General features: G+C 44.9%; 5 protein-coding genes across 10 annotated transcripts in view; all 5 read right to left on the reverse strand.

Moving 5' to 3' along the window:
- Positions 1 to 20,054, reverse strand: part of LOC125957713 (uncharacterized) — a 68,544-nt gene extending 48,490 nt beyond the window's left edge. For 3 of the 4 annotated variants that reach the window (XM_049690586.1, XM_049690588.1, XM_049690585.1), the window contains exon 1: positions 19,340 to 20,053. The gene's annotated coding sequence lies outside the window, so the exon portion shown is untranslated. Of the gene's footprint in view, positions 1 to 19,339 lie in introns of all 4 variants that reach the window. The other variant, XM_049690589.1, reaches the window with a different exon arrangement.
- Positions 20,055 to 37,513: 17,459 nt separating this feature from the next.
- On the reverse strand, positions 37,514 to 38,703 carry LOC125955500 (27 kDa hemolymph protein-like). The gene is made up of 6 exons (XM_049686633.1): positions 38,652 to 38,703; positions 38,344 to 38,590; positions 38,101 to 38,264; positions 37,890 to 38,019; positions 37,687 to 37,807; positions 37,514 to 37,602 (listed from the first exon to the last, which is right to left on the reverse strand). The coding sequence occupies exons 1-6, from the start codon at positions 38,701 to 38,703 to the stop codon at positions 37,546 to 37,548; spliced, it is 771 nt and encodes a 256-aa protein (XP_049542590.1). The 3' UTR covers positions 37,514 to 37,545.
- A 1,116-nt stretch (positions 38,704 to 39,819) lies between these two features.
- On the reverse strand, positions 39,820 to 41,170 carry LOC125957725 (27 kDa glycoprotein-like). 2 transcript variants are annotated; one of them, XM_049690614.1, is made up of 6 exons: positions 41,089 to 41,170; positions 40,766 to 41,018; positions 40,530 to 40,693; positions 40,316 to 40,445; positions 40,118 to 40,238; positions 39,820 to 40,046 (listed from the first exon to the last, which is right to left on the reverse strand). In XM_049690614.1, the coding sequence occupies exons 1-6, from the start codon at positions 41,138 to 41,140 to the stop codon at positions 39,990 to 39,992; spliced, it is 777 nt and encodes a 258-aa protein (XP_049546571.1). In that variant the 5' UTR covers positions 41,141 to 41,170; the 3' UTR covers positions 39,820 to 39,989. The 2 variants fall into 2 exon arrangements, with proteins under 2 accessions (XP_049546571.1, XP_049546572.1); XM_049690615.1 differs by lacking the exon at positions 41,089 to 41,170 and having other exon boundaries at positions 40,766 to 40,800; positions 40,854 to 41,027.
- Positions 41,171 to 41,532: 362 nt separating this feature from the next.
- On the reverse strand, positions 41,533 to 42,955 carry LOC125957726 (27 kDa glycoprotein-like). The gene is made up of 6 exons (XM_049690616.1): positions 42,809 to 42,955; positions 42,494 to 42,740; positions 42,249 to 42,412; positions 42,034 to 42,166; positions 41,846 to 41,966; positions 41,533 to 41,770 (listed from the first exon to the last, which is right to left on the reverse strand). The coding sequence occupies exons 1-6, from the start codon at positions 42,858 to 42,860 to the stop codon at positions 41,714 to 41,716; spliced, it is 774 nt and encodes a 257-aa protein (XP_049546573.1). The 5' UTR covers positions 42,861 to 42,955; the 3' UTR covers positions 41,533 to 41,713.
- Positions 42,956 to 48,433: 5,478 nt separating this feature from the next.
- On the reverse strand, positions 48,434 to 52,632 carry LOC125957704 (GPI ethanolamine phosphate transferase 3). Of its 2 annotated transcripts, none has more exons than XM_049690572.1 (4): positions 52,490 to 52,632; positions 52,134 to 52,389; positions 49,011 to 52,073; positions 48,434 to 48,943 (listed from the first exon to the last, which is right to left on the reverse strand). In XM_049690572.1, exons 2-4 carry the CDS (start codon positions 52,293 to 52,295, stop codon positions 48,749 to 48,751), a joined length of 3,420 nt encoding a protein of 1,139 aa, XP_049546529.1. In that variant the 5' UTR covers positions 52,296 to 52,389; positions 52,490 to 52,632; the 3' UTR covers positions 48,434 to 48,748. The 2 variants fall into 2 exon arrangements, with proteins under 2 accessions (XP_049546529.1, XP_049546530.1); XM_049690573.1 differs by having other exon boundaries at positions 52,134 to 52,435.
- Positions 52,633 to 66,622: the final 13,990 nt, after the last annotated feature.

Consider the following 66,622-nt stretch of genomic DNA (forward strand, 5'->3'; position numbering starts at 1 on the left):
AGTGCGTAAAAAGTAAATTATCCGCCAAGTGAACCGGACCGGGCACGGGGCTCGAAGATCCATCCCAAATGGGTTTCAGGATCTCGTGTGAAAGGATTCAATTTCAGTACCGAGCCACCCGGAGGCCGGATGTTCCCCGGTGTTGGTAATGAATTTCGCGAGCTGAAAATGAGGTCCTCCGATGAGCCATAACGAACCCGCGGTATCGCTAACAGCGAAACCGAGGGAAAGAAAGGAAAAAAAACTAAAAGAATCCCTGAAAGGAAATTGGAGAAGTCCGCAGAAGAAAAGTTGATTTCTTGCCGAGAGGATAATTAATCGCGTGCGGAGGCTCCTCCGGGTTTGCTGTCTAGCAGTAGCCAGTAGCAGCAGCAGGAGGGGTTCTTGGCTTTTTTGTGCGCAAAGGACGAGTCATTATGTGGTGCCTTTAAGAGCAGCAGCTTCCAGCGAGTATCAAAGCGATTAGCATTAATGAGGCTTTACGTAGAGCACATACCATCATCATCAGCATCATCATCGCCACCACTCCATCGCCACCGGTGGTATGTGGGCACATCATTTTGATGGATCCATGCTGATGGCTTCATTCGCACACACTCACTCACTTTCGCTCGCACTTAGACGAGGCGCGCCTTTCAGCGCCCCCCCCTTGCTAGGACCTCCTCCAGAACACCCGTGGAAAGTCGAGCGAAAGCAACAAGTTTGTGTATGTGTGTATGAGGGCATGGGAATAGTGGCATGAGTAGCAAGTCCCACTCCGCACCCCCCAAACAGTGTTAATGGACGCACAAAGTTTTGCCCATTAACCTCAAAAGTCGTAACCACCAAAGCGCCACCGGTTTCTGGCCACTTTGTGGCTGGTGGTGGTAGCGACGATCAGAACAGTAACTCCAGCACCCGGGAGGTGATGCTGTCCAGGGGTGGGCATACGAGTGCCGTACTATCGAGTGAAAGACTTATGCGAGTTGCCAAAAGTGCTAAGTAGAAGGGAGCTTTTCATGTGGAAATCTTAGTCCCTTTTTACACAACAGCTGCTAATATAACCAGGCACAATATAGTAGTGGACGATGAGAGCCTCATTATTTCGTTGTTTAATTAAGCAAACTCCGGAAATTCGCTTTTCACTCCGGACCACCTGTGTGGAGCGGGGTAGAGGAGTAAATGTACGAAATGTAAAACTCCTAAATAAGATGAGATGCTACCGGATACGGAGGCATCCGGGCGACATCATTGGCAAAAGTTTAGTACCACTAGTACACCCGCACCCCTCCTTGCATGCTCATAAAACGGACCAAAATATGCTGGTTGGTGCGTCCGCGGTGCGGCAAACCACGCAAAAGAAGGATAAATGTCATCCGGCTCATCCGGACCGTAAGTAAAGTAGGAAACATTGAAGCGAAGCGTGAAACAGGAAAACACCAGATGTCCAGATGTGGTCGTAGTACGCGCGGTACGCGTAGCACGGGAGTTATGGGTTAATAGACTGTCCAGCATGCCGCCAGCTTCCTATGCTCCCTTTGCCAGCAGCAGGTACACCATCTGGGAGCCATTCCGGAGGTGATCCTGCCACCGCTACAGATGCCGGTCACGAGCCCTGGTCGTTATTCCGCGCAGAACGCAAAAGAATGAACTCTTATTCCCAAGGATTTGTATCGAATTGCCCAGCGGATAATCCGGTAAACCGGTGTGTCCATTGCCGACGTTCGCTCCCACTTCAATGGTCGGCAACGGTGGAGGATCATATCCATCCTTAGCACTGGCTTCCTGGTAAGATGGATAATGTTCTGCTGCTCCGGACGGATAGTCTCTCCTTCTGAGGAGATTAAGGGCATGGCTGGAGAAGGTCACATGTAGTCAGTAAGGTCTCACGACCTTACCATTACGCGACCATTCCTGCGCCTGGCGATGCTGGCAGACAAAGGAAAGCATTCCATCCGGGGGGTGGAGAAGAGCAAGAGGGATTACATGCCGGGCGGTGTGCGGCTTCTGCTCTGGCGCGTACTTTGGCGTCGAAATTTTGGCCGGAAAAGTCAAAAATATGGTATGCAAATGTTTGCTCAGGCCTCCTCCCGTTACGCGAGTACCGAGATGGTTGCTGCCGTCCTTGTAGAACGCTGCCACTGGCATTGCAGAAGCAGCAGAAGCAGCAACAGCAGCAGCAGTAAGTCAACAAATATTCTCGCTTGCGAGTACTTTGTGCGAGTGGGGCACGAGCCCAACGTCTCGTTCCGTTGGGTTTTGTTAGCCCGGTGGCACCTTCGGAGGAACCGCATGATTTGACGGAACAAACATTCCGTCTTCTGTTCCGGGTACTCGCGGAGGGGCGCTGGTGTGCAGATGCTGAGCAAAATGCTCGGCACGGAACCATCGCGGAAGTTAGCGTAAGGTTTCGTTGGGGTGTTTCGCTGCATTTCCATTGTGTAAATGGCGTTACATTTAGCGACAAGCGACCGTCAATGGAACACGCTGGCTTCCTTAGGGTCGCGCCATGCGCTCCTTGACCTTGAGTGCTTATACATGAAGCACCGTCTTGGCCCCCTTTAAACGAATGTGCAATGAAATGGAGCATCTGCTGTGCGCGATGTGGAAGGGAAAATCAATTTTCAAAACAAATTTCTGGCAGCAAATGATGCATCGACAAGCTATGAGGTTGCGAACTCCCATGAATCATAATTAACTGCCAGACGTAGCAGGCTCTGGTATCGATGAGCTCTATTAGCTGGAAACACAGAAACCCACTTTCTCTACAATCCAAGCAGCCCAACGCAGCAGCAGTCATCTACAATCCAAGCAGCCCAACGGACGCCTGCGTTCTTGCGTGATGTTCTACGCTTTAAGCTATCAAAAGTTCATCCACGAAGAAGTTGGTGCGATGGTGTACATTAATTATCCTAATCTATGGCCTTCGCCAACGCGAGGCCTTTAAAGCAGGGGTCTGGATGCTGCAAACTAAATTGTTTCACAAGACAGAGAGAGAGAGAGAGCGCGTGTGGTGTTACCTTCGACGCCACAAAAGTGTCACTCCGTGCTATCTTCATCGCAATCGCGCGAGGTTCTTCTGGCGGGAACTGAACATCATCATACACCCCCATCGTATACCGCCACCCACAAGGCAGATGAAGTCATCAGTAGCAGTCATTACCGGCTACGGCAGCGGTGGTAGTAGCAACGAGCAACGTACGCGCTATCGGAGAGTAAATAAGCTCGCCATATTTGTCGCAGGCTCCTCCGTTCGACATCGACAACGACGACGACAGCTTCTCACCGGATGTAGCTGGTGGTGGGACCATCTCACCTTCGCGCGGTTGATGTTGTCATCGGGTGGGAGTGACGATAAAGTTTGCGTCCGCCCACCCCAAATTTGCGATTGTCAAACGTTGCAACGCTAGTAGTAGCTGGTGACGGGGTATAGACATCGTCAGACCAGCCATGACTTGGACCTTCCATCGTGGTACTTTGTGTGGCATTATCACTCTCCAACTTAAGTGCAATCGCAATCGAAAGAGTTCCCAAGAAATGCGTTGATGGTACATCACATCATTGATTGCATAACCAGGACCACCCTCTAATCACGGGAGGTCCATATTGGAAGGAAATCACAAGAGGGAAACAAACTTTCACGTCCATGCTAGGAGCAGATTTGAATGAAAATACGATTTCTTTTCTGCCGAATGGAATGACGCAGCAGCCCAGCTTTAACACGTTCCAAATGCAAATGATGGCCATCCTTTCAGGCGCTACGGACCTCCTACCGTTAACGCCCGTAGTGCTTTTAATTGTATTCGCAACTATTCTCAGCCCAGTCACCGCAGTTCGCTTGGGGCCGTTTTTGCGATGCTGAAGCGGCTAGGGTACCCGGTAGTCGGTCGGCAACTAAAGCTTCTTCACCATAAAGCAGAGACGCTGGCGATGGCATCGAGATTGCTTATTTATGAGCTCCCCTCTGACCAGTTGCTGCTTCAAGCACTGGGAGGGATAGATAATAATCCAAACAATCTGCCTAATGGCGGTGAATGCTAGGAAAGCAAAAGATAGTGAGAGGGAGAGAGTTTGCATAGAGGAAATCGAAGAAGAAGACGTTGCATTTGTTTTGATATTCATTGCGTCAGAGGCAGCATTGTGTCTGCTGGAGACACAATCTATTCAGCTACTCGATCGAGGCGCACAAACATTGCTCTGGAACCAGGACAGTGTCCATCACAGTGGAATAGGGCGCACCGAGAGGCCACTCGGCTCTGCTAAAGGTTCCGATTATTCCCGTCTAATCCACTGTGTGTACCAGTGTGTTGATTGTACTGGATCGTATTGTGGGACGATGAGTAGCTGCAATTAGACAATTACACTCGACTGAAGAAGCCATACCCGTCCGTCGCGTCGCTCGTCTGATCAATAATTGTTTCATCAGCCGCAGCATACAATCGAGATTTGGTCTGCATTGCTTTTGGGAATACGCCATACGCCAAGCTCCGTCACAGAGTTTCAGAGGACAAATCCTTAATCTCGGTTCCGAATTCTACTAGACCGACGCGTTGGTACTTAAGCCCGAGGAGTAAACCTCGGCGTACGGGAGGATTAAATTTGTGGATTTTTATTCGAATCTTATAGCGTACCATATTACGCGGTGCAAAGGAACACACACACACATGAACGAGCAACGGATCCCATGGACTGATCCTTAATGGGATTTCGTTACATGAAACCCTTTTACAACATTTCCAGACGGCGCACGGCGTTTCCCGCGCTTGTGTGTGTGTGTGTCTGTGTGTTCGTGGGCTGGCATTTTCCGACTCGTTTCCTTACAAGCACCATTGCCCGTAGAGCGTTCTCTCCAGCGCTAGGTGGCTGGGCTTAGCTTGAGGATCTTCTTCTTTTGGGGGTGAAGCAGCATTTGAGAACTGAAGGCGTGGGAACTGAAACTAGTGGCATCCAAGCGGACAGAATAACGTCTTCGTAACGTTGAGACGTCGTTTTTGGAACGTTTTGGCTCCATCACCGTCTTTTGTGGTTACTAACGAGCGGGACAAGCTCTCAAACTGTCCTGCTACTGAAGAAACCAAGCGACATCACGAGGCGCTATCAGGCCAAGCACTACGCTTAAGGTTTTCACATTCATTCCAGCAACTTCTTGTCTCTCTTTTTGTTGATTTTTTTGTGATTTTCGTCGTCGTCGTCGTCGTCGTCGTAAGCACCATCGTGTGGAAAACATCTTGAACTTGTTCGCCTGCTTCCAACGTCCTGTGTACTACGGGACCTAATCATGCTGAGCTGGACTCTGCAAGGCGTTGAAGCTGAGACGAAAATTCAATTTCTTTCCCCATGCTCCCATCACTTGAACGACATTGGTGCACCGGACAATTAGTGTCAAGCACATATAGTCACACCACTAACTTCGCACCAGCAACCTTTCTTCCCTTCTTTCGATGGAGAACTTGGAAGCACACGTGTACCATGTGTCGACAGGAAGTTGAGAAAGCAAAAGTACGTACGCCACTTTTTGCTTCGCTGGTATTGAAGTACATCTCGTACAACATTGTGTATTGTACATGTCGTCGTTGAAATACAAAGTTTCGCACCGCACCGCACCGCATCGCAGCAGAATGAACGCTGAACGCTCGTTGCACCGAAGTCGGGCCCGAGTTGCACCCGACTATGCCACATCCGGGCACGTGACGGACGAGATAAAATTTAAATTAACTCATAAAACAATAAAAACACTTGTTTACCTTCTTGGTGCACCAATAGCACCAGGCGTATGGCTGCCACACGGAGATAAGCATCTCCAAACGGGATCCACCCGGGAGCACATCTGCGCAAGAGTTTGCAAGAGTTTTAGTCAGTAAACTTTAACACCGGCCTCGATCCTCGATTGCACAATGCAGGCGCGTATTACAGTTTTTGGACTTTTCGAAAAAAAAGGGAGGAACAAAACAAAAACACGTCATAAAATATGAAACCACGAGCCACGAATGTGCCCTTCTCGTCCATGTGCAGGTGGTTTTTGTGGTGCACAACGAAGCACCACCGCCACCACCAGCGAGTACGCGTTACCGGGTCATAAAAGTGGTAGTGAAAAAAATGATATCTTTTTAACCCGTGCAGCTTCCGCTCGGGCGAACTTTGGTCGAGGTGAAGTGAAATGCATCCATTTTCCATAACGCGGGGGGGCGCATGCATAGTTAATGATGCATCCTCCACATCGGATCCATCGGAGCGGATGAGATTTTATGAGAAATGCTCTCAAAATGAAACGAAACGAAAAACGAAAACCAAATTTTGCAACCCCACTACATGCACCACCGGCTGGATGAACCGGGCAGGAAATGTCGGAAAAGCTCCCTGCTATTAACCTTCCCTGCACTCGATCGATCGAGTACGAGTAGGAAGTGAATGCTCTACATTTAATAGGGTTTTATTTTTGTGCGAAATTGCTTTTCCATGCACATCATTCTCGTTTAAAGTTTTAACATCCATCTTCGTGGTCGTCGTGGATTAAATGGAAAACCTATCGTTCAGCTGCATAATGTGCAAAACGCGGAGAACCCGTCCCAGACCGAGTCCAGCACATTCGCGGCTTTACAGGAATTACATTGAGAAAGCCCTTTTTTGCGATCGCAATTATTGCTACCTCTGAATTCTGGCGCTGGTCCTGGTCTCTGGCCACGGACCACAACAAATCCTTCCGGTAGCCAGGGCAGGTCAAGTAATACCACCTTGCGGTTGGTCAGGATGCTTTTTGCTTTTTACATCCCCCATCAACCACGCCATGTAGTGCCGTTTTTTTTTGTCGAATTCCTTATGACCACGGCGGTCCCCTTGGAATTTTTCATGTTATGCATCCCCTCTGTCGGAGCTTGTTGGATCGTTACGATGCAGCTTCCAGGAATACCATTCACCCTGGTGGTGCTGGAATGAGTTCCCTCGAGTGTACCGGGACATCATCGTTTCAGTCCCTGGATATTCTGGATGATGTTCCTTTTGAGCCACCAGATCGTCAGTCGTTCGTTCTGAGATGTATGCGACGGCGGCTTTATGTGGGGGATCTTCGGCTAGATGAAATCATCGGCCAATTACCTTACCAAATTGTGCGCGATACGTCGCCTTGCCTCGTGACTACCTAGACAGCCACCTCACTAGGCTGTCGTGAGCCGTTTTCAGACCAAAACGTTCCTAGAACGACCCCAACCAGGTTTGGTTATTCTATTTCTCCCCTGGGGTGTTTGCAGATGAAAATGCATTATTCAGCACACGGTGGCGCTGTCTGGCGTCATTAGAACACCGTGTCTGTGTGTTCGCGCGCGTGTGTGTGTGTGTGTGGAGGGGACTTAAATGGAATTAAAGCCGAACACATATCAAAACTCCGTTGGGAGTCTCTTGTTCTTGCCAGCAGCCAGCAGGACGCCAAAGTTTCGAACAAAAGCACGCGCAGCCCTTCGTTCTTTGCACTCTCGCACGGATGGTCACTGGAGTGGATTAGTGTGGCCTCCACCTCATCCCAGGTTACCGGGTGTGCTATGCCTGGCTTTTCACGAGCCTTTGGTCCTATATCTTGGTAAGATCTTCAAAACTTCCCGAAGTATCGGGGCTGGCATATCGCGGTCTCGTATGTTTCCGGTACGAATGCCTCGGTGCCCGCAGGATGGACGGGTGCCGAAGGGAGCAATGGGGGCATTGTTAATTTATTCATCATCGGAATTTTCCATCCTCTCCACCGCGCCCGGGGGGCCGCCAGTTTAAACGCCAGTTTTGTAGCTTCCAGTGTGCTAAGTAGCTGCGAGAGAAGAGAGTAGTAGCATCCATCCATCGAAGCCCTATCTCGTGTGTGTGTGTTGGTGGTTGTGAAGTAGCTTTTAGGATATGATTTTTGTTTTGTTTTTGGCATTCTGTTACCTCAGTCCCCGCAGGGCCGGGCTTACGTATTCATAGAAAAGTTTGCTGACGGACGGCTGTATTATGCCGCAGCAGGAGGAGGAAGATGAGAGGTTTGGCCACCATTTTCGCTTTTCACTCGGCCCGGCACGAAATTAGCACGGATCTTATAATACTCAAAACGAGCGAGCCGCGGCGTGAGTGTCGGTGTTGCTCAAATTGGTTGACTAAACTTTGCGAGCCCTACGACGGCCACCGGGGCGCGGGCGGTGTCTGGTATTTGGTATTTTGTAAATTTAAATTATCCACACCGCGTGAAGGGCGGAAAAATTAGAGCGGGTAAATATTGATAAGCCGATGGGCCGATCGACCGACCCGCCCGGCCGAGATAGCGGCAAGCGAGGAGCGACGGTCCGCAAGTACTCCGCAAAGTTTCTGTTAACTGTTAATTGGTGCGCCAATGTTCTGTTTGTTGAGGGAAACAGTTTTGCTTCGATGAGCAGAGTTGTGTGCGTTGTCGGTTATTACATTGGGGACTACTGAATGGAAGGCTTTTGTAAACCGTTTTTCTTGTCCCAGAGCTTTTGTCGGAGGCGGAATAGAATCGGTTGGGTTGTTCGTGACGTTCGAGAGAACCCAACGGTATCGTATGGTTTTTTTACTTCTTTTCGTTGTCTTGATATTTTGATGACAAATTAAATGGGTATGTGTTCGAAATTTGACACATTTTATGCGGTACATTTTATTCCGTGCTACAAAACCGTTTCCAAAACTTTGTTCGTTTAGACATATTTAATTGGATTAATTTTATGCGTTGCTCTTTTGTTATTTCCTGTCTCGAGCAATGATTTAAAGCAATTTACTGCAAATGATCTGCTAGTTTTAATTGACATTAGATAAGGTTAAAATATTTGTTGAAATTCATCAGAATCTGAATTCAATTTTTTCTGAACAAAACCATGCTTGTGGTATGTGTTTTGGTGATGTATTGTATCGTTTATCTAATTTTGCTTAAATTAATCTTTTTCACTCATTATTCTTTGAAAGTTCTTAATTTTTGTCGGAATAGAAAGTAAAATATGTAGCTATCCCTTAACTTTTACATAAAAATGGGAATCATTTGATCAATGTTTTGAAATGCTACTAATAACAAATCCTTTTTAAAGCTTTATTTAGCACGACTTTGTAGCATAAGCAGAGTCGAATTATAAATATTTTATTCAAAAACAATAGGAACACAAATTTGGGGACAGATGTCTTTGCCAGAATTAATGTAATGTGAGATGCCTATTCATGAATGCAGAGAACATTGATAATGCCTTTGCTGGTTTGGTTAATCAAGGGGCTAATGAGTATATTTATACCATACCACAATCTCAGATTATGTGTGTTTCGTGTTTTATTCAAACATGTTGATGCAAATAATGCTGCCTTCTGATAATGGTACGATTGTTGTGGATTGCTAAAGAATTGTGACTTTTACAACATCAACAACAAAACTTGCTGGATCAGCAAATTTTCTTCTGTTTTTTATTTCTATGAGAAGTGTGATGAAGGTGGTGACCACACGTAAGCTGTGACTCTCGTGATCATATCGCAGTTCTGCACACATCAGAACGAAATGGACTTTGATCGGATCGTATTGCTATCGGCAAGATGTACGCGTACTGCACCCTCTTCACTAATCCACGGGGTTTATGCTTCCAACGCATTTTGCCGGTATCAAATGTCCACCTCAGAAGAGAGTGTGGAAGCAAACAAATCAAGCTGTACAACCGTACAAAAAACTGTTAACATGAACACATTTTTTTTCCCCCAAACATAATAACGCCACGCGACACAGTCTGTGCGCCCAATCTTACTTTGTCATCAATTCCCGTGCTTCAAGCACGGTGATCGTTTGGGCTGATCGTGTACTTAACCGTGCTTGTCCAACCGGTGAAACATGAACCGTTCGCTTGGTGGATCCGCGCGCGCCGAAAGACCGTGTGGACGACCGTCCGCTTATCAAAACAGTAGGTCACCGAGCAAGTCCCCCACCAGGGGACGTCGTCAGGAACGAACGAACACACGCGTCCATTTGCAGTTTTGCGTGATAGTCGCTGGCTTTGCTAATTTGTTTATTGTTCCTCCCGGCCGCCACCACACGTTCTGCTGTTTCGTCTTTAATGGAGTGTCCCACCCAGCCGCAACCGCTTCGTTCAACGGCGCCACGCGGTGACAGTGTAGCAATCAGTGAGCACAACACAAACATACGCTGGGGTGGTGTCCACTGATCGAGGTATTTAGGTGTCAGCAAATAACCTCTCGCGCGATTGTGGGACGCTCCGTGAGGCGGAGATTGGCGTGAACGAAGCGCCGCACTCCCTGATCGATCGTTTCCTGGCAGACATGAAGCATAATTCATTGCAAATACTGCGCCCAGGGTGTGGTACCATCTGTAACCGGCAGCAGCAGCATCGGCACCAGCAGCAGCAATATGGCTCTGATGTGTGAAGGTGAGAATGCGTCAAACGATTCGTCTCAGAATAGCGCGACCGATCGGGCGTCGCGTCTCTCGCGATCCCGGCGACAGCTCATGCTTATCGGATCGGAAGGATCAGAGGTCACGTACTAAACGGCAAGCAAGGAACGCATTAAGTGTTTATGTTTTTTTTTCTTCTAAACGCTTCGCTAACAGCACACCCATTTTCATCACTTTCTGTGGTGGAAACAGAGGTGGCTCCAGAAGGTCGCCATAAAATTAGTGAATCGTTTTGAACTTTGACAAAATGAGAATCTCGAGAACTGAGGAACTGGTTGCAACTGGAAAGACCATACCAAAGACGTTCCAAGACGTTGCACATACGAAACGATGATTTGCTGCCGATCTGCATCTGTAGATAACGAGATGCGAAGATACGAAGATGCGAAAGGCGTTATGTCTTCTTTACGCGGTGTCGAATTCATGAAATCGAAACTCTCGATCGATCGGCGAGTTGTCGCTCATCAATGATGGCCATCTTCTTCTTCTCCTTGTTCATCTTCTTGCGCCATCCCCCAAAAACAATAATATTTGTTGAGTGATGTCCCCGGGCGGGGGCCGAGTTCGCTCACTCGCTCGTAGTTTGGACATTTGTTGAAAAGTAAATCACGACCGGGCTGTTAATGGCCAATGTTTTTACTCGCTGGGAAAAATGGCACAATCGAACTCCGGTCCTCCTACCACCGGTATTGCCAATTCTGTGTGACCGATTGTGGCTGTGGCTCCCGGGAAAACCCGGGAACACCCGGGGAAAACCCGGGGAAAATGTAATAACAAACGTCGCTTTGGAATCGATGAATGGCCAACTCGGGTAGGCAATCGGATGGGACAACATAAATCATTCAGAAGCAATATTTGGCCACAAAGTACATCGTCGACTTGCTGGCTGGCTGGCTGGTTGGGTTGGCCCCGCTTTTTCCGCTTGGTGCACGTTTAACGATCGACGAAAACAGCAGCGAGTGAGCCTCAAACCGTCGATGTATGGACTGCACTCCAGACCAGGCTTTGCTACCAGCATGTGCGGAACAAATATGGTTCACGAGGGACATATTTCACGAATGGCTTTACTACATCAGGCAAACACACACAGGCACACACGGGATTCGCGATTCCTAACAGTGGCGTGAACCAGCACAAAAACGGACGAGAAACTTTTTTTATGAGCAACTTGCCGCGAGGAAAGAAAAGCAAGAAGAGAGAAAGTCCTCTGAGTCATCTTTTGCCACGCGACCGGAGCAGAGCAGAAAGATGCTGCTGCCGGGGACCGACTTGCTGGTTGGTACAAACTTTTGGCCTTCAACAACGAACGGGCCGAACGCGAGTCCATTCTTGTATGTCTCTCAGTATATCTTTCTCTCCGTGTAAAGCCAAAAGACGGGTAAGTTTAACATTCATATCCTTGGTGCGCCTGGTGGTGTGTCCTTCGGGTACGGACGGGAACGGATGAACGTTACGATGTGCCACCGACTTTAAAACACCATATTTTGTGATGAGATTCTGTCCCCTGGACCGGGGACAGCTGGGACCGAGCAGAGCAACAGCACGACCATGCATGAGATGTTTAAAAGTTAGTCCATAGGAGAAAGGATTTTACAACATTTTACAACGCACCACCCCTCGTGTTCGTAAAGTTGAACGATTTGAATAGAAGTTGCAAGATTGTGATAAAGGTTAACCTTCCAAGGGGGATCTTGGGAAACGTGGTGTCCCTTTTTGGCGCGCTTGTCAACCGTTGATCAATTATCCGCAAAACCCTCGGTCCCGGTAAAAACGAGTCGGGATTATTAAATCAATCAATATCATAGTTCTCTTTGTCTCTCCCTCAAAATAGGGAACTCTAAATCGACACTGATGCTAACCGTCGGACGCGGACCTACTCGCAGCATTGACATCCAGATCAATCACCATCATCGTCAGCAAACCACGACACGTCTAATACCAGATGATGACCAACGCCGACGGTACCATGCAGCAGGTAGCATAAGATTGATTGCTTATCATTGTGACCACACAACCTCACTTGGACAAGCATTATGACGGGTTTTCCGTTATTTCTATTTTCAGTTATTTGGAACACATTAGATTGCCGGAGGTATCGAAAGTGTCCAATCCCGGGGTCCATCCTCAACACAATTCGCTTTGCGACGCACAGAAATTGGCAGCAGAAAGAAAAAGGCTTCACTGGAAGAGACAAGATTCAGCAAAACATTAATTCCAGCAACTCCCTCGAAGAAGACAGAAAACGAAGACAGAACCCCCCCGGGGGAGCAACTAGACCCCGGTGACTGGTGGCGTAGTTCCCGTCCCCGGTTTTTGGGGACAAGTTCAACTACCTCTCTCTCTCTGGGTCTCTTTCGCTCATCTTATGACACGATGGTGGTGGTCTGTCTCTAAGGTAAGGTCGCGGCGGTGGCCCGGCGGTCGACCACACCCGATATCAATCAAATTCGTTAGATTTTGATTGATACGCTGTAAGCGCGAGAGGGGCGGAATGACACATGCGCATACATAATCGGAAGGGGGGGGGGGGACCACCCGCAGTAGTATCTCGTCGTGCTCTCCATGGTCCAGAACAGCATGAAGCATCATGCGACGATTGGATTTAGATGTGCTACCACAGTTTATGCTACCGAGTACTAGCCGAGTTATGCTAATTGATGAGCCGTGGCCACACGGAGCGAAAATTTGCGCGCAAATTTACAAATTAATGCCAAATCGTTTACGCTTCGATATGTTTACGTGGCCGGGTTGAGGAAATTAAAATCGTTTTGTGGAAGAAAAGGATTGAACACACTAGCAATGATCACTATCTATCAATGTAAACCACAAATAGAACATATTGCGAGCCCTTCCGTTTGCAAACAGCTTTTACTCTAGGTTTTACGCTCCACGGACCTATAATCGTTTGACAGCATGTAAACGGCAAGCGTAAATGTTTTGGCATTAATTTTTTCGTTTGCGCTAGAGTTTTCGCCCCGTGTGGCCACGGCTATGGAATAGATTCCCTTTGCGCGCGTGTGTGTGTGTGTGTGTGGGTTCTGCTGGTATTACGCCATCCAGTGCCTACACCACGGCATGGCATGGCATGGCGTGGACGCCTTTCAATGCCACGTGGCGCGTTCCGGGTGACGCGTGAAGGTGACAGAACGCCGGTGCCGGACAGAAGCAAAGAAGCGCTCCTGAGCAAATAGGAAAGGCAAGCAACGAGCCTCGCCTGGCCCTACACCCTGGTTCCTCCTGCTCCTCCTCCTGCAGGGTGTGTTATCACCTTTCGGACATCACTCTTTGCTGAATGCCACCCTCGGGTTGACGGGTTGGCGTTGGCGGTGTCTTGTCTGTTTTTTATGTCAGACCGCCCTCCCCATACCCTCAGACAGTAGTGCTCCTTGTCTCGCACCATTTACCTTTGGTCAATGAAACCATGAGCCATGGGTGGCAAAGAGGCTGGAAGCTGCCGGCGGTCAAAGCGCTACTGTCGCCTGTCGCCTGACGCCCTGGCACTCGGATGATGATGTATGCTAATAGCTGCCCGCGCGATCGCACTGTACCATCTCACCTCAGGTGACATCATGAGTAGCTCGCTAGCAGCACCAGCACCTACCTACCTACCTACCTATCCCGGGTGTAGGGCTGATGTGATGGATGATTTGTGATGAGGCCATTTGAGAGATCGCGCCAGACCGGACCGCCGCGCCCCGAGAATCGCTCGACGAAAGATGAACAAATGAGGTTTTCGCGATTTGTCCGTTCGTCCGTTTGGCGCCTCCGTGCTTGGAGTACGACCCCCTTTTTTTTACATCAACAACGTACACAACGCTGATAACCTGGGCTGATGGGCAACATGGAGCCAGTCACCAGATCGCGATTAGCCCAGGAGCGACCGGAGAACGTTGGATGTGTTTTCACATTGTTGTAGGTTTAGGTGTTTGAAAGGTAAATCCTTTCCCGATTTCCTGTCAAAATTTCATGAAATTTGGTCCTTTGGAAGCAAAGTTATTGCACCTAAAGTGACAGCATGGTTTTGTGGTTGCTACAAAAATGAGCATCGAACAATATCAATTTTTGGTTTTAAACTCGGTATAACGTTTACGGAAACATTGAACTCGATGCAACAAATGTATGGTGGTTATTGTCTATCCCGCGACCAGAAATATTGGAAAAGTGCTATTTACTTTCCGACAGACGTTGTATTACGCGCTAACCTTCCCCTAATGATCATCGGTCACCGACATGGGATTGGAATTTCGCAAACCGTTTCTGGCCATTATCGCCCCCCCCCTAAATAATTTGCTGTGTCTCCGCAGTAAAAGTCACCTTTGAGAGAAAACGTTTCGTTCCGCACCGATGCTCCTTTCCGTTGAACGTTTCGTTTAGCTCCCGGTCTAAAGTAAGTGCCGCCCGGTTTTTGGTTGGTTCATCTTTTGGCGTGGAACGGGTTTTTGGCCAAAAATTTCCAAAAAAAAGTCGCACCTCGTTGCTGATGTAACCCGAAAGATGGGATGGGGCGGGGACACCGTTTGCATTTCTAATCCGTCATCCAATTCGCACCTGGACCCGCGCTCCTGCTCCTGAGGGAATTCTCCCTGGAGCCGGTAAACGGCTTGGGATAGCAAACAAGGCGGCATTTGCGCCACCTCGTGCCCCCCTTTAAAACCTCCTTATCATCTGAAACCCACGGACCAAACCAGTTAGCTAGGAGGAACTAGAGAAAAAAGGGGTTAGGAAGGAGGGAATCACCGTGATCGATGTTTTCCCAAAGTGAGAATGACATCGGGGCGACAGCAAGCGATGGCCATTATCATCGAGAGTTCGAGCGCAAAACGCGCGGAAGTTGTTCCTTTCCCCGTTTCTCATCCACAAACCATTCCTCTTCTGATTGCTTAACACCATCTTGGCTGTCGAGATGCTATCGGGGCAAATTTTTTGTGGGGGTTGGGAAACTCAACCAACATAAACATTTTTCACTGGCGTTACGTGTTCCGTGAATTCCGGCTGCTCGTTCGCTCGCTTCCTGCTGTTACGCTTCGTACCAACAAATTTGAACCGATTGGCCGCTGACAGCCGAAAAATTTTTAATAAGCTTGATGCAACAGAACGCTGACGCTGGCGACTGGAATGGATGCTCGGATCTTTTCTTGTGATCGAGAAGGCGTTGGCGTTGTGCTGCGGAAACTGCGTGTCCTGCGCTTCTGAGCAGGCTTTGCTTGGAGGAGAGATCGGAAATGGTATGCTGCTGCGCTGGTGTGACCGCCTACTGAGAGTCCCGGATGACCGATGATCTGGTCATATTGATATGAAAAACAGTGCTCAACGCTCAACGGCGCCGCCTGCTACCACTGTGCTTTATGGCATGATGTCCTCAAGTAGGCGCTGCTGGTCGATGTTTATGACAGCTCAGCACCAGCACCAGCACCAAACAGCAATCAAGCGGCACGTTGAGCTTTAAAGCATAAATGATTGACCGGTATAGGGCGGCGATGCGAAGCCTAATGAGACTGAGAGATAGATACCCCGTACAGACTCGCTCGAGGACAGCTCTAGGCCAGCATCTTAATTTTATTAGCTACCTCCCTCCACCCTGCAACAAATGCCCAGCCACCTGGCGGGCACCAGAATGAATCTGGTTGATAAATTCGCCGAAAAGACAATCCTTCTTCTGCTGCTGCTTCTGCTGCTGCTGGTGGTGCGCGTGGCCCCAAATCCTTTCCGGCGAAAAGTTGTAAACTTTTTACGATTTTCCCCCGTTGGCCATGACGCTAGCGAGCGATCGATGCGAGCTGCGGTCCGAATGTTCCGCTGTTCGATTCGGAATGTAAAATGTTCTGTGGCGGGATTACACAAATTAAGTTTACCTTCCTGGAATCGCCCGGGGAACCGACCGCCCATCGGTTGGGTAGCTTTGGTGGCTGATTGACTGACTGACTGCCTGACTGACCGACCGACCGACCGATTGGCATGCTTTGGCAGCAACTTTGGCAGCAACCATCGGGCGCGGTTTATGGGTTGATCCCGAAAGAATCGAAATTAGTTTCGTTTCGTTTGGTGTTTTTTTTGGTGAGGGAGCGAACTCACCTTCTTCGCCAACACTAATGACCCCTCCTCCGCAGGAGAACCGGCGATGGAGCGTGGGGTGAGATTGAAAAATTGCGCCCGCAACACCCGCACCATCGCCTTCGCGAAGCTGTAAATCATCAGCTGCGATCTGTGCTGGTTGCCGCGGCTCGAGAACCGAAGAAAAAACGGAAATCATAAAAACGGTCCCAGTTCGCTCTCATTGTGTGTTTTTTCATCGTGTGTTCGTCTGGCCAGAAGAGAAGTCTCGATGTCTCGATGCCAAATACACGGACTGGCTAGCATATTGCTTGCGGATGGGCATCTAGCGCATGTCTTCGTCAGCATGTGTTGCGAGCACCAAACGGTGGTGGCTTCCGGACGACCGCCATCCGCCACCGACGGTCCCACAGTCGTCGTGCGTCACTAGTGTGTGTGTGTGTAAAGGGAGACCGGGGAGAGCGAGGAGCGAGGGTGTAATGTAACTTTTTTAGATCAATATTTACCCTTTTGTGTAATCACATTTCCAACAGAGGGTGTGTGCGTGTGTGTGTCGTGGTCTCACCGTTTATCAGTCCGCAACCACCATTGCGGTTCTCCAACATGTTCACCATCACTGCCACCATCACCATCACCATCATCGTCATCATCATCATCTCACCTGGTATCATCGTTTTTGGGGCGCATGATGGTGATGGGAGGTTTGTATGCTGCGATGAGCATCGTGGTCAAGAACGTCGTCGTCAGACGACAGTCGCTGCAATTGGTCTTTTGCAATTAGAACGTCAGCTGGCAGCGAAAAGCGTTGCCTCGAGAAGTTCAACCTATAAAGCGCTGGAAAAGGTAGTGGTGACCATGAGATAGGAGGTTCATCTTGTTAAAATGCTCTCCCACTCCAGGGGGCGCGAGTATCATTGACCGGACTCAGGGACAAGAAACTCCTGAGGGATGCGATAAACGGCTCACAGAAACCGCAAACCTTTGGACCGTTGGGCGTCTTTTGCGACACCCTTTTTGAGGGTTTTTTCATCCTTTTTTTTTCGTCCGGACTCCAAACTCCGGACAAACGTTACAACGCGCCCGTTTCAGGGGTCCGGCCATTGCTTATCTAGATAATGTTCGGTGTTATGTGCCGCGCGCGCATCTTCTGCTCCCTTGCGATGGGGCCAACAACGATAAGTGTGTGTGTGACTTTACTGCCAGTCAGAATCTGCAATCCAGTCGTCTGCTTGTTCCGGCGAACCCCGTTTTTGTAAGAAGAAGGGATGATGCCATAGGAATGTTCCTACGCGCGACACACGACAGACGATGATATCAAAAGATGATCGCGAGGGTGCTTGACACACGTGCGCGCATGTGTGTGTGTGTGTGTGTGTGTGTGTGTGTATGTGTATGTCTGTGTGAGGTGACGCACAGTGTCAAGGTGTTTGCGCGAAAATCGTTTAACCATTCATGCACCCGAAAATAGCATTCCTCCGGCTCGGTTCTTAAGAAAAGGGCGTTAAGAAGGACGCAATCCTTCCCACCCCCAAAGGGGTGGTGGTATAGGTAACCGGCATACCGGGCACTGGAGCTGCTACCCTTGGCAGGGGCAAAGGGATGGGGCTTCATATCATTCGGTTAACTCCTCCCGGTCCTTTCGTTGACTTCTTTGGAGCCAAAACAAAAAAAAGGGGAAAGGAAAAGCAAAAGGAAAGATGATTTATGCTCGCGCCGGGCTTTATGTGCCGTTGCCGTTGATTAGATAAAAAGATGGTGAGATGGCGAAGACCAGGGGGGCGGGCGGGACGCATAAGACGAGAAGAGAGCAGGATGTTGACGATTTCTCGCACCGAAAAGGATTGCCTAGAAGGAAGGTGCTTTCACTTCTTTTTTTTTTGGGGGGGGGGCGATTTCGTTGATTGCTTTTGGCCAACGACACCGAACTTTTTCGTTCTTACTGGTGTTTGAGCACCACGCGGAGACGCCCATTACCGGAACCACAGTAGGCCCGCCAATGTTTTATGTATTTTTGATGAGCCCTCCACTATCCTGATTGTCCCACAAGGAAGAGACACAAGAGAGAGAGAGTGAGAAGGAGGCACACACGAGGAAGAGTTGAAGAGTTTCATTACTTTCGAATTAAACGCACAAAATGGTTTCCTCGTTACTGGCGGCGTTCTTCTCTTTAAGAAGCGTTTGCCAATCTAAGGAGCACGGTGCACCTTCCGTCTAGACCGGAACGACCACCTGTATCACCCCGCCTCCTATGTTTCGCGGCTAGCTGTGAAAATGGCAACCGAAAAGGGCATGTAAATTGGGCGCACCATCTCCGTCAATCGCGGTCTGTGTGTCTGTTTGTGTTCACGTAACAAGTATCATTTGGCGCGAGTTTGGCGCCACACAATGCCCGCTCGCTCATCAGTCTCACACCCGCATTCGTGTACGGATATCATCTACTCGTCGATGATTCACACCAACCGAACTATTCGCACAAACGGCAGATTAGATAAGGTAAAAGAGTGTTTCAACACACACACACACTCCCACGCAAACCACATCTCATCGTTGCCACCCAACGCAACGCATAATGAAGCTATCTGCCGGTCGTGTAACCGGTCGCCAGCTGCCGCCGGTTGTCTTCGGTTTCAAGTACCCTCGACGTACAATTCCGAGGAACCGGCATATCGCTCCACTAATATAGAGCCCCCATCCCCCCAAATCCAAGTAGCCCGCTCGTCGTTAGGTGCGGTGCTTGGTGCTGCTCGGTTGAGCTCGAAAACGAATTGAATTATTTAAATCGACTTGGTCTTTTGTACCATTTTAACGCCATTCAGAATTGGTTTGGAAAGCAACTTCTCACTCACAGCGATAGTGGTTCGGAAAAAGGAAGGGAGAACAAAATGATTGTCACTTTACCTGCTACACGGACGAACGGACGAACGGACACGCTTTGTCACAAAACGACGAACTCCGAATTGGTTTCGAACTTTGTCGTCTCGATCTCGGTGAAATTACTGATTGGGGGAGAAAAGGGAGTTGATTTTGGGGTTTTGTTTTGCTTTCGACCAAATTGGGGGTGTTTTTGTTGTGTTGTGTAGGGGGTGTGTTTCGTGTGATTTGATAAGCAATTTACGTCACACGCAAGGACACAGCGGCATGAACACACGACGCGTATTCCTTCGCGGTGTTATCGGCACGCGTGGCGCGCCCGTCAATCGAAAGGACCTTCCAGGAAGAAGGACCTCAAAGCTCTTCAAAGCACCCCTGCACACACACACACACACACTTCCCGACACTCAGACACGAACACGCGCACACGTACAGCTTTTTGGGGGATGAATCGTACACGATCGAGTGAACTCGCCGGTTTTTGGGGTCGAACACACACACACACGCACGCATACAAGTATACACCGATTGCAGGATGAAAGCTCCCGTGGCGCAAAAGGAGGCGCACGGTCGGACACACTTTTCGCACGCAACTTCACTTCACACTCCGTTGGGGCACGGCCAGGAACACAGCACACCGGTTGCGCTAGCAGGAGGACAGCTTTAGAGCTGCGTAAATATCGAATGCCGGGCGGGAACTGATTCACGATTATCGGGCAAATGGTCGTCGAAGGTATGGTCCCTTTCCCGACACCCAAAAACCCGAACCGAACGTTCATTCGTGCCACAGAGACAGAGCTGCGCTGCTGCTGGTTACTCCGATGGTTACGCTCATCGCAACGACGGCGCTGCGTTGAATTGCTGCTGCATACAGTGTGCTCCGTAATGGTATGCTTAACTTATCGATGCCTTTCTCAGGGGTTGCCATGTTGTGGCTGTGAGCAATTTCTCAAGACCATACGTCTATCTGCATTACTTTGATCGTTCTTCTATATAAATTTGGTATTATAAGTACTATTCAATTACAATGGTGATGTGTCTCGATGTGTCCATCGATGTGTCTTACTTTCAATCTAGGGGTTCAATTTTCTCCTGAGAAATGTATTTCAAGCCATGTAATTTTTTGAAACTTTTTAACTTATTTAAAGATTTCAAAAGTCGATCTATTCGCCCTTAGAATCAGTAGTTCGTATGCATTGAAAAGTATACTGTTGGTTTTAGTAGTCTTTTTTTATGAATACTATAGACCACTTACAAATCTGGTTTGTCTGTATGAAAAAGGACAATAATTTAGCGGAAAACCATGCTCTACAGCCAATATATAATTCTTAGCTAATAGTAACAAGAGGATTTTGTTCGCCTGACTTAACATTTCGGACATCTCTGTACTCGCGCGAATGAACTCACGCACGTTCTAGGGGTGGCATTCCACCCAACATCGCTTTTGCTGTGTCCGGAGCCACGCTGCTTTACGTTGTCGTGGTCGTGGCCAGTGTTCATCCGATCGGCTGTGCAGCATCCGAAGAGATAAAGAGACAGAGAGAACGAACGGTTGCGCGCTCTCTGTTATGAATAGTTCGGTTCGGCTCCAACCACCACCACCCCCCGGGAGGACCGATTGTTACCGGCTCCAACCCGACCCGAACCCCTCCGGCACAACGTACTTCCGATCCGATCGGTTTCACTGAGATGCGATGCGCTTCCGTTCGCTCGGCCTGACATTGAAAACCTATGGTGGTCGTCTGCACTGGAGACGTGCATACTCAAAGGTTCTATTTATAGCACCGTGCGGATCGTACTCGTCGTCGTCTTTTGCAAACCCTGGAACGGGTTTTCGGTGAGTCATCGGGTGGCGGGTTTCCATGTCGCAACATGTTCGCAATCGATCGATTGCTGACTTCGAAGAAAGCAGGAAGCACGCGCTGTTCTGATGAGCACGAACTGATTAACAACCTTCATTTCGAATGCCTTAAGCATCCCTTTTCTGTACATTTATGCCATCGCGACGGGACCAGAACGACGTAAGCAACCGTCGTTTGGTCACCTCATTTGGCCCTTAGAATGTCGAGGGCATCGCATTCCAGGGAAACATCTGCCTAAGAACTTCGCACGGAGGCCAAGAACGTTTCGCAAATGGCGTCTTTTGGGAGCAGCACAGGCCCGATGGTGTCATCGTAATGGTGCTCATTTCAAAGGCGAACATCACTGTTTTGGGTGTGATTCGTTATTAATATGCTTCGATTTAATCATGCTGCCAGCTAGCTCAACATGGCCCAACATCATGCTGGCACCATATTCCTCCGCACAAAGAGGCTGTAGCAGGCGAATCTGGACATTCCAACATTCACACGCGAAACATCGAAGTGACCTTTGATGAAACATATTCCATTTTCATCACCCCTAGCATCTCAGCATGTCATGACACTCGCATAGCCCGGGAAGCGAAATGGAAATGGAAATGGATGATTGGAATGGTCAGCTATAATGCTATAAGAAACCAATTAGTCACATCCCAAAATATATATACATATTAACCATCAAAACCATCTCATCGTTATTAGCTGGAAGTCAAGGCAGATAGTTTCTCATGTTGTGGCAGCACAAACTCGGCCACGACATCCGCAGCAGCAACACGTTTTTGGGGGGGCGAGTGGCGCGTGAGTTGTGTAAACATCTTAACGACTTTCGAGCGAATCGGAATCGGGGTCATTTGCACCTCTATCAAACGGTCCTACGAATAACAATCTGTCACGTTGATGACGGGCTCCCACCAGCAGCCTTCAGCAATGGTGAATCATCATAAAATGTGAGTCGCGAGTGAGTCGTTAATGTGTCCACCAACATCACGGTACACGTCATGTCCCGGGGTTCCTTCATCTCCGGCTTCAGAGGAAATTGCTTGCACTCGGTTCCGATGATGCGTGCCGCTGCATGCATGCCCCGTTGCAAGGATTTGTTTTTCCGATTCGCCAACGCCAGTGTAACTTATAGTTTGATGACCTGTAATGCGGTACACGCTCTAGCGCATCTTCAATCGAACCGAGACAACGGCCGAGGAATTTGACGCGAATTGTGAATTGTTTGTTTGTTTTGTAGAACACGCACGCACTAGATGTGTGTTGGTTAGCATAAACAGTGCGAGTGCCGTGCGTATCGGCCACTTGATATCGTTTACCGGAATCAAACAGAGCAACAATGTCGTCGCTCGAAGAGTTAGAAACTAATCTTCCCTAACTATCTCTGCATCTGTTTGCGATATCGTCGACGATCTTGGGTTGTGTTATCAGAAGAGTAAATAGATGTTCAAAATACATGGACACTTCTGGTTTGGTGGTGTTTCTGGTGTCTGGTCACACTAGGAAGTAATCTTTGCTGGCCTCGTGTCTGTGTGTGAGCACAAATGTTGACTAATCGAACAGGAACATTGCGGGTGTGTGTTTGTGCGGAATCAAACACAAACAGTGAGTAGACTCTACTCATTAGCACACAATCGAGGGAACTAAATTTATCACCCCACTGTGTGCCCTATCAAGGACCACCGAAGGACCCTTGCATGTGCTGATGTGCGTCATCGTGGTTGCGCCACGGTGACTGCAAGGAACTGGCGGAGTGGCGGGGTGCTATGGCAGCATCCCTTTTACGGTCCACGACTAATTGCACAATTACTCGAACGCATCGTAGAACCCGGTTCCGGTGAGTGAGTTGTTTGTTGGATTGGTTTGTTTAATCGATCAACACCGTGTGAGCTGCGAGTGCGAGCGAACTTCGTAGCATATTTGCATAAATGCTATCGGTTTCGCAATTTAGAATCAATCGAACAGGTGCTCGTCAGTAAAGGCGCCATTCGTTTACGATAGGCTTAGGACGATCAAGGACACTCGGAATGGAGTGACAGTCTGGAATCGGATGCCCAAAATGGAGTGTTTGCGCTCAGTTCCTGAAACACATACATTCAATTAACTTTGTATATCAAAGCCAGGGTATATCAAGGATTTTGCATCACGCCGGTCACCAAATTCAATGTCTTCACTAGAAGATGATGATGATGAGGATAATGAGATTTCCTTACCTTTAAAAAGGTTGGAGCGGGGATGAAATATCTTTACGATAATTAAAATTGAAGTTAATCTGAAAATACTTATCGACGATGTTACCGGTAGCAACCAACGTTGAGTAACTCCATTATTTTTGAATAAGGTAACTACCTTATTAATATTTTTTCTTTTTTTTTCTTCCATCATCATTACCACAATTTGATGAGTAATATTTGGTAGTCATGTAAAATAAAATACAGACAGACAAAACCTAAAATCCAAAATTAGGTAATTTTGTCAACATGCCACCGGATCCATCCAGGTAGATAGTTTCTTCCTCATCCACTCTCCACGACAGATCGCTCTTAAATCCGTTTATTCAAATTTCGACTTACTTATTTCTACTTTGCCAACTTAACTTACTAGCTGCTAGACACCTTTACATACTATATGCAGCCCCTTTTGAGCTGCGACGGTGTTACTGCGTTTCACACTGATCTCGGAAAGTAATCCCCTTGTAGAGCAAACAAATCTGTGAAGCACTACTAAAAAAATGAAACTCTAAGAAGATTTGCCCTTTCTAGCTTCATAATTATGATAGTCATATACTCTCGTGACTCGCTCTCTCAGATATCCTGGCTGCAACCGGTGTATCAGCTTGTAGATGAATGCCATTGTGAAATACTTTATGCGCTATCTCACTGACTGCCACTGCAACAGCCTCAGCATTGCAGTGGATGGGGTGTACCTGCTACATCGCAAAATTAATCTCATCATTCTGTTCTGTAGACGTTGCAACTGCGATATCTGAGTTTCCAGTTAGCCAGTACCAAGATGGATGGACAGAAATCTGAGTGAGGCGATATTATTGATTTATAGATATGTATTTTACTCCTTGTCGTCAGTTCATTTGCCAGTCGACAGAGGAGACCATACTTTTAAGCAATTTTTCTAATCACATAATTAATGAGGCAATTAAGGCTTAATTTGTCGTCGAATTTTTCGCCTAGATATCTTATTACTCGATCGCGTTCTATGGGTTCACCATCAGTCGGTATATGTAGGACAAACCATTTCTTCTCGACTGCGGCGAAAGCTGATTTCAAGATTCTTGGATCCAGTAATAGTATCTCTTCAAATGCGCTTTTCCTATCCTCGCTATCAAGTAACGCCTTTCGCCATCCGAGCTCCCACATTGTTGTTTTCTGCGCCCTATATTGCCCACTTTCACCTCCCTCCTGAGCCACTTTTTAATTGAATTTAAAAAGCGAACAACAAACGAACAGCAACACCGTTAATCAGCGTCATCCTCAGGGTTCTCAGGTCATGAAATGGTTTTATCATGAACCATCTTCACCACGAAGATCCCTGCCATCCCTTGGATCCAGGATAAATCACCGGACCAATAAATCATTATGAGTTATGGGAACCAACCTGGGCCAGCTGGACCAGCGCACCGGGACGGCAAAGAATCTGCCAAAGAATCAAAATTACCTTTCGCCAAAAAGCCCGGCTTCCCTTCCTCGACGGAGATGGATGGATGTGCACCGTGGAGTGCAACTTCCCCCGATCGTTGTCGTTGCACTTCCTGTGAACTGCCCGAGATAATAATCCTTCGCTCAACTGGTACGGCCACCGAAAAGGCGACCAGAGAACACGCGCGACCCGGAAAAGCGAAACTAAATCCCTTGATCCGTGGCTAATGCCATTGAGCGAACTTTGGCGAGTAGCGCAGTAACTCTCCGATAGCGGCGTTTGTTGGCATGCGGATCGTTGCCCCCCCCCCCCCTCCTTGCCGGGGAAATTTAAACTTTTGCAACCGTGTCTGAAATCAACCTTCCTCCCTCCATTCGTCGGTGCACGAATAATTATCTGGTTCTTATTTATCGCGCCCCTCGTCGTCGTCGTCGTCGTTACCGGGAGTGGTCGAGAGTGGATCGTTCCTGCGGTAACGCTGAATGCTGTTAGTGCTCGCGGTTGATGCAGCGATGCAATCTTAAGTGCCGCATTGTTTAGCGACCACCATTACCGCGACCGTAACGGAATCAGACCAGAGAACCTTCATCCTCCCATTTTAACCTTCTCTGATTGGTCTGATTAACCTGGAGACTCCCTCCGGCCACGTGTTGGAGTGGTCCGGTCCGGAGTTCCGCCGGTCGTTCGCTTCTGTTTTGAGTTTCGGCCGTTCGGTATCGATCAAAGGTCGGCCGGAAGGGGTTTTGTGTTAGTTCAGAGCGATCCGGTCCTACATTCGATATGATCCTTCGCCTTCAACTGGCATAAGCTCTGTACGATCGATCGATCGATCGGCTATCCGATCGGCCGAGTAATTGATATCGTTAGCCACGCGCGCGAGAGAGAAAGAGAGCTGATAACCTTTCGCGGTGCGGTTGAAGTGCAGTTTACACCACGACGGGATCGATTGCTTTGGCTCCGTTTCTTGCTAAATTTGATTTCGTTAGAAGATAACCTACGACTACGATTACGTTCGAGCGAACGTTCGAACCAGGGTCCACAACAGTGATCGCACACATCCGTGAGCATATTTACATAAAGCAATCACGAGGCGCCCCGCTCTTTTATGATCTCATAAATTTTATAATTTTGCACCAAAGACACAATCGCAATCGAACGGCGATACTACATCGGTCCCTGGGCATTGTCTTGGAGATTTATGTTTTGTCAGTTGGTCAGCGCACTGCTCGGAGCATTGGCAGAAGAACCGAGTGCCGAAAACGGCACCTCAGCACGATTCGTAACAATCGATCATAAAAATGGAATTCTACAGACCGACCAATGGACCGACTAAGGGACGACCGTTGGCCTCCGGTGCATGGTGGTGCCGGGACTAGGAGCATGGGTGGGACTGCTGTGAGTGTGAAAACACTTGTCGCTAACCTGCGGCCACGGCTATCGCGTGCCCCGATGCTTGATTAGGTTTCGTTTCGTCTCATCAGCGCATTTGACGAGAGGGAAGCAGCAAGGCGAGGGGACCTTGAACCTGTTCCGGGCACGATTTCGGTTTCGGGAAGATGTGCCGGACGGGCAGCGATCGGTCGTCGATTGTCGCGCACCGACTGAGGCACATAAATGTAAAACAAAAGAAGCGCCACTAATTGACCTCTCGTGCTTTGCACGGGTGTTAATGTCTACTCTGTCCGATGCCGAAGCCGGTAGCGGAGAGCGGGAGCCGTGGTTGGTGAGGAGGTCGATTGAGACACCGCCACATTTATGATCGTTTTCATGTTCCGCGGTTCGGCGCAGTGGGGTCAGCGTCTAAATATGCGTTGCGAACGAGCGATCGAATTGACATTTCCAGTGTTGGCGAGTTTTTATTGCGTTGCCATGGAGACGCTTGAAAGGCAACATTTCCGATGAATTTGTCACTCGCTTGCTTGGTTAGGTTTGGGTAAATTTCGTTCAAAGCGTGGCTGGATAGGTGACCTACTTATCATACTTATTTCAATCACACAGAGGCTTTAGCAGGACAGTCACATCGTGCTCAGCCATCGTGATCATGACCATCGTGAGAATGATCTCAGCGACACGCATAATTAACAAGCTAGTAACAGTTCAATTGGAATCTAATTAAATTGCAACAACCGACCAACCGACGGGCAGTTGCTCCAAGTGCACAAAAGCGGTTCTCCTGCTCTCCGAGGACTTTATTCTGATTTACTGCCGATCGTCTGGACTGTGGACGAGATGATAAATTCATTAACCGGGTCCATCATCGCCCGCTGCTCCGTGTGAATCAGTCGTTGTTCCTGGCAAGCAGTCATCCGATCCCCGTACCCCGTCAATGAAGGAGGAGGCGCCACCTCCACGTTTGGAGGGGCGTACATTCTGGGAATCGCTCGAATTTCATTCATTTCCATACCGAATGGCTTAGCGGAGCTGAAGGCAACGATTACGTCGTCGTCGTCGTTGTCGTCCGCCATGTAACGCGTTGTTCCATTGCGTCATTATTGGTTCCATGACCAGCATGTGCTCATGACATCATGCTCGCGACTCGCGGGAGAACACATATACGCGGGACGTGACACGCCGTTCGCCGGGAGTAGAATCGACCGTAAATCTCGTCGTTGGTCTCGTAGTGGGTGACGCAGTGCAATTTAATGGTGACCCGGTCGTCGCCATGTTTTTGGCGGGGATTTTCGGGAAGCTGGTCAGGGTCAAGTCGAGGGGTTTAGGTCATCGGATAAAAATGATCCATCCAATCCGACCATGGCCACCTCCATTGGCCTGAGCTAGATGCTGCAGACGATGATCGATGGGTTGCTCTATTGACCTACACGCACATACGGGCGAGCGTGCGCGGGCAGACATCGTGGTGGTGGGTCAGTCAGTGTGTTAAGTCGGAAAATTTGGGAAACATAAAGGCAAATAACAAACGACTTCACCAGACACCTTACCTCACACACTTGCACGATGTCGATCAGTGGTTCTGCGTGACGATTTGGCGGGTGCGAAAATGTTTTTCCTCCCCGTTCGACTTTTCCCGTTTTCTTTTCCGTATGTAATTTCGCTTTCGACACCACCGGGTACATGTGTTTTTTGGGGGAAATTTATTTATACAGAGAACACTGAAGGAAGGAACAGGGGGGCAGAGGATGGTGGCGGTTGCGGATGTTAGCTCAACCCGATCCCCGAACCCCTTTTTCCCCCGTTCGGCACAACAACTGCGCTAAACGCGTTTTGTTTTTCTCAATTTAATGCTGCAACCGGCGGCGCACTAGAAATGGCGGTCAACAAACACAGTAGACACAGCTTCGGATTGCGTTGCTGCGGCAGCTGGGATTTAGGATTGGATTTAGGCGACGCAAACGATCACGGTAGCCTGGGGCCGGTTGCTGCACTTGAGAACGCTTTCGCCGAACCATCAAAGTGACCGTAGGTCGCGGTGTACGCGACGCGAGCGAAGCAACCATTTGATGAAGAGTGAAGAAAATTTATTCACCATCAATAAATTGTGTGCCAAGTGCGCCGAAGGTTGCCATTAAATGCCAAATGAGATAACAGACGCATCTGTCTGTTGTGACCAGCGCCCCCAGGCACCACTCACCGCGGCTACTGCCGCCATCGTTCATCCATCAACATGTGTGGCATTCCGAAACCGAAAAAAAAACCAAAACAAGACACGGTGGCACGGTGGCAACGTGCGTGCGCGCTGCAACGAAGCGATAAAGGCGACACTTGTTCCACCACCAAACCGACCGTACGACCAACCGACCGATGATGATGATGATGTTTGCGAATGATATCATCGGTCAACATCGGTGCAAGGGGAGGGGGTGCGGATAGGGCTGACCGCTTGTTGGCCTACAGCTGCATCATGTGTGTGCGCACGCCGCCACCACCGCCGGGACCTCTGCCTACAAACGCTAATCGTGAAACAGAACGGAACACACACGGACGCGCACGCCGCGCCTTTGGCCTAGATCACGCTAATGCACCACGCTGGCCCTGGAATTTCGTGGCGGAGAGGATTAGCATCCCGCACACACCAAACAGGGCGCGCGCATGTTCACCACCGTGAGGTCCGTGGAGATCGAATTCCATCTCGCTGTCTCCGAAGCGAACTTCGTAGTTTGTCATTAAAAATAGAGTTTGATCATCAGACAAATTTCGGGTTATTTTTTTGTTTGTTTTTTTTTTTGTTGGTTCCTAAACATTCCTGAACCACTCTCACGATCTGCCATTCGGACCGTCGACCGTTTGTTGTCGATCGTGCCTCAGATGCATCGCACCGGTTTTGTTATCCTTTTACTGGGCGCTTCTTCATATTTTAATCACTCGCCATAAACATTCCTTCCCCATAGTCGAGAGGAAAATTGTTGAAGCCTGTTTCAGTTAAAACACTAGAGGCACGGAATAGGTCGTATCTCAGTAAAGAAATAACGTAGAAAAGTACCACTATGTAATTTTGGAGGATTTATTTAATTGCATTTACGGCAAAATATTGATGCAAAATCCCCTTTTGTCTTTTACATAGATTTTCGAACATTAACTTTGACATCACCCAAAATGGCTTCCACAATACAGCAGGTCACCTCATTTGCAACTCATTTCGCACAACTTTTCATTTCGGGTAAATTTTTATACATTTGTTACATATTTTTTGAGTTTCTCTTCATAATTGTCCTATTCATTTCGATAAGACGAAAATCTGGGCATGCAACAAATGGCATTTTCGAATGTTTTCCATCGTTCTTCGAAAAGAATGATTTTAATTCGGTCAACACTTGTTCGTATAGTTTCCTTGCATGGGTTTGGACAATCAAGAGTTCTAGGAGCCTATTTGACTATTTTCTGGCATGATACGACCTTAAACCTTCTCACAAACATATTTGCCGTACTGGGATGTCTTCTGTCATGAGATTTTTTAGTCCACGCTAAGAAATCCAAGGATTATTGTAGCCTTTTCGAATCCTTTTTATCTATTCAATCAAGAATATGTCCTATTTCTGAAGCTGCTTCATTTATCCTGATTCAACGTAAGGATTATTTGAATAACATTCGAATATTTTGTGGAAAGATTTAAAATTTCAGGAGATTTATGTCTTTTCCTCTCGCCAAATCGAGATTTATATTCACCTTGCGGGTTCCATCAGCTATAACTTTCCAAGGTACTCTTTAATATGAACTAAAATGTTACCACTAAATTTATAAACTAAGTATAATCAAGACACTGTAAAAAGATCTTCGATATGTTTACCAGACATCCTGCACTTCATAGAATTGGCCAGATTCTAACTGAAACAGGCTGTAGTTGAATTATTTTTAAACAATCTGTCACGAGGTTCGTGCGAATTACGATCATCGCCTGGGTGCTATAAAGCGATGGATGCATGTCACCGTCGCCGACGCCTGGTGAGGGGATTTTATAAAATTCCTTAAACCCACAGCCGCTGCTCGACACTCTTTCAATGGTTTTTTCTCCGAATTTTAATGTTGTTGCTGGACCTCGCGAAACCTAGCGAATCTCGATTACCGATTGCAACGGACTGACGCAATCCGCTAGCACTGATCGACACGTGTCCTCAACCTGATGCCTCAAACCTCAATCAACTGGAATGTGTCGGCCACTGTGATGTGCTCTTCAAATCGTTTATGATATCAATTAAAAGAAAGGAATAGAAAAAGAAAACCATCCATGGCGCTGTCGCTTGAAGACCATAGACCGGTCGCTTCTGCACTGCATGATCTCACCGCATAGAAGTAATTCATATGCGACCCCAGTACCGCCGGTCCGCCCATGTGGCGCTAGAGCATCAGCAGCAGCGGTTGTTGTTGTTGATACTTCATCAATGGCGAGCGATGCGCTCCACGGAGACGCCATCGAGTGAAAGCAAAACAGCCGGACGGCAGCATCCGCAGCTCTATCATCTCTCTCCGGAGTGCAATTATCGAATGATCTCGGTACATGAGGGCGCAGCAGACGTCTCGCGGCGGTTGCATCGCAGCTGTGAATGGGAGTGTATCAGCCACGCGCGTGTTACAACCGGTCAAGTTAATTGATATCTCTTTTTAATAAATTAATTAAACGCTCGGCATGATAGGGTGCTCGTGTTTGGCGGCGGTTTGGCATACATTGTACGGCGCGGAGTGAGGATGAGGGACGCGGATTAAATTGCGAATCGCGAACGCGTCATCCTAGAGAGGAATGGAGAGTAGTGCATTTACCAGAGTCCAGTGTTGCATCATCGGGAACAGCTGAGATAGGGAGAGAGTGTGTCATGATAGAATGCAGTGTCAACGTTCGGTGCACTTCATGCACTACATTTGCCAGTTTTTCGTGGGCGGCTAGGCTGGATATGATCTATGCTGGAGAGAGGATGCACCAGCTGTTAGAAGCATGGAATTCGAGTGATTTACAAATGTTGACCAACTATCTACGTCGGTACATGCTGACATGTTGTTCGACAAGAGTTTTATGAGCGCTGGTAAGGGGGAACTCTTTTTCTGTACAGTTGTTCCCTGAATGGTGAGCCTTTCATTGATATTTGATAAAATGTTTGGTTGATTCGCCGTAAAACTGACAATGTTAAAGCTGAAACAGCGTTTTTAATGTTACCTCATACATCGTTCAACACATTTCACAGCGTAAAGCTAGTGAAACATTAATGTCGGTAACAATTGGCGTATCAATGAAATGCTTTTACACTTTAGAAAACATTATCTTAAAAACATTACCTACTACCTAAAATTACCATAAACTAAATGTTACGTTTTAAAAATTGCTCGAACACGTATATTTTTTACAAAATGAAGGTGATATTTTCAACAATACTGGACGAAGAATCATTTTGTAACTAAAGTGCCTCAGCTTTTATAACCCAGATGCACCCATTTAAGTATGCTCCGATCAGATTCAGATGAGTGTGATTTAGTAAAATCAGTTCAATTCAATAATGGCATCATTTAACAATTGAACGGTCAGGACAGCAAATGCTCGAAAGTAGATGCAGCTTCAATCGAAAAGATAGCAAACAAGACTTTATTTTCGTTGAGCTTGCTGAAAATTACAAGAAAACGCAGATGTTAATGTAAAGTTCATCTCAAAGATATTTTTTAATTCAGTAACAGCACAGTTCATTGTAACAGGGTATTCAATACTGAAAATCCCTTTTTGTTTTGTTATCTACAATTAGATGAACCACTGTGTGAGCATGACAGGAGCTAATATTTTCTAACCTTAATGAGCCTAGCACAAATTATATGAGAAACTGGTATGCTGACAACTGAGCCAATTTCAAACACTTTACAGCAACATTAATCAGTTGCTTTTATAAAATCCTAAAACTATTTTTAGGTTCCACTTAGATGGATATTGCTTACACTATGATTTAAGTAAGACGTTCGTCTTTTAATTATCATAGATCCATTCTCAAAATTAGGCTTTAGAGAAGTACTAACCGCATATTAACTATCCATATAACTAGAAGTAAGTGTAAAAGTCAGTTTGAACACTGTTTCGCGGTAACCGAATAATGAAAAATAGATAGAACAGGTAGAATGTATCCATTCGGTTCATGCACCGCGATCCGATAAAGGACATAAAATATGAAAAGACTTCATTCCACCCTAAAAATACTACACAAAGCCACAGGTTCTAGGTGGATTAAAGGATTCTGTAAGTAAACGTTTTTTATACCCTTAGCCCGGCCTCTGAAAGAAGTATGAAAAGACAAAGAGAGAGAAAGAGTACGAGTAGCCCAATGAGCAGCATTTTGCCCTTGCCCTTAAACCAAGAAAAATCATGAAACGAGAGAATGCACTACAAGGCAGTGGAAGGCCTGATGCTGGCCACAGTTTGTTGCCTTCTGGCGAATGAAGTGACGTGACTGGTGGAAAGCTTTCTAGTTAGGAATTTGCCCAGAGAGTTTCGGAATGATGATGTACACCGGATCGTAACAACGGAACGGAATGAAATGGATTCTGGCCGACAACGTCCACAGAAACCCATGTTATAGTGCCGCTCATCGACACCGTGCACCGCGTACTTTAATCGTGACTCCGGCACGATGTTACAGAGTCCACCGATAGGATGTAGCATCCTTTTACGGCAGATAATTAAGAAGTCAACGCGTCAACTTGCGAGGCACCGCAAGCATCCCTATCGCTGTGCACACGGGACCGGAGCCGGTATTGAAACAATTCCAAAGTAATGTCGGGTGGTTAGGGCACTATCGTTAGCACCATCGAAAGTCATCCACTTTGCGAAAGATTTTCTCGAGTTTTTCTTCATCCAACGGTAACGGCGGGTGTTGCTGTGGTGCCTGCTCGAGCCGAGCTGCTCTTGAGGCGGATCATTATGATTACGCTGACGAGGTCGGTGCTAAGCGAGACGCGTGCCTGCACTTACCACATTGTAATCATTTTATCGGAAACTATTCTTAACTTTCGATTAAGAAGAGATTGTTCCGGGGTTGCAAGAGTATCATGTAATCACCGTAGGAAGGTTACTCCCACAAAATGGAATGTTTGATTACTTTAACGGTGAGTTTTTGGGCAACCGGAGAGGATCGTAATGATGATGCCAAGATCAACTTCATCATCTAATAGACGTTCCAATGGCATCCGGTTGACACGTCGACAGCTCATTTGCCAACCAAGGTTCAAAGTGTCGAAATGGATGTCGCGAATAGCAAACAAATGTACCAGCGGTGTCCCAGCAGACCTATACGTACCCTTCGTTGTCCCTAATTTGGGGGTCGCCATTCGACTACCTCGACGGCGTACAACGTTGCGATCGCGGCCGCGTCATCAGCGTCAGCGTCAGCGGAGGACATTTTGTTGCATCTAGCGTATGCCTATACCAGGGCGGCATACTTTTTCTGCAACATTTGCATACCCTGGCCACGGTCTTTTATGTTCTCTTCGGTCTCTTGCATCATCGATAGTGTGCAGTGGCAACTACGACGGTATGTCGGCATCGCGTCACGTCAGAATTGGCGTCACCACCTTCACCAGATGGTGATTAGAGGCACCGGCTAGAAGGGAACGGAACACGGTATACCACTTACACGTAAACATTTCAAACAATTGCAACCACCTTCGACGTGATCGAATCGGTCGCCGACCGCCTTAGATCGGTGGCTCAGTAGATGCTATCTCCATTGCAGTGCCATCGGCGGTTCGGCATGGATTCGCTTTGATCCGGCGGCCGTCGTCGAATCGGTTGTTGGTGGATGTGGATTATGCTTACACGGTGCATTATCTGATGAACGATAAAATTGGCGAGCATTCGGCAGCGTATCAGCTGCAGTGTGTTGGACAAACGGTAATACCTTTTGCACCCCAAGGTGACGCTGACGCATACCATTTGTCTCCTTTTGTAAGTGAAACTCATTTGCACTGTGTACATTCCCTATACAAATCCACGTCATTGAAACAATGTGGCACTTGGCACAACTGTTTCTTTTTATTGGGAACTGATGCGAGATTTTGATCTTGTGATGGTCATTCTGTCCTTCATTAATTTTTATCGCAACACAAATAATTTATTAGCTCTGTGCTTTGTAGAAGTATTTCTAATGCCAACAAATAATATCAAATCCGATTTATCTTTTCTTTGTCAGAACATTAATCTGTTTGCGCTGTGTTTCTGTAGAATAGGATGAGGGGATAACTGAATTAAATTGACGATATCTTAGATTCCTTGTGCTGTTTTTGTTCCTCCGTATCAACAGTTCTGTTAATATGTTACCTTTCTGACTGTCGCTTGTAATCTTTACGGCCATATTTTCTAATTTTGAAGCCATTGTCCGATCAATTTCATAAAGAGTTATCGATCAATTGAACGCATTTCGACTACACGATTTAGTGGTGACTTACGTTTTTTATTGTGAAAATTTTCGTGGTAATGAATGGCGAGCCTTTCAAGAATACTGTGTATTACCCTTCTCGATTTATAAATGCACAATATCTACTAATATTGCAATTCATAAAAAGGTTTTTTACAATCACAATGCAAATTACATCATAAATAAAGATCTTTTTTTATTAATTCAATGTAATTGCTCAGTTTTCAAATATCATTCTGAAATGCACTTTTATTAGAATATTCATGCTCTGGTATACATAAAAAGGTACCAGATATTTTAATGCGGTAGTACCGCTTTCCTTGGAAATATTTTGATAGGAAAATGAAAATGAAGAAAGAAAAGAAGTTCTAGTTGTTCATCGATTTTTCGAATGCAAGGAACGAGAAGATCCAACATTATCTTCTTCCTTCATTTTGAAAAAACGACAAAAAGTTTTTTTTTCGTTTATCATAACTTGCTCATAAGGATTTACGGATGTTATGTATTAATTATTGAACAAATTTAGGAGACCTTCTTCAGAATAGCTTTCTTCACAATTTTCTAAGTTTGTATCTGGTATGGTCCCGATAAATATCTCAAATTTATTTATAGTAGAAACGAAGGGAAACAAAAAAGGGCAACGAAATTCTTTATTTTATAACCAAGAATGAGCTTTAGTCGTTTTGACCTTCAATTGTTTTAACCGTCGTCAAATAAAGGAAGCTTTGTGTTCTAACCTCTAAAGTATTCCAACCAATTTGAATTCAATTTCCTTCTTCTCGATGAAGCTATTCATCAAGTCGAAGCTTCACGTTACGATAAGCGATCGATCGCGCTTTGGCATCGGTAACAAGGTTACAATGTTAAACAAATATACCAGGAATCTGCCCCGTCAACTGTATGGAACTTATGCGCTCCATTTTAAACCTCATCGATCGAATTGCTATGCTGCAACTCATCCTTTGGTTCCACCGTATTCTTTGAATGCTTAAACTAGTGAACGTTAGTTTCGTTAACACAAGGCGTTAGACGCAGCATAGCATTCTTAGGCACATCGTAGATGCTTACAAGGTCTGACAAGTCGCAAGCGTCCAGTTGATCCTTCACGCACTGTCTGTCGTCCGTAAGTATGCTAAAAAGAAAATCACCAAATGTTATTGTTTCTGTCGTCGCCCAAAACCATGATTAGATGATTCGATTTTCGTTACCTGCAATGGTCTTGTGTCAGTTCCGAAACATCCCAAAGAGTTTTCCATTTACTCGTAAACGTGTTGGCACATATTGTCATTTGATCAGCCTTCTGCATGAAGCACTTCTTGCGTGTCTCGTCTTTCAGTTCTAGTGATACACATGATGCAATGATTAACCATTTATTAGCGTCTCGCGTATTTAGTAGAACAATGACACGTCAACACTTACTGAATAGGATTTCTCCATCGTTTTTGCAGGCCAAATCCAACGCTTCCGGAATGCTGTAGACAATAGCATGAGCTATTTTGAACATACTATCTTTGGCACAAGGTCTCAAGCTAACTAGCACATCATCTAAACAGGAAGTAACTGTTCGTACATCAGAACAGTATCTATTGGAACGAACAATATAAAATGTGTATTATCGTACGGTGCAGCATAAACGTGCAACATAATCTGCCTGTTATCATCAACTCACTTGGCAAATAATTCTGCTCGCGATGTATTTGTTACCTGATCAAGAAACTCTTTGTCATCGAATTTGGACAGACATGTTGAGGTTTTTGCAAATGAATCCAACAGTATCGAGAAGGCGTCATCGGAACCAGTGTTATTTTTGCAATGTTCACTCATTTTTATGAGAAAGTTTAAAGAAGCAAACGATTCGTTCGACTGCGTAGAACTCACTCCAAACAATGGAAATCCATCACAGACTGTTCAGGGAAATACCGAGGAACTTGAATGTAAAGTTCAAGCTGATACATCGACGTGCACTATTTACCTGCTAACAGCGACAGCACAATGAAGAGCAATGTAACGCCAGCCTTTAACATTCTAACGACTTAATTACCAACCTTCTTCACCAGCCAAGACTCCGAAACTAGATCGTTCATGAGCGAAGCACAGTGTCAAATAATCACGACACGACAACACGACATACTGTCCTACATGCCGAATTACAGCTTTGTCGCACTGATAAGACACTAGCTGAAACTTATATAACTAGCGGAAACTTATGTCATCATTCCTGATCATGTCCAATGATAAAGTGAATTTTAAGCCATAATTTCTTCATATTGAAATCATTTCTTCATCTTGGTGAAGCCGCTCGACATATCCTAGCCAGTTGAATCATATTTTATTTGTTTACTAGACACGAGACTAGAGATTGATAACAAAGGTTAACAAACTAGTCGAAATTAAGGATGATTTTTTCCCTTTAGCGAGTAACCTTTGGACCTGCTCAACGAATGTTTATCAATGTATTCCATCGATTTAGACCCATGCTGTTTGTGTCGATTCAGCGGACAGATTAACGCTAAGGATTTTATGTATTTTGAAATTAATCCAACTCAATCGTGAAGATATGAATGCTGATAACTTGCAATAATTTATTCGACAGTAGTATTCATTCATAAGTTCTTTTGTTCAACGATTAGATTGTTAGACAAGGTTATTGCTGTTAGTATATTACAGCTGATTTGCACGAGAAAATTTTATTTTGTCTGGTTTTTGGTTGCAAATTATTAGCTTTATTATACATAAGTGGTTTTCCATTTCACTCAGGGGTCAGTCAGTCTGCGGCTTGGTACTTCGAAGTGTTGATTAGGACGTCCGAAAAATATGCTTCGAAATAGCGTCACCAACTGTTGCAAAACATTATCTCACCAATTATAACCCTGAGCTTTTGTCCTCTGTTTTAAACCTCATCAGCCGTGTTCTTATCAATCAGGTTAACCTTTGACTTTTCCGCAGACTGCGAAGTAGAAAAGGGGTCGAGTGATTAAATATCGCATCTTAATTTTACGATCCTGCTAGAGCATTACTTATTATTACTTACGTTGACACAAGGCGTCTGGAGAAAAAAGGCATCTTTTACAATATCGAAAATTCTTATAGCATCCGACATGTTACAAGCATCCAGATGGTCCTTTATGCACTGTCTGTAGCTCGTAATAATGCTAAGGAGAGATCCACCACAAGTGATTATTTCGATTGCGACCTCCGACCCTGCTTTTTTCCTTGAACATCTTTCTCTGTTACCTGCATTGATCTTGCGTCAGTTCATAAGCATTCCAATCGTAGTTCCAGTTACTCTCGAACGTATTAACACACTCCCTGATTTGTTCAATCTTTGGCATAAAACACGCCTGACGTTGCTCGTCCTTGAGTTCTAGGTGATACGTATGCAATAAAGAATCATTCCACAGTCCCCAGCACATATTTTGAATGCGAATCATCCTTCAACACTTACTGAAGACGATTTCTCCATCATTTTGACACACAAAGTCCAAGGCTTTCGGAATACTGTTAACTACGCCTTTCATAATATTGAAGTCACGCTCCTGAAGGCATGGTCTCCAACTAGCCTGCACACCATCAAAGCAAGAAATGAGCGATCGCGCTTCAGAACAGTATCTGTTGAAACGATTCAACGAAAATTAGTACTTTCTAATTTGCAACACATCGAGCAACAAAAGCTATATGATCGACTTACTTCGAAAAGAATCCTGTTCGCGTTTCGGTCGACAGCTGGTTAAGATCGACCATGAAACTCTGTGCGTCGAATTTGGTCAGACATATTGTGGAATTGTGATATGCTTCCATTACTGCAGCGAACGCATCATAGGCGCCAGTGTTTTTTTTGCATTCTTTAAACAGTCTTTTCGCGAACCCCGATAACCCCGATGTATCCAAATCGCTCGCCTCAGAGGGTTCTCGAGACAGCGAAGATCCATTGCAGACTGTTGAAGGATATACCAATGATTTTGAATGGCAACGATCAGGTTCACGTACACTGCTTACCTACTAACAGCGACAACCCAACGACGAGCAATGTAATACTCAACTTTGACATTCTAATGACTTAACTATCAACCTCCTTCGGCAGACAATATTCCGAAACTGGATTGTTCGCGAGCTAAGCAGGACCTTAAATAATGGAAGGCGAAACAACACACTGGGAGGAGATGCCTAGAAGTCAAATTTCATCCTCATGGAACTGATAAGAGACAATCCGGTAATGATGATTACGATTTTTGTATGCAATAACCGTAATTCATAAATCACTATCTTTTACTGTCTTCTTTTAATGAACAAGGCGTTCTTCCTCAAGCTGTTTTTTTTTATTTGTAGCAAAGCATGAATGCTGTATAATTAGCAGTGTGTAAAAGTATTAATGACAGTTTCTATAGCCAACATCCTAGAGTAATCTTTTGCTGGAGAGATAGGGTATTCAGACAAAGGTTATCTCGGACATGAGCTAATCCTACGCATCTCAGCGGTGGATTCGATGCAAGCGCCTCAACACTTTAAAGCATTCGATAGCATTAAAAAACGAGTTCCGTGATTGATGTTGTGTAGTGACTTTAAAGTAAAATCACCTATTCAAGTCACGCAAAGTGATCCCGATTTCTTCCTTAGCGGAAATTAAATATCAATAAAGGGAAGATTTTAAATATGTATTTTATATGTGCTGAATGTTGCAATCTGCCCAACAATTCCACACTTTGAAATTTCTTCCAGTAGTATGTCAGGTCACTGTATGAATATTTCTGAAAAAATATATCCTTTCGGTTATTATTTCTCTTGTAAATCCGTTCAAAAATTTCAGAACAGATCTTCGCAGTTTTGACACACCAGTTATTTTTTAATAAGTTGAATTTCTCCAAGGAATTGATACTGGAAGATAAGGAGGATTGATTTGACTTTAATTTTGCGGAGGTTAAAATAACACAACTCTTGCCAGTACGCACTTTTGTCCTGCTATCTCCTACTAATCGAGAGCATAATATAGCTTGTATGCTAAGTTACCTTACTGATAAGGATGATAGCTTAAGCTTGTGTTTAATTGTTTTTAGAAGTGTTGAGTGTTGAACTACATAAATGAACTAAATGTAATATCTCATTTGAGAGTTGTACTCACTTTTTTCATTTTCTACTCAATGTTCTTTACATTTTCTTGATTTGTTAGCAAGTAATTTTAAAATTTTTAAAATAGTACATGGAACTTATGTTTGATTTAAATTTGTATTGCTTATCAATTTCCTTTATTATGCCTTTTGCTGTTAATTCGCTTCGACATTAGCTTCGCCAACTGTACCGGATCACATCGCATATTGCCCTGAACTGTTGACCTCTGTTTTAAACCTCATCGGTCGAGTTGTTCTGATGCGTCTCAACCTTTGGTTCCTCTTTATTCTGTTAAGTACACAGTAAACGTTTTAACTATACGGTCTAATATTACGCTGTCGTCAGCGCAAGTTACTTACTTTGGCACAAGACGTAAGGCCCAGAATTGCATTCATGGGCACATCGTAGATGCTTATAATGTCCGACAAGTTGCAGGCGTCCAGTTGCTCCTTAGCACACTCCCTGTAATCTGTAATTATGCTAAAGAAAAATTTCACCACAAGTTGTCATATCAGTCCTCTTCTAGAACCATGCATATTGGATATATTTTTCAGTACCTGCAGTGGCCCTGCATCAGTTCGGAAAAATCCAAATCGAAGTTCCATGTCCTCTTTGCCACATCGGCACACATCGACAATTGTTCAAACCTCTGCCGAAAGCACTCCTGGCGTGTCTCGTCTCTCAGTTCTAACGATACACATTCAATTATGCATTACTTGCATAATGAATTGAATCTGGATTAATGCACTGGACTCAATTTTTCACACTTACGGAATAGGATTTCTCCATCGTTTTTACACGCAAGGTCCATGGTTTCCGGAATGCTCTCAATAAAGGTCTTCACAAAATTGAACTCACGCTCCTTGAGACATGGTCTCAAACTCGCTAGCGCACCATCAAAGCATGAGAGGAACGGTCGTGCTTCAGGACAGTATCTATTGGAACGATCAAATGAAAGTTAGTGTTGAAAACTGGAAAACCAAAGCAATATGCCCTAATCAACTCACTTGGTAAAAAATGCTTCTCGAGTTGCGTTTGTCATCTGGAAGAAATCGATTTTTAAATTCTGCCTCACTGTATCGAATCGGGACACACATGTTACGGTTTTTTCTACTGATTCCAGTACCGCCAAGAATGCGGCATTAGAGCCAGTATTTTGTTTGCATTGATTTATTAGTTTTAGCGAAAAACCTGACCACCCCGTTGTATCTATTTCGTCCGGCTCAGAGTTTTCATCGGACAACGGTGATCCATCGCAAACTGGTCAAAGAAATACCAATAGTCTTGAATGAATGGCATCAGCTGATACTTTCAACTGTACACTACTTACCGACTAATAGCGATAACCCGATGAAGAGCAATGTAACACCAGCCTTTAACATTCTAACGACGTAATTATCAACCTCCTTCAGAAGACAATATTCCAAAACTGGATTGTTTGCGAGCGAAGCACGACCTTAAAAAACGGAAGCCGAAACAACATACTGGGGGAGATGCCTCGGAGTCGCAATATAGCCTAATCGAACTGATAAGACAACAACTAGTAGCGATTGCACGAGTTTTTCCATTTGTCGTTGTTTCTGTATGTTGACGAGTATATTTGTGTATATGACTAAACACGCCAAGAGCTTAGAATCCCGCTTTGTAAACTTTTTAAAGCGTGGCTTGTGACATTTTTCGGTACGGTAGAATTTTGTAGTATTGGAAATTCCAGTGCCGTTCAATAACTTTAAATATTAATGACAAATTACGTTAATTCATTTAATAAGAATCCATTTAGGAAATTATGTATTTATTCAAATCATCCAAATTGTTCTCCTGGATCAATTGAATACATTTGATCTTGAACTTTCGAGTCTCGTTTATTGTTTCCTTTCGTTGAATATGCTTTAAGTTAGCTTCAACAATTGTGCCGGATCACACCGACTCTGTACCCTGTACCGGTGCTCTTTGTTTTAAACCTCATCAGTCGTTTTGTCCTGGTGCGTTTCAACCGTTGACTCCTCCGTATTCTGTTAAGTGCACAGTAAATGTTCTAATAATGCAATTAAAACCCCTCGATTAAACCACCGGAGCACGTTACTTACGTTACCACAAGGTGTCAGACGCAGCATTGCATTCATGGACACATCGTAGAGGCTTATAATATCTGATAAGTCACACGCATCCATTTGGTCCTTCAAACACTCTCTGTAGCTCGCAAGTGTGCTAAGGATAGATTCGCACGAGTTAATATTTCAGTAGCTGGCTCAAGCAGGATCACAATCATCGTTACCTGCATTTTTCCGGCGTCAGTTCGATGTTCCAATCATCATTCCATATCGTGCTGTTCGTAAATGTGTTAACACACGCCTGCAATTGATCGCCTTTCTGCGCGAAGCACTTTTTGCGAGTCTCGTCTTTCATTCCTAAAAATACGGATCCAATAATAAATCACTTTCCAGTTCCAAATTTGAATTTGGCATAAAAACCAGCCTTGAAGAAACTTACTGAATATGATTTCTCCATCGTTTTTACACATTAGGTCCAAGGCTTCCGGTATACTTTCAAAAAATACCTTTATAATTTTGAATCCACTTTCCATGAGGCAAGGCCTCGAACTAACTAGTACACCATCCAAACAAGAGATGAGTGGTCGCGCTTCAGAGCAGTATCTGTTGAAACGATCAGTCGAAAATGATTGCACTATCATGCGCTGAACGGACAATGAATGTAAAATGTCATGATTAACTCACTTGGTAAAGAATGCTGTTCGTGTTGCATTCGTTAGCTGCTCAAAATCGGTCTTAAAGCTCTCTACGTCGAATTTTAGCACACATCTTGAGACATTTTCAAACGATTGCATTAATGCCATGAAGGCATCATCGGAACCAGTGTTATTTCTGCATTGTTCACCCAGTTTTTGGAAAAAATCCGGCTTGGTCGGTTCAGCGGAATCGTTCGTTCCGGCGGAGATAGCAAATAATGGAGTTCCATCGCAAACTGTTCAAAGAAATGCCAAACTTCTTGTATGACACATATCCGCTGATGCTTCCGCGTGCACTACTTACCTATTAACAGCGATAATACAATGAAGAGCAAACTAACACTCTTCTTTGACATTCTTACGGTGTAGCTATCCACCACTTTCAGCACACAGAGATTCAGTAAACTAGTCCTGTTGTGAGTAAAGCACGGCGTAAACTGATAGATCCCGACGTGTCACACAGACCGAGATGCCTCGAAATTGAACTGCGACCTTGTCGCACTGATAAGGCAGCGGCTGGGAGGTAATGGGGGGAGTGTTTGCCACTTATACGGATGAAATCATGAATTAAAGAGCCCTTTGAAATCATTTCCTTATCAAATCTAAGCCGGTCAAATCTCGCTTCTCCTCGCTCTGAAGTTGAGAGCGAAAATAGTATCATGCGTACACCAAGCTTACCACAAGACAGGCCACTTGTGATGCTAAATGGTGCTATTCGCTTTAGTGCGTTAGGAAACAGCCCGTAGATGCTCAGAATTTCCTACATTTGTGAGTATTGCAAATTTGTGCTCTAGACATTGTCTAAAGTTAGTTAATACATTAGGCAAAGATTTTTTGAATGTTATTACTTCTGTCGCTCCATCATGGCAAACACATCAAATACCTTTTTGCGTTATCTGCACAGACCCTGTGTGAGTTCAGAAAGATCCCAATTAGCGTTTCAATTGTTCGCAATCGAGTTGAAGCGCGACGCAATTGATTAGCCACCTGTTCAATACATTCCAGACGCGTCTTGTCTTTCTAGTGATCCGTATTCTAGTGATACGAATATAGTAATGAATCATTTCCCTGCTCCTCACGTAATCAGAAAGAGACCCTGACCACACGACTAAATGAGCTGATCTGTATGGACGGCTGAGCATTACTCTCGCAAACTTATGAACACATAAAAAAGAACGGCTCTTTAATACCTGCGCCTTGAGGGTTCCTCGGCAGGTCTACGTAACGTGTATGAACAAAGAAAAGTCAAATAGTTAAGAAACAAATGCTTTTGATAAATTTTAGAAATTTTCCATATAAACGAAACATTCTGTCTGAAAATTGATCAATAGTATGGTTACGAAATGAAACGTCTCAAAATGCGTCTGTCCTTTAACAGAAGGAAAAGCAGTGAATGTTGTCATCAAAGCAACAAAAAAAGCCATTAGTTAATATCAACACTTTAGGTGAGGAACTTTAATTTTTACTAAAGAATTGTAACCATGTGCTCTGCAATATGCCCGAAGGCGAAAGCAAAACATCGAAATCAACATCGAAATCGTTTCCGCCAACCACTCGCCATTGTATTCGATTAATATCCTAAATGGTAGCCAAGATGCACGTTTCGCGCCCTGCACTCCGAATTCAGGGTGTCTAATGGAGTAATAATTGTTTTCAGTCTTCATCTCCCGACACTCACAGCACGCCCCCCGAAATGACCGTCCAGATGATCACCACTGGCCGTGTGTGGCCTCACATTATTTATGAAATTATTCTTTTGACTTTGGGTTGGGACTGTTCCGAACGTTTCGAAATCCTTTCGAGGTCTCGAGACCTCCCAAAAAGAAAGAATGATTCAGTCAGACACGCACCACGCACTCGGTGACTAACCGTGCGCCAGCAAACGGCACATTGAACCGCATCTTCTTGGTCTCTCATGAGTCAACGACGTCAACCGGCAGACAGCGCAGCAAAGAGAACACATTTTTTGGCGAAGGAAAAGAGGAAAAAAGTGCAAACCACCGGTTGATTGGTGGTGGCCACGATGTCAAGAAACGGATTGGCATTTGCGTTGCCTTTTCCTGCCCTCGAACGGATGGACGAACGGCCGAGAGCGACGCAATGTCTGGCAGTAACACAGTCGAGATGCCATCACCCCTGTCACTGCGTTCTAGTAACAAATGCAAGAAAGAAAGAACGAGTCCCTGGGTCGTGGAAAAAGTGAAATGACCTGAGCCCGGGGGGTTATGCTCGCTTCTTCGTTGGAGTACGATCTCGATCCGTCGGTTGCATAATATGGTGCAGCATCATCCATACCGTGATGGAGATGCGGTCGCGACTGATGCGCTGCCGTGTTCGAGGCGAAAGGCAAACATTCCAGATGTTACTGTGCCAGATGTGCTGATTACAGACCATCGTGCGTTAGCGATTGCGTTTGTTTCTCGCTACACGGCGTGCCGGAGATTGAGGATGGCATCCATTTTAAACGCATTTTGATCCGACGTAATCGGATGGCATCTATCCATCCTATCCATCTCAACACTAGAGACTAGGCTGGTTTCTTTTAGTAAAAGAATTTTATAATTTTAGGGATAAAAATGAAGTATTTGAAAACAAAGTTTTTGTTTCCGCTTCATCCAGCAAGCAACCTGATGTCAAGGTAACGATCACGTCATACTCCTGGTGGCCACCTTAATAGCCCAGACAGGAATCGATAAATCGTATCGACACCATCGCTTAATTGAATTTTTAGGAATGCTAAAAGTAAAAAAAAAGCAAGGAATGAAACCACCATCATCCTTCCTCTCCCAACAACCATCGCACGATCGCCATAGATCGCAGATCATTAATATCTGTGACGCGGTTTTTACGCGAACGAGAACGATCCACGCACAGTGGCTCACTGACGGGCATCGCGTTTCCCGGGGTGGTCCCGTGGTGGTCGCGGTCTGGCTGACACATTTGCGGCGAAAGCAGCAGCTCTTTCGGTTTGGGACAGGAAGCGCGCCCTAACCGGCCCCAGATGCTTCTTGCTTCGATCGCATTCCGCCTCGTTGGTGACGCTCTATTTGCAACAGAAACACCGGCTGCGGTCTTAGCGGGGAGGAGTGTTGTTTGTTGACCGGATGGTGCTCTCTTCATCGCTTCACCAAAATCCTACCACCACTATATGACGAGATAATTAATCAATTGCTCTAGCAGCGCGTGTGTCTAGTGTAAGATTTGCTGACAAACTCGAATGAGTGATTGTGCTCACGAGCCGATTAATCATGCGACTAAACTAAGGAACCACGTTTGCGGGATTGACAAAAGGTGGCTTACGGATCGTAGTGAATCGAAATTACGAAACATTACGCGCACGCAAAAGGAATGACCATCAGATGGACCACATCCCGGCGCCTACTACTGATGAACATCAACAGATTGAAACAATTTAAACACATTTTCAATGATTACCATGCCATTCGCTCACAGCAGGCCAGTGGAGTTTATTTTGCCTGGCCGGCGATGTACATTTCCGGTTTGCGCTGCCACGCAGTACGCCTTCATCCGGCTACCATTCCTGCTGACATTGAACTGTGGCAAGGCGAGAATCGAATCGACGATTATTTGTACGACTATTTATTGATCCTTGTCTTGGCGACTCGCGGCACCATAAGGTTCCGATGAAAAAGCCGGTACAACATAGCAGGCAGCAATAGCAAACAGACAGCTATCGTGCCCTCGGGTGCAACAATGTACCAGCAGAATTGTACCAAGCAGAAGAGAAGAGTGCGTTTTTGAGAGCAGCACGCTAAGAGGAAGAGTATGATTTCGCAAAATCGATTAGAAGCGATTAGAATTTAGAAATGTTTTAACCGGGGCGGGGAGGAACGATCTCGCGGAAAACATAACTCATCTGTGGCCACGCGTGTGCTGATGCTGCTGTTGGAGTCGCTAAAAAGGGGTGCAGATGGGATGGTAGATTGGTCGATGATAAAGCGACAAGCGGTGGCGAGATAACCATTTGTCAGCCACCGCGTGCGCAACGACGACGTTTGACGCTTAACGCCATGGATAATGGATGGCCTCTCGCCGCGACTCGTGTGTGATGCATTATCGGTGGACCACCCCCCGGCTGGTCCGAGTCAGGTGAGCACTACCAGGTGCCATCCATTAACCCACTAGACCCTGCGATCCGCAGTGTTAACGTGCGATCAATTTAAGGCACCCTCGCTGCTTTCGATACCGCTTTTGACCTTGATGGGCGAATGGAGATAAATCATCTTTTCATCGATCCTCTTCGATCGTTTAAGAGAAAACGTCTTCATTAAACGACGGCCACGGGATTTCAGACAACAATGTCTAGCTGTTTCCCGTCCCCTTGTGTTTCGACTCTGGCTGTGTCTGTTTTGAGTCTGGTTTGAGATGCATACTCCGTGCACGTGCAATTCTGCCATGGATGTCATGGAGTCTGGGTTTGCACGTCGATGCTATTACAACGGTTGCCTCCCTTACCTATTGTCGCTCTCAGGACCGTTACCGTTCATTCTGGAACGTCCCGGTCGGTTCGCCATGGTACAGTTGGATGGAAAATGTGAAACAAGACTGATCGGCTGTGGCGGGAACGCGCAAAATAGTTGACACAATTGATGGCACCGTGCGATGCATATCGATGCGTGGCATGCTCGTAACCGTGCATCTGCTGGCAGCGGTGTGTTCAACGGTATCATTGCCTTTTTGCATACAAACGCTGGAAGGAATGTTGATAACGATCACCGTGGTGTGATGAGCAACCGTTTGCTAGTTTGGGGTCTGGGGAGTAGTTGAACCACTGTCTGCCTGCTGTAGCGACATCGTTAGACAATGTGCTTTATGTACGGGTTGGCCAAGATGTATGGCCAGGGGCGGATAAGGAATTTTAATTGCTTCTAATCAAAGCGATTTCAGCGAGTGCACAGCGAATCGTATCATTTCCCCTCCCATCGGAAGTTGAGTTATGAAACAGAACCGATAATTGCTAATATGTAAATGAGCAACTTCCTTTTGACGTTCGTGCGTGTCTCTTCTTGGTGGAGATTGTTTCAGGTGCTATGCAACTGAGCTAAATTATCGGTATTTTAGTAAACGTGGGTCTTGAGTGGTGGTAGTTAGTGTTGGGTAAATGGGCTCTTTTCAGTGAGCGGAGTGAGCAATGTACCTCCCTCGCTCTTTACCCATCTCTAGTGGTAGTGCACGTGGTCATTGGTCATGAATTGACTTCATTTGCCTCTCTTTATCAAAACGCCAATAATGCATCACAGTTCGTCATATTCTATTATTTGGAGTCATGATCTCATAGTGGTGCCAATTAGTGATATCATAGTGTACAGCGATGCTTTCGCATTAACTCGAGATTTGTGATCACTATTGCGCTGTTGTTGGTCAACTTAATACTGTCGTACCCTCGATCATTGGATACTGGTATTTGGGCATTTATGGATAGCCTGAGGAAGCGATCATAATGCAAGTCGTTCTCACGAGTTTGTCCACAATATGAGCATAATTTTCATTAGGCTGATAATGTAGAAACTGTCTAAAAAGCGAATAGTGCGTAGTTTTGTATCTATGGCGCTGCATCCCTATGATAGTGCACATTAAACCTAATGTCGTAGGTAGTGGACCACTGCCAAGCCACTATATCTCTAGTAACACTACGAGGACCATGTTTACATTAGATTTATTATATTTCTTACCGTTACTTCCTAAGTATTTCTCAGTATTTTTTATTTGTTGTCCAAAAATGATGGTCGTGCTGCTGTTTCTATGTCGCCAAGTGTAGCCGGCTCGGAAAAACGTAGAATACATGGAGGTTTGGAACTCCACTAAACGTAGAAAAACGTGATTGAAACATCGCCGACGTAAAAGCCGGTTTTGAGAGGCCGCAATGTGATACGTTTTCGACAAAAACCGAAGCCAAACGGCTATTGTCATTGAAATGTGCTTTATTTTCTACATATTTGTCCAACTTAAACAACTAGTCTAGCCGGGAAAAGGCCTTTCCGTTTGGAGCTATATGAATCTTATTTTCTATCGCCTCCATGCTATACTGGGTCTCGTCATACTATCGCGATCGTCACACATCACGAGCTGGGATGGGGGTGGAAGGCTCAAAATTACTTACCATACGCACTCTGAGTGAGATACTGAACACAAGACTAGAGATAGTGTTGAGTGATGATAGGGCGTCATCGTGGTGATGGCTTGAGATGGTATGAGGCTGCTGTTTCTGTGGCTGCCAATGGCTTTATCGCGACTTATTGATGGCCGTTATAAGCGCACCAACGGCGTGATGAACGCGTAGTAGCAGCAAAAATCCCAGATTGATCCCGAAGAAGGCCACATAGCTACCGATACCTTCGTAGATGAAGCGCGGTGCAAAGATTTTCCAAACCATTAAATGCCGGGAGTGCAACGTGCAGGCGAACATGGCACAAAAGATCTGTCCACGAGAAAGAATAAGATGTTAGTGTAGTCATTCGTACATTTAGGAGCACCAAAACACCTACCCGTAACGATTGGAGCAGCAGCAACTGGCAACCGGCTTTGAAAACGGTTCCAAGGAAGAGCTTTTCGTTTTCATATAGATTGAGCTCTCCTTTGGTGACGTCGAAATCGATGGTTGCTGCCGTCGTTGGACTGTTTTCCGTGGGCTCCTCGGTACGGTTCACCGTAACACTGCGATACTCGACACTACCACCGTTGGCTTCCACCTTCCGCACCGCTGGTTCAGCACGCTGGATTGCGGTCTTGCGATTGGCACCAGGAGGTCCAACGCTTTGTGCTGCCGGTCGAGGTGTTGTTGCTGGTTTCTGCGATAATGATGGCCACATGGTGTAGACACAGAACGGTACGAACACCATCAGTGGGAACAGTACCGAGAGCAGGAATGTGACCGAGAACGTATTAAGCAGCACGAGCACCGCCGAAAGGGTGTTGCTGTTATCGAAGTAAAACGTGCGCCCAACAAATGCTGCATTCCAATCGATCTGCGACAGGGTGGGTTGATGAGCGGTCGCGTAGAAGCCAAACTGCTGCAGAATAATCCACGTCAGGATGGTTCGGAACGATGGTTGGATGCAGGTGAGCAAGCTCGATGATTGTTCGTACTGCTGGATCGAAGCAACGATGCCGTAAGCTATGGCAACGAAAAGCACAATTATCAATCCCATCGTACCGTGCGATCCTAGCAGCAATGCCAACAGTACACTTAGGATGGCCGCTGTGGCAACGAAGACGGACGAGTACACGGTTGCTAGACCGCACACGATTGGGATATCGGGTACATCGTTGGGAGAGGATGGGTTGTCACCTCCTGCGTCTCCTCCATTGGCTCGTTGGTTGTAACTGCTCTTCAACTGCTTGTATATCTCCGACGCAACGTTTCGATCGTTGTATAACACGTTCAACATTTCCTTGCGTCGTGGCAACACGAATACGAGCAATGGAGAGACGATGAGGACAATAACTTGTATCACCAGCAATCCATATATCACCCATGCCAGTGCGTCAACGTGAAGCTGCGGGATGCCATTGGTGCTGGTCTTCGTGACGGTAAAGTGGCCACAAGCACACACGACTCCCAGTATGGGACCGTAGCGTGCCAGCAGCACGTGTAGCTTTGTCCCCGTAAGGTTGCCACAGGCTCGAAGATACAGCCGCGTGCATACGACATACACTACCATCGCTATGACGGGTATATAGTCTGCGATCGTAGGCGACCGTTGTCTTCGTTGAGCATCTGGTGTCGGTGCTCCCGGTGCCTTCACCAGATAATCCGTACAATTGGCCTGTTCTTCGCGACAGCGGTTGTAGTGGTGCGAAAGGCGTAACAGCGATAGCCCAAACAGTGTTAAACACAAAAGCTTCACGAACGTGGACTTCTTAAGCAGCATCCATTTCATGTTCCGTGGAATGCCATGCTTCCCGCGTGATAGATTGTAAAGCGCGGCCAGAAAGAATCCTATCAGCACGTACGAAAGAATTTTAGACTCCTGTACGATGAAGCTGTTAGCGAAGAAGACGCACGTAGTAAAGACGAAGGAGGCTCGCGTCACTACGTTGGCCGACTGTCGCAAGTTGGCCAAACTATCCGAGATGGCAATCCAGTTTTGCATCGCCAGGAAGGCTAGTACGGCGATGCTAGCAACGGATGCAAACAGAATGGCACCATGGGAGGCCGAGCTTAGTCCAAGATCACGGTAGATACAATATCCAAACGGGGCGGCTATACCCGTCAGCAGCAGAACGTATCTGATGACACCATCGTGGAACATTGCTGCCAACTGATACGGGGACGAGTTAATGACGAGTAGAGCGATCGCGAAGCAACCCAAACAAGTCACTAGCAGCCCATGGGAGATAAGTTGCGGATCGAATCGAACCCAAATCTCACGACAGCCTTCTAGGATGTCCTTCAAGTAGATTCGCAAATCTTTTGAGAAACTTTCGAAGGCAGCCTCCGTGTAGACGGTGTTTACGCGCTGCGTTAGAATGAGGAACTTGTTGTCCAGTTCATCGAGCTGCTCAACACCGAACGTGCCCTGGCTCGAGTCAGCATACTGTTGGAAGTAGTTCTGGATCTGACGAGCATTCTGCCACAGATGCACCAATGCCAGCTGGTAACGCAAGAACGAACCGACCGGTCTATCGGGCAAGAGCTGGAATCGGATCTGTCCTAGATTCGAGAATGGTATCGGTACACCCATAATCGTCGCTAGCGTCGGCACGAGATCAATCTGTTGCATCACCTGTCCACCGTAGTCGAAGAACTCGTCGCGCGCCAACAGAGGCGTTCCCTTGGAGTACATGAAAAGGAGCGCTTCTACTTCATCGATCGACTCTCCACCGTGATCGCCCGTTTTGGTCATTCCATGATCACCGATCACGATCAACGTCGTCCCATCGGCCATTTGTTCCGTCACGTTTCGAATTACTTCATCCATCTCGCGCAACTTTCGCCTCATTTCATCGTGCAGCGGTCCGTACCGGTGGCCACAGTGGTCAACACCGAGGAAGTGCGCCACAATAATGTCCCAATCCGGGCGAGCGATTTCCTTCGGTAAATGCTTCCGGATTGCGGTATCGACCGTATCGAGATCGTAGATGTTGAAGCTCGGATACTCGTAGGAGCGAGTGAACCGGTTCGGGAACAGCTCGGTCCAGGTGCTATCACCGAGAAACACCGCAGTCCGGTTATGCCGCACCAGCTGATCGATCAGATTGTCTTCATTGATTTCGGGCGAAGCAAAATTCGAGCCGATGTCGATGAACGTGGGCAGACTGCCGGTCGTCATACCCTTAAGTCTCTGCATCGTCGTAGTCGGTGGATCGGCCACGAACTTCAACCGGCGTGTGTGGTCCGGATGTTTACGTAACAACTCCGATAGCACGGGTAAGTTGTTCTCGTGCGGGGCGGGATTCTGGAGGGTCGGATCGAACAAACCGAAATCGTAGCGCAGCGCATCGATGACCAGCAGAATTACTTTGGCCTTCTGCGGAAAGCAAATGCCCGATGAACGATTGACATCGCGCAAGATCGAGGCCACTTTTTCGGTTTCTCCGCAGTCTCCCTAAAACGGAAAAGAAGAAAAATCAGACACCGGCAGAGCTCGGATTTCTGAGTCACAAACCGCTTTCGAATCACACCGGAAATCTTCGTAGTTCACGCAGGAACTGGCGTCGGTGTGGGCGACGCGGGTCAGCAGGAATCCCCGGGAAAACAAGTGCACGCCGGCACTGATAAGCAGGGACAGCCAGACGAGCACGAGGACAAAATTCCTTCCGTTGGCCATCTCTGCGGCGTCTTCCGGAGAACTAAAATCCGGTCTGCCGGTTCAGAACATCGACCACACGCAGTCCGGACAGTACTCTTGACCCGAAAACGCGCTATCAAGGCAAATGGCGCATAAGAGGTAATAATTATGAGATAAAACTGCTAATTAACTGATAAAAAAAGATATCCGGAAGATCTCTAAAAGTTTCCTACACTTTCCGGGCCTATTTTTCCAACGGGAGCGGCGGCGAGTGTTGCTAATGATACTAATTTGCTCTTATCACCGTTATCTTTAGCAAGAAATTTACGAAATTCATTAAAAATGTTCAAAAAACTTTAAAAAAAAACTCTAGATTCCGAACAGCTGTTCGTAGAAGAAGAAAAACAAGAAGAAAACAACATTACAGTGACACGCAGGCGATTTTATGCTCTTTATTTTGAAAATTTTACCTTTTTGTGTAAACAATGCGCATATATTATCGACCATCACTGTCGCCGTTTACATCACTGCGGTTTTAGGAGTCGAAAGTTCCGTGAAACCAAGGGATTTTACTTTCTGTATTTATTCTGTATTTTGTAGTTATTTTTACTTACTGATGTGGTTCCGAAAAAGAAAATCCGTCAATACGCAGTGAAATTGGTATCATGCATGAACCAAATCGTTTATGATGCTGGAAGAAGTAGATCTACTACCAGTGAGATAGTGCAGACCTTCGAGAAGTTTTACCGAGAATCTCCTCCCGCATCTCGTAAGTATTACACCGCATTGTATGTATTCTAGCCATTCTATTCTGAATGGGAGTTCCTCGTTTTTGGCAAATTAGCGGGTGTTTTCGGTCCGCTTTAAAATTGACCAACAAAAATCACCTTTTCCTCATCCTAATATGGACGAGCGCTTTCAGTCTTGACGATCTCCTGGCTGCTTTTCCTCCTCGAAGGGCCTTAAATTCTTTTTTATACTTCATGGTGTACCGCACGTACAATCCTTGACCTCTCGTTGTCGTTCTCTAAACTTTGAATTTTGATCACTCGATTGGCCATAAACCGTTGACCGGGTTGAATTCGTAATAGTAGTACTAGCAGAAGAGATACTTGGAAGAAGGATAACCAATATCATCCAGTCGAGGATAAAGGTATGGTGAAATCCGTTACCCCGGCCAACAGTACGATGACATCTTCGCTGCGGCACACTGAACAATACGACAATCGTTCGGGGCTGCTCATCGAGTCAGATGCTACTCCGTTGGAAGAGCTAGATCCGGCCATTCTAAGTTGCAGTATGCCGGTCATCGTGCTCAATGTTGGCGAAACGTATACCTTTCGTTACCGGGCGTTCCGACGATCATACGCTACACGGTTGCCCGCTTATTAGCACTCAGGAAGGCCGTTTTCGCATCGCCGGCCGGCCGCCGACGAGTAACTGTACGGTGGTTCCACTAGCGGATCCGGCTACTCCGATCATCGATGGCATCGTTGCAGCTCCTCCTTTGGTGCTGGACGTTGGATCGGATTCGTATGATAATCAGGCCTCCTGTTGGAGGTCATTGTAGCGCTGACAACGAACCAACTGGAACGAATCCTTTCCAACGCTTGGTCGAGATGATGGCCACCCAAAATCAGCGTGTGCAGCACCAGCAGCAACAGCAGTACTTGATGCAGTTGCTGCAAATCAATCAGCAAACAGAATCACTGTGGCAGATGCTGATGAAGAACGCTTCGCTTGACGGTAGTCAGCAGGGAAGACGACAACCACAGCAACAGCAGCAGTATCCGGGACAACGGGTACCAACACAACGTGAGCTTCAGCTACACTCGCGATCGATCATGAAGAATGCTTTGCTGCGCAAGAAGATCGTCGAGCAGGGACGGATTATTCTGGAGCAGCAAGGACCTCAGGAACCAATTCCAGCTGTCTACCAGCGGATCCAGTCGATCTATCCTAACGTGCAGCGTAGCTTATCCGATCTGGCCTCCAATAATAGTGCCAATCAGCAGCAGCAACATTCTGGAAGTTTTTCCGGAGAAATAAGAAATGAAGCTGTCACATTAGGATCTCTGTATCATAGAGATCTTCTTAGGTCTTTACAAAACCTTGCCAAAAATTTCAAACCAAAACCTAAAATAGGCTTGCCAGAATCAAGATATAAAGAAGGTCCTGTACGCAGTGATAGGTGTATACATCAGGACTTGAAGAAGCTCTTTTAGGCACTCATCACCTGTAATGTGTATCTCTTCGTAAACGATTTCAGAAAAAAGAAAAAAATCTTCATGTGGATGGCCATCGAAACCTCCGTAAGAAATAATAATTAGAGCAACGATGCGCCTCTAACATAACGCTGGTCTTCTTCGGTGGTCCAATAATTCCGGACCGGGAAAATAATTCATGAAGGGCAGTATGCGCCTGTAATATAGGATACTTACCAGAGGTCAATGTTAGTCTGCAGAACGTAAACGTGCGCGTTAAAGTGTTCGTTACTTCGCTCCGGGAATTAACTGCTAGTTTCTTATCCATTCAGAGACCACTTCTTCAATTCGAATGTAACAAATTACTTTTTAGAGATGTTGATTGGGCCAAAGATAAAAGATTTTCTCATTATTGCACACGTATATTACTCTTCGTTCCGTCACATTTCAGAGCCGAAATCCAGGCATTTCAGGGCCGAAATCGGTCAAGAAAGTACCGGGAATAGTCGATTTAAATCTGACTGGGCTGTCGGATTAAGTTTTTATTCCTAGGTTGGTACAACTGTTCTTAACTATTATGCAAAATTTGAGCGAAATCCGTCAACCCGATTTGAGCGAAATCCGTCAACCTCACTACTGACATCGCCTTACTTAAAAAATGGCTGTAAACAAACGGGTTGACGGATTTCGCTTAAATTTTGCATAATAATTAAGGACAGTTGTACTAGCCTAGGAAAAAAATATTCACTTGATCCGACATCCCAGTCAGATTTAAATCGACTATTCCCGGTACTTTCTTGACAGAATGTATGTTCGACCATGCGTCTCCATTGGCTGCAGCATGCGAACGCGCCGTAGCTGTCCGGTCAACTGTTAGCTTGCGATGCCGGTTGATTTTCAGCGGAAGGACATTGCCGTAGTGGCGTACACGGCAACCGTAAGTTAATATGCCTGGCAAGGCTACTCATTTGAGGATGGTTTCATTGTTCTTCTTGCCATTCTGTACAAACGCGTGTTATTGTGGGCCTCATGAAGCTACAGACTGCCTCGAAAGCAACACCCCAGAAGAAGAGCAGCGATTCTACTGTATCTTCACACGCGTGGCAGTGTGGTGACGAGGTTCGCCCTATCCGATGGAGAAGTATCTCACTGAAGTATCATGTTTTTGCTTACCTCGATCTATCCCCAACATTAAGGTTTTGTGCGGCAAATATTGGTTAATTATCTGACGCTCGCCCAATTTCTGGACCCACGTTGGCGCATCAGCACATGCTCGATGGATGGCTTGAAAGTATGATGCACACCACTCGCAACTCGATGACAGAAGGCAAAGCGATAGCGACAAAGGGAGAGTTCGTTCCGCGCCATTAAAGAATTTAATGTCTTCTGGGACAACCAATCACCAATTGAGTCTCGTCATTGACGAAGTTTAGTTGGATCTATGATGTCCTTGATTACGTTATGACATCCGATCTTCATCTGTTCACTTACTTGCATCGACAAACCGCAGGAGCTCTGGAACAGATCAAAATACCACTTCTTTCTTCATCGCTTTAGAAGGAGAAATAAGTTTTACTTGATTATGTAGCTAACAAACGATTTGAAATATGAAGCTAACAAACGATTTGAATTTTGAAATGGTAATATTTATATTTTATTCATATTTATATTTATAACATGAATCTACAATTCCATGTACAAATGTTGTTTGGTGGTAGGGCTATTTTTATTTATATGTTGTTAAGGCTATTTTTCGATCCGAAACCCTCTTTAATATTTCTCGTATAACTTGAATCTTTTGTTGTGGTATGTTTTCCGGAAGCGATTCTAAAATTTTTTGCAGTTCATTTATGAGTTTTTCTATTTCCTCCAAGCTCCATTCATACCATGGTTGGTTATCACCTTTGAGTCCGAGTCTGTGTTTAATGATGTATTTCACTACTTGCGTCCGATCATTTTCCAATGCTAACTGAAGAATACTTCGACCATTTCGATCGTAAACACCAACACAGTTCATTTCATACGCTTCTACCATCCAAGTAAATTCCTTGTATCCCGACGAAATACTCAGACCCGAAACACAATAGTGACCTGCATTCCATCCATTTTCCGAGTCAATTTCATTCGGGTCAAGCTGTTTCGCGAATATGAGATATTCGAGCATATTATAACACTCAGCTTGTATGCAAAGATGCAACAAATTATTATTTCCTTCACATCTGCTTGTGAGGTATTCATATACTGGCGTTGCTGCCTCACAATTATCATCCCACAGATCTTTCAAATAATTCATTACTAATAGAATCAATGATTTATTGACCTCCAACTGAAGCATTTCAACCAAAAATCGCGTCATCGTCACCCTTCCATACGCAACTGACAGAATGAGCAGATGTAGATAGTCCTGATTCATGGTAACATCCGGGAAGGATTGCATGTTGATTAGCCATTGTATTTCGAACTCATTAATCTTGGCTTCATTAATGTCATCATTTTCCTCATTCTCAAACTCTAATTCTACTCTTGGTAGAATTCCTTGTAAGGTGTGATAATGACCAACGACCACTTTGAACATGTTTGTTCTGTTTTGTCTGATGCATTCCGCCATGCAGACAATCAATTCGTTGTTAGTGCACCTAGCTAATGCTTGGTTCATTTGATCCTCGTGCGCAATCATCAGATACTCGAGTGTTGTGACCGATCTATACATTATTGCTGATCGACAGGCATCTTCAACGATACGATCATCCCCTTGTTCCGTTATATGTTCAATATTTTCTGGCAAGTATCGATGTATTGATTTAGTTAAACAATGTAAAAGATAATCATAATATACATTTAATGGAAGTTGTGCTGCTATTTGACTAAGTTCATCATAACATTCTCTGAAGTGCGAGTATTCGGCGGAATTTCTTATTTCATGTTCGTCTATGTAGTCAATTCCCAGACGACACTTAATGATGTATTCTGCTGTTGTAATGTTACCAGCCTCAACGCTGCTATGGATTACACTCTTCCTGCCTTCGCTAGTGTTGAAGCAAAACTCCTTGATTTTATTCTTGTGACTTTCCGTCAAGGACGAGAGTGGAAAGTCATCTGCTGTGATGTCAAGCATCCGTTTAGTCATGCATGTCAGTAGCCAATCATTTTCAGTGTAGCAGCATCTATAACTACTGAATAAAGCTAAATAGTGGAAGATATTCCATCCATTCTGCTCATTAATGGTCATGACATTGACCATGTTGTGTTTGACCAAGATCTTGGCCATACAACCGAGTCCATATTGTACAGCACGATGTAAGAAATTTGCACCCTCGTCATCTATTTCACCAAGATTGGTGATTTGTTTTAACAGATAGCTGTAAATATGAACAAAATCAAGATTTTCGAAAGCACATCCATCTAATGTGTTAGTTCCCGGTACATAAATATATGACTGATGTGCAATTTTCATAATATCGATTAGAACCTTCCAATCGATGACTACGCTCAATGTTTCACACAAATGTATTATCATAGATTCATGGTTCAGGCATACAGCGAGTGCCAAAAGTTTCAATTTATAAACCTCTTCCACCGACCGATTGAGCGATAGAATCGTTTCAACCTGGTTGACTAACTCTTCTAAATCTACTGACATCGGATTATATCCTCCAGTGTCACATTTTTCAATAATTTCATACAAATTGACATGCTGGTCAATCTCATGAGGATTGAGCATCCATTTGGTAACATCAAAGCTGTCTGGTGAATACAGGCTCCTTGCTGTGCATGCTAACCAATCTGCATCGTAAATTAATGGAGGAATTGCGCCAGGGAACTCACGATGTAAATAGTACATCAAAAATAGGGATCTGCCTTTCATGGCGATTTGGTACCACTCTTTGGCATTCTCTTGGAGTAACAAACGGGCTCTATTTGGTTTTTTTGATTGTTTGTCGGTGGTTAATGAGATTTTAGCTATTTGCTTGATTAACATGCAAAGTATGATGTAATGCCACCATTTCTCTCCAACAGATTTTGAAATCTCGTGAATCGCCCGGAAGCAGAATGTTATGTTTGGTATGGCATCAACGCTCAGGTTTCTGATGTCTTTGAAATCATTGAGACCCAATTTTCGAGCCACAATGAGTTCTACTATGCCTCTCTTTTCGTTTTCCATTGCGAGATGGAGAATGCTTCTTCCTTTGTTATCAAAAGTACCAAAACAATACATGTCGCTAGCTTTTGCTAGCATGTAGCCAAACAAATCCTCTTCATCATCATCATCGTCATCATCATCGTCATCATCATCGTCATCGTCATCATAATCGTCATCATCATCCTCGGCTAATTCTTCAGCCCAGAATGAGCGTTGATTTGAAACACATAAATGGAAAATATTCCAACCCTTTAATTCATCAACAGCCTGGATGTCGATATTGTATCGCTCTATCAAACATAATGAGAATTGGAAAAGTTTGGATGTTATGGCAGGACCAATCATTTTATTCGCTTCGACGTCGCTTATATTCGATGCCAGGTGCAACAGACATCCATATGCTTGACTTGGCTTCATTTCTGCCTCACAATGTATTTTTGAAAACAAATGATCAGTTATCATTGCTAGAGAATAGATAATGCTAGCGCAAAGATTCAACTTGCATGACTCTTTCATAAATCTCAGCATAGATGGTCTTACTGTTGCCACACATATAACCAACAGCGAGAGTATATTTTCATCCAGCACGATTCCAGCTGCTATTCCCTGCTTCGCCCAATTTATTGTATTTACGATATCGTAAGCATTATCTATTGCATCAGACTTTAATAGGCATATGGGATAACCAGATTCATCCCTTTGAATCGAACAGGATTGATAGTCTTTAATTTTCAATCGAGAACAGTAGAGATCAAAAAAATATTTGAACTCAATTTTGTAATCTCTTAGCGCAGCATAAACAGTGCATTTCCAAAGCTGTGCGTCGTTTAAAATGGATGAATCTTTTTCTATAAAGTATTTAATCACAAACATCGAGTTACTTTTCAACGTCAAATCGAAATATGAATTATTTATGATTCTAACTATTTCACTCGATTTTCTAAACGCCTCTTGATGAACTACACTCTCCAGCATCCAAAGCGAATCTTCCGCAATAATATCTTCCAGAATTCCTTTTTCTTTTATCGTCGGCTCCAAATCTTGAGTTCCAAAGTCTGCAGACGACACGTTGAATAAGTCAGTAACCACTTTATCACAAAATTGTTTTATCTTTTTGCAAGCATCGTGTGACTCGTAATCGATTGCCTGATGGCTCAAATATCCCATAACATATCTAGCATATTTTGCGCATTTTCGAATTTTATCTTCACCAGCTGAAGCTACCTGCTCGTAAAGAAAATCTACATTTATTGAGGCCCCATGGTGCAAGAGATAAAATATCAATCGGGGCTTGTCCCTGTGGAACGCATAATCCAAAGCCGTCAAACCAAACAATTTTTCTTTTGCATTAGTTATGTAAGATTTGACGGGATCTTTCAAAAAGTGTGGGCAACCCTCTTCAAAATCATAATATATTGCAATTAGATGCAATGGCGTTCTCTTTCCATCATCTCTTTCATAGATCGAGATTGGATTTGTAGCAAGTAAAGATTTTACTACCGACCAATCCTTCGCAATAATTGCCAGATGTAGTGGATGTGGTTTGGCTAGAATTGCATCAATATGCACTCGCAGCTCATTAAATTCCTCATTCCATAACGGTCCAAAACTAGACACCATTTTCCTTTCTTGTTCATTCCCTTCTTCTATTCGTCGCTTGACAATCCACCAGGCAGCCAAATACTCAGCGAATGTGCGATGGATAAACACTGGAACCCCATTCTGGATTCCATGGACTATTCCAGTTTTTTCTCTGCCTTCATCTATTTTTTTCTTGTATTGCTTTGCTTCTCGGATTTCATTTGCAGATAAGATAATATTCCGCTCATTCTTGTCGAACAACACCCATAATGCCACTAATCCATGGAGCAGTTTCACTTCATCTATCGCCTTCTCAAATCTTTCAATTTCTTGGGGTTTATCTGCAACATTTTTATTCAGCCCAATTTTGTCATAGAGAAGATGTCGGATCTTTACCTTCACAAATTCTTCTATAGTAAACGATGCCCTTGATAAGTGTAAGATTGTCTCAAACAGCTGTCTGTTGAATGTTGTGAAAGAAAGATTGAGGTTTATATTTGCGTTATGATAAACAGGATCGGCAAGAATGTCAGCTGCCATCATCAGGTTTAATGGAACATCACTCATGTCCCCTAAACTTAAAATTATCATGTAACACAACGATTTATAGAAATCAAACACCTCTTCATTGTCAGTATTCCCATTATGCCATTTTACCTTCATCATCTTATACAGGATAGATACTTTATCATGCAACGATAGAGGTTTCAATTCGAAAAATGAGGGATCTGTGAATGTCTTTTCATGTTGTTCTTTGAAACTGTATGGGCGGCTTGTGAGGTACAATTTTCTCACTCCCTTAAATTGTTCAAAATGAGAGAGAAACTTTAGCATTACCTCTTTATAATGAGGTGCTATTTCATCAAACCCATCCAATAACAACACCAATTCTCCTGCGTTAAACTTTTCTTTGAATACGAACAGTTGGATTGAGTAGTTTAAGGATAGACCGTGATTTTTCATCAGATCTTCGCTCAACATTACTTCTCCATCCGATAGAACTAAATATTGTGAACATTTCTCGGCTACTTCCCGTTCTAGTTGAAGCGATGAACGAAGCAGTTTATATAACATTCTCATCGCTTCCGTTTCATCGATAACCTTTGCTCTCCCATTATTTTGGTTCTGTATAAATGGTCTAAAGTCGGAACAATGATCGGATAAATTGCATCGAACAATCCAGGATGAAAGATTTTGTTTCCGCAAATGCCAAGCGAACCATGTGATGTTGGTTGACTTTCCGAAGCCCGCCTCTCCCAACAATATCAACACTTTTCTTCCGTGATTGCCAATGATTGATTCATGCTCTTCCTCAGGATTATCTGCCTTTCCAAACTTTTCATCCAAACGAAAATACGGGTCATTCATTAAGAGATTCTTAATTTGATCCAGGCTTGCTTCACCAAGGCATGCTATAAAACTTTTAAATGTTAAGAAAAATCCACCAGACATATTCTTTGCCTGAAGGTTGCTTTCCTCATCAACCCAAGGACGATGAACATACGTGCTTTCGATTTCACGATATTTCTTCGAAATTTCGTTATTCTCGTCCGTTTGCCTTCCCCAATTCAACATTTTGATAACTTGTTCGATTGGAAGATCTTGGAAATTGTTCTCGAATATCTTGGACGGAAAAATCGTTGTAGTGCACAAAGGTACTTCTTCATGGCGAAACTGATTCCATGATGCGTCTGTCAAGTTACGCAGGCAAAAGCAGTTAAAATCGGATGAGAAATCACTTGCTTTCCTAATTAGAAACACCTGTTTGGCAGTGTCATTTAGGACATCTATTTTCCATTTTTGTACAATCCTCTGGACCGCTTTGAACGCTTCGTAGCAGATAACAACCAAACAGGGCGGGGACCGTAAACAACGAAGCGCTGCTTTTACAGTGTCTGAATTCACGATGAAATCAGAATCTTTGAGAAACAGTACAGTAGTAAGATCGTTGCTGTGTATATCTAATGTGTCTAATAGCACCGTGACACCAAATTGGATATCGAATGAATCAAAATTTAGAAGGCTTTCATTTTTAACTTGCTTGTATAAGTCAGAAGTTAACAAAATATTTTGCCCAATTCGAAATGGCGATCCTACAACTTCCTTGCGAAGTTTATCAGAGATAGGTTCTATCTTCATATAAGCTAATGTACCTACAATATTATCGAGGCCTTTTTTAATATCGTCTGAATGTAAGGGTTTGGCAAAGGGATCCATCGTCCAATCAAAATTCGTTTTGAATAATCTTTCAATAACCATATTCTCCTCATTATACACGTTGATTTTATCAGAGTTCAAGTGATTATCATCATACTGCAAATTCCTCAAAGTTTTAATGATTGCTGCATCTAGTCCTTTTTCATTGTAGGTGTCGCACACTAAACGCAATCGGTCGCAGAACGATTTGAAAGATTCATCCACATTATCATCTGGGAATGAATCTGAGGAAGAATATTGATTTTTTTCATCCAACATAAATTCGTTGGCAACATGGACTCGCTTCAATTTCAAATCATCCCATACACATCCATCGATTTTGAATTCTTGTCGGTATTGTTGTTCAAACTCTTGTCTAAATGCTTCATAACCTGGCCTCGAGTTGGAGAAGGATGAATCCAGAAATTCTTTTGTAAATCCGTATGAATCATTCGTTGAAGCTTCATTTCTATCTATTACATGCAAAATAGCTTGACGATACTCTCTAAAGAGGGAATTGCTATACGTTATCTTCTTGTCGGGTTTGGTAGCTTCGACCAGTAGTCTGGCTAGCCTAGCAAGCTTCGAACATTTCCGTAATAGTTGATGAAAATTGCTAAACATACCATCCGCAGCCCATAGTTTATCGTAGTCCAGTTGGTAGTATTTCCCTCCAATGCTATCGAATAATGATGAGACATATGAATCCAGAGATGTCGTTGAATCTTCCGTGACGGCGTGTTCGACTGTTTTCCAGATGTCCTTTGATTTGTCGTTAATATTTGCGTTGGTGCAAATGACAAACCCTTCCATATCAGTTGTCGACTGTTGTTGATCACAAAATGAGGTAAAATACTTCAGAATAGCAAATGCATTCTTCGTATCGCTGGTGGTTGTGAAATCCTTCAACGTTATGTTGGGGGCGGGTGATCCCAATTTGTGTTTGACTTGTATCTTCAGTATTCCTGTCTTTGCACCATCCTTGAAGGTATACACAATGTCATCGAATTTTCCAGCTGTCGGATCCTCTGCGGAGATCGCGAAACTGAAGCCATTGGCTGGATCAAAAGTCTTTTTAGCATTTGCCAGGCAAACAACTATCCCAAGCTTCAATTGAAACGATGCTCCATGAAGGGCATGTTTAAGTCCTGATAGGTTACTTTCGACTTTTAGAGAATCCGTTTCGTGACGTTCTTGATTCTTTTTGCCATCAGAGCGTTGGGATGAATCTGGATGTGGCATAATTGCGATCCTTTGTACTAGCAATTAGGACAAGTTGTTCTAGTTTCTTGGACTCAATCGGCGTACAAGAAAGCGCTACGCATGAAAGAAGAAAAAGAGAAAATACACATGAAAAAATCCAGTAATAGAAACCGATTTTCTTGCGAAACAAGCAAAATGAAGTTCTCGACAACGATGACTACTGAAACTAGGATCGATGACTACTGAAACTGTTGAACTACTGTAAAGTATAGTGGAAGGAGAAGTAATCACATAGTCTTCAACAATAGTCTCAACCGATCATTGCAGCCGTTTTGCTCACTTCACGCGAATCGTTTGGTGAATCGAGGATATTAGGATTAGGAGGAAATAATCTTTAACAGAGATCAAGCGAATCTTGATTCATGCGCTACCGCGTTTCAAAAGCGCTACCTCACTTTACAGTGGTCGTTGAGGCCTTTCAATCAGTTCGCACCGATGCCGCCAACTACCGATACTGTGCCGCTAACGAATGTTGAGAAACGATAACTCTGCTTATCGTGGACGGACGGATCACGCGTTGCATCTGTTATTAATCAAGTTAACCTAGTACACGTATCTTTGGGATTTAGTAGGAAACTTTGAATAGGAATGGGCCCGATTCAATTAATTATCAGCGAGTTGAGTGCAGTGAGTGCGAGAGTTAGTGCAGTTGATTTTACCAAAATGAAAAAAGAATTATATCGCCAACAATGGAACATTATTAACTCTAGCGCTTTATAAGTAATTCGGGAAGTTTTCAAGATCGCTACTATATCTTGACCCAAGGAAAGACATTGAATGATACAGGAACAAGAACTCTATGTACGCAAATGATAATTTCACTGATCAAATAAGTATGATCTCTTAGTGTTGTATGTCGGTTATCATCGGATCTGCCACAGATTGACCCACTTTTATTTCTTCAAAGTGAACATCTTGATAGATGATCATCAACTGGTCTTGATAGATGACCATGCAGTGCAAAAGCTTTGAGAAAAAAGACACTAACCTTGAACAGCAGTATGTGAACTCAACCCAATAGCACGTTGTAGAGTCTAGTCCTACCTGAGATTTATGGTATTATCAAATGGACGGGCAAATCAGTTCAACAATCTTCAGCACAGTTCAACACAACAGTTGTCTTGCACAAGGAAGAATCATTTATAAAATCACTTGTGTACACGAGAAAATTTAAAGTAGCAACCGATCAACCGAATCTCTGAACCGAGACTGTGTGTAGGCTGCTAAAGTCTTGTCTACTCAAAATGTTCAATAACGATTGTGGCCTATGACATATTTTTATGTTTTGTGATTGATGATATATGATTGATACTATATCAACCCATCCATTAAATGACAAAAAAGTGCTTATAAGAAGGCATAGCACGAAGATGTTTAATAAAAGAGATAAAATATCTTATTTCTAGAACTTACGTAACTGACCAACGTAGATCGAGCGATTTTTCCAGATAAAGCTCAACCGGTTGTTGAATCCTTTAAGCGGTTGAGGATAAGGTTGAATATAAGGGATCAACTTTGAACGAGTACCACTTTCATAAACTAACGGACACACTCTAAACAAAGTACAGAACTGTTAGTGTTTCAAGCGATGAAGAAACTACTCGCGCACCTACGGCTCATACTCCGATTCCGATCAAAATGCTTCGCTTCTCAACGATGTTGCTCGTGCTAGAGGGGTCCGATATCCGTACTACGGCTTTGCGACGAATGTACCTACCTTTAATAACCCAATTTTACTCTTATCAAATGGCTTATCTTCACTGATAGCGGTTTATTGTTCGCATTACCTTTGACTTCTGGATCAAACGAAACCTCATTTCGTTCCTGCGTAATAAGTTAACTTTTTATTTTATTTTAAAAAGAGTAAAAATAACTTATGATTTTTAGTATCTTTTTTTTTTATTTTGTCAGTGTTGGATCGGCGTGGGTTGGAATTGACTAAGTTTTGCGTATAATCTACTATTGTTATATTTTATGTTTCCTTCAATTATTGTTCCCTATCCACACGTTGTTTTATCATGAAATTCAACGTTCGTGGTAAAACAATCAGTTAATTCCTTTTCTACGGCTGAACCTCACGATAAGAAGAACGACTAATCCACGACCGCTTTGGAGCTCCCTCGCGATTAGTTTTCACGTCTTGCCGATCCCCTCCAAATCGCCGAGACTAACTGCTTATCTTAGCATCTGGCGTTTCCACCTTGGCAAACATCTCATTCTGATGGGCTACGATGCGAAATGCGCTCGCCATTGCGATGTTCAATATACGGTTGATTTATTGGTAAGTGTTTCCCGGAATTGCTGATAATTTGTTCACCAACGCTGGGCATTTTGAATGCTCGATAAGGATTTCCAGACTAAAAATGAAAAGAATTGACCTACAGTAGAGGTATTGTGTGCGATTGAAAAGCAAGACATTCTTCATTGAAGATTTTCGTTGAGATTTTTTTAATGCAACCAACTCAAACCAGGTTCAAAGCGATCGCATTATAATCTAAAAGTGGAATCAAAAGAAACCTGTAAAATCGACCGCTTGAGTTTTTCACCAATAAGAATTGCATCTCATTGTCCAAACATTGCCGCATAACAGACAGATGGCGACCAAAAATTGCAACAATCATTTATATGACTCTGCCCTAAGGAAGTGCGGTTACCAGAATAATATGATCATTCAACCATTGTACAGTCCTCAGCAGCATCAACAGGAGCATCACAGACATAGAACCACTGGCTTTCTTTGGTTTTTTTTTTTAACAAAAGTATGCGAGCTTACACGTGCTACGCTATTGTTGCAATGGATCGTTCGCTACCGAATCCATCTGGCATCGAGATTCTGTTCACAGTCCACATCGACGAGCGATTTTACTATATAATGGTCGAAGATTACTACTACGTCTACGATGTTGTAGACGAGCTACAACTCTTCCATTCTAATCACGTTCCTTCCAGAAGATTCGCCGCAGATACAGCGAGCAACAGAA

Source organism: Anopheles darlingi, chromosome 3, assembly GCF_943734745.1.
Source record: "Anopheles darlingi chromosome 3, idAnoDarlMG_H_01, whole genome shotgun sequence".
NCBI classification, from domain to species: Eukaryota; Metazoa; Arthropoda; class Insecta; order Diptera; family Culicidae; genus Anopheles; species Anopheles darlingi.

Coding starts and splice junctions, on each gene's coding strand:
- LOC125957704 (XM_049690572.1), bottom strand. CDS start 52,295: ATGGCCAACGGAAGGAATTTTGTCCTCGTGCTCGTCTGGCTGTCCCTG. Junction 52,074..52,133: donor TCCGGTGTGATTCGAAAGCG/GTTTGTGACTCA, acceptor TTTCCGTTTTAG/GGAGACTGCGGAGAAACCGA. Junction 48,944..49,010: donor TGCTGCTCCAATCGTTACGG/GTAGGTGTTTTG, acceptor TCTCGTGGACAG/ATCTTTTGTGCCATGTTCGC.
- LOC125957726 (XM_049690616.1), bottom strand. CDS start 42,860: ATGTCAAAGAAGAGTGTTAGTTTGCTCTTCATTGTATTATCGCTGTTA. Junction 42,741..42,808: donor TGTATTATCGCTGTTAATAG/GTAAGTAGTGCA, acceptor TTCTTTGAACAG/TTTGCGATGGAACTCCATTA. Junction 42,167..42,248: donor CGATGGAGAAATCATATTCA/GTAAGTTTCTTC, acceptor CCGTATTTTTAG/GAATGAAAGACGAGACTCGC.
- LOC125957725 (XM_049690614.1), bottom strand. CDS start 41,140: ATGTTAAAGGCTGGTGTTACATTGCTCTTCATCGGGTTATCGCTATTA. Junction 41,019..41,088: donor CGGGTTATCGCTATTAGTCG/GTAAGTAGTGTA, acceptor TTCTTTGACCAG/TTTGCGATGGATCACCGTTG. Junction 40,446..40,529: donor CGATGGAGAAATCCTATTCC/GTAAGTGTGAAA, acceptor GTGTATCGTTAG/AACTGAGAGACGAGACACGC.
- LOC125955500 (XM_049686633.1), bottom strand. CDS start 38,703: ATGTCAAAGTTGAGTATTACATTGCTCGTCGTTGGGTTGTCGCTGTTA. Junction 38,020..38,100: donor TGATGGAGAAATCGTCTTCA/GTAAGTGTTGAA, acceptor CGTATCACCTAG/AACTCAAGGACGAGCAACGT. Junction 37,808..37,889: donor CTGACGCAAGATCAATGCAG/GTAACAGAGAAA, acceptor ATCTCTCCTTAG/CATTATTACGAGCTACAGAC.